Source organism: Lytechinus pictus, chromosome 14, assembly GCF_037042905.1.
Source record: "Lytechinus pictus isolate F3 Inbred chromosome 14, Lp3.0, whole genome shotgun sequence".
Lineage (NCBI taxonomy): Eukaryota > Metazoa > Echinodermata > Echinoidea > Temnopleuroida > Toxopneustidae > Lytechinus > Lytechinus pictus.
In genome coordinates, this window is record NC_087258.1 from 7,847,890 (window position 1) to 7,919,978 (window position 72,089).

The following is a 72,089-nucleotide window of genomic DNA, read 5'->3' on the forward strand; positions in this document are numbered from 1 at the left end:
GGGGGGTTGGGGTTGGGGATGGGTAGAAGGCAGGGGGCACAAACATGCCATGGGGTTGGGAGAGGGTTTATGTTGTGTTTTGTTTTGATTCTGTGTTTTGTAGCGGGCTTTTTATGTTTGCTTTTTTTGCTATTTTCTTAACCCCCCACCCCCTCTCTCTCTCTCTTTCTATATATATATATATGTATATGTATGCATGAGAGACGTATTTTTTGTAAGCTTTGTTTTAGATACAATCAGTAAAACTACACTGTCAAGATTATGTTGCATATACTTTCATTTAGGTTATGAATATAAAGGAAAAATAGAAATTAAAACTGATTCGTTATTTATTTTTGCCAGGCTTGTATATTTTACCCTAGTAGAATAAACTTAAATCTTTTAATAACTAATTATATATTATGGCATTTGAATTAATTCATCTGTTTATATATGAGGACGTTATTATTTAGTTTTTCAAAAAGAAAAAGAAGGAAGCAGGCAAGATTTTGATTTATAGGGGAGGGGTCAGGGTTCGAGGGGATGGTGGACGTACTCCACCTGTTATTTTTATCTTTGTTTTTCTCTCTTATCATTTAGATTTTTATGAATTTTAATCTGTATTAGAGACAAGTTGCAATGTTCATCATTATTATTATCATTTTATTTTTTCTCATTCTCAATTACCGTTAAAAAATTGTATAATTCTGTGATACTTGTTGTAGTGATTGTATAATTTGCTTACGATATTTATATTGTTATTGTATATTTGATTTGAGAGAAGACAATAAAAACAAGTTATAAAACAAAAAGAGGAAGCCACAGTACAAATAATACACATGCAATCATGGACACTTATAGAATGGGAGGAAGCCCAAGAGCATTCTTTTTTAGAACAAGAATTTATAAAAAGTAAAAAACATAAACAAAACCCAACTCGTGCATGAAAACTATTAAAAAGAATGGGCAGATATAAAGTAAAAATATAAAAAAACAAGGCAAGCAAACAAACTTCTGCACAAGGCCCGTGTGTTCTTTTAAAAAATATATATATTTTTTTCTTTGTATAATTATCCCAACTGTGTCACTCGTCATTGATCTAGATTAAGAGTTCGATGAAAGAAAACTAAGGCAAAACATCTTGATGATCAAATAAGACGGTCATCACCTTCAATTAAGAGGTATTAAATATAACTACAGGAAAATTCTACGTTGTATAAACATGATAAAGGAAGTCAAAGGTTGTTGAAAATTAAGGAGAAAGGCCACGTGGGTGTACGTGCGAGGGAACGAGAAAGTAAAACGAAATATAAATGGAGCAACAGAGAGAGAGAGAGAGAGGGGGGGCGCGAGATCAGTGTGTGTGTGTGTGTGTGTGTGTGTGTGTGAGGGTGCGCCCGTGTGTGTTCGAGGGAGAGAGAGAGATCGGAAAGGAGAAAGGAAGGGATGAAAGGGAGAACTGAGAAAGCGTTAAAAACTTCAGAAAGCAATAAATAATATGTATAAAAATAAAAATATATATGTGTAAGGAGAAAATAACTGGCGTTGATTTGAAGTGGGAAAGACAGTATCCGGTGAATTTGAAGACCAAAACTGTTTTTTTTTAATTCCTCGGTGGAAGAGAAGCTAATAAAAGATATACCCCAATCCGCTATCACGCAAAGAGCGTTTGATTTGTCATTCTCTTAACAAAGCATCACACAAGATTGTCACGGCATGGTAGAGAATGACACCTCAGTCTTTGAAAAATCTCTTAGCAACCGTGATCAAGTTAATCAACTTGGTAAACTCCTCCAGTTCAGCGCGGTTTCCTTTACAAAATTACCTACCTTTGCGGGGTAAATCCTGCATTGTGTGATTGCGTGCTTCCAGTATATACAGTGCTCATATACCAACTAAAACAACTCCAGACCGAACAAATCTATTACGTTATTACCAATGACGTACCTTGGTCGATATGGAGTCAGGTTCGTTGGTGTGACTGTTTCGCTTTACATTCCGTCGATGGTTGCGATGGGATTCGCTTGTGACTAGGGTTTAGTTTGACAAAAGAGCCTTTGCAAAGATAGTCATTCGTATATCGCTATTTATTACAGTGGGTGTCTTTTATTAAAAATATAATCAACCTTTTGACATATAATTCTTTATTCAGATCTCTTCTTATCCATGTCAAATAAAGTATAAGCCCTCTAAGTTATGTCAATGATTAACAGTTTATGTATATATCTATCATTTACTACATGTAGGATTAATTGTAAATGTTTATTTGTTACACATGTAAATACTTCTCGCTTTGCTAGTAATGTGATTAAACAAATAAATAAAACTAAGTTGAACAAGATTATGGCGCCATAAGAAAGCTGTTGATCGTAGTCATGATTATAAGTTGGGCAATTATAGCATAGACAACTAACCCCGACTATTAAGCTCGTCTTCAAGAAACGTTTTAGGTGAAGAGTTCGTACATAATAGCATCTCTAAAGAGATTTATACAATTTTTAACCAAAGAAAAATCAATGATAAATCTTGCAGAAACCCCTCGATGCAAAAGCTATAGAAATGTGTCTGCAAACCTCCGACGCAATGCTGCAGTTACGCCAAACAAACCGACTCCAAACCGATTGATAATATGTAATTGGACATGTTGGAATTAATATTGTAATGACTTCGATCTATCACGATTGGTTTCATCAATGTGACTGCCACATAATTCTTCGTAGTCGAATAATTTCAGGCATCGAATCCACAGGCCATCATGTAACCATGCACCTGGGGAGCGTTTCATCAATATTTTCATCCGACAAGTTGTCAGATCTGACATCTTTCCATGATTTTGATTGGCTGAGAGGTACTGTTCCTATGGTAACTGTCGGATAAAATGGAACTTGTCGGATAAAACGTCCGACAAGTCCTTTCATGAATCGCCCCCTGATATCTATATGAGTTTACGTGGTTCATGAACTTTCATTTATTCTTTCCCTGCATGTTTACCTTCGATTGTTTATCAATGAAAAATGCAGTTTCCGCGCTCGACAAGGCTTGGAGGACTATCAATTGTCGATGAAAAAACGGTGACACGACATTTACTCTTACATTTACTTTACTATTTGCGACAATTGCTTCAGGCTTAATTTCTTTTAAGACAAAGGGATAGAGTTAGGGTTGCAAAATGGTTTTACGTTAGGTTTCGGATCTATAGGGTATAGTGTTAAGTCCGGAGTTGGTCATTCGATTAGTGTGCAGAGCAATTGTCACCGGAGAAAATGTCATGTAACCGAAAAAACATAATTTGCATGAAATACAATGTGCTCACTAACTGATGAATATAAAACAAATTATAATTTCAGACAGTAGGTCTTCAAGGGGTGGCTGGGGTCAGACATTATTACCACTCACATTGATAACGCTAACAATCACTATAATGACCGGTGACATAATGTATCATTCACACGTTATCAATTATATTCAACTCATTGTCAGATTATTATGTCCCCATGCAATTGGAATTAGCGTTTATAAAAGAAAATGATAAGTCATTTATGAATAAAACAAAAAGAAGCGGACCCAATATAAGCCCCTGATGTACGACGTGGCTCTTGAAAGCGGCTGTGCTTGAATTAGTGCTGGTATGCCAAAATCACCTTCATTTTGGTTTCATCAGTTTTTTTCCTCACAGACAGAAAACTAAATAAAGAAAATTGTAATTTACCTATAACCCAAGGTATGAAAAACCTAAATGAAAGTCCTTGGTGATTGGTTGAATAAAAAAACGTTCAACATGTTTTGAAAGGACAGCATCTATGTAATCTCCATGGAAAAATGACAGTCCTCACTTACCTTTGATAAGGATTCGGTAGGACAATATTAAAGCGTTCAGTCCGTCTCTTCCGAAATAAAGATTCGGTTTTTTTTTAAAATGTATTTAAGGCGCGGTGCCACTGGCTGGAGAACGCAAAACGTATGCATAAAGGATACAGCGGACAAGCAAAATTTCGGGGTACCTAAATCCGTTTTCTTCCGCTCCAGAAAATCGGCAGCAATGGCGAAGAATGAACTCACATTGGATCGGGGGCGGCGATCCTGGGAGAAGAGGGGGGGGGGGCGGCGGCACAGTGCCCCTACGTTTTGAAGCACTGAAAAAGTGCAAAAAAAAATGCCCTCACTAACGTATACTGTGCCCCTTTCACATGAGGAGACCCGTTTTAGGTGTTACCAAGTGCCCTTTCACGTATAAGTGCCAATTATTAACAACAACAAAATTCCCTCACGAACGTGTTCTGTGCCCCCTTCACCTGAAAAGGACCCGTTTTATGTGTTAACGAGTGCCCCTTTGAAACAAGAAAAAAAATATTCTCATTTTACTCATATTATGAAGGAAAAAAATTGTAAGAATAATCCGATGTGTCTTAAAGGGATGGTCCAGGCTGGAGATATTTATATCTCAATAATAGAGTGAAATTCACAAAGCAAAATGCTGAAAATTTGATCAAAATCGGATAACAAATATCAAAGTCATTGAATTTTAAAGATTTGCATTACTAGTATTCCGGTGAAACAGTTCTAGGCATGTCTTTATGAATATTCATTAGGTGGGCTGATGATGTCATATCCCCACTTATTCTTTTGTATTTTATTATATAAAATTAGGTTCATTCAACAATTTTCTACCAAGAACTAAAACAATTGAATTGACAACTGATTAAGGGCATTAGTTATTTATAATTGTCGCAACTTATCTCATCATAAAGGAGACACATCATTTACACATGTATGAAATAATGAAACATTTATGATTTCATGTAATAACATAAGAAAAAGGAAAGTGGGGATGTGACATCATCAGCCCACCTAATGAATATTCATTACGATGTGCATATAACTGTTAAAAAAATATTAATAAAAATTTAAACTCAATAACTTTGTTATTTTTTATCAGATTTGGTGAAATTTTCAGCATTTAGCTTTTTGAATTTCACTCTATTTATTTTGATATAAATATTTTCAGCCCGGACAATCCCTTTAAGTTTCGTGAGTCATGTGAGTGGGATAGACAAGCAGTAGCGTACAGATGGGGCTTTTCACGACCAAGAATAAAAAAGAGAAATTAAAGGAAAGAGAGAAGGGTAAAATATTATATTATTTTGTGAATGTTAGGTCAAAATCGATCATAAAATTGGATTTTCGTCATAAAAATGAAATTTGTTGCTCGCTCGCAGGTTTTAATAGATTTTACGCAATACAACATATCTAGCCCCCTCAAAATTTTAAGCTCATTACGCCACTGTAGATAAGTCATTTTTTCCTTTGTTTTAAGATAGTGCCCTTTTCGAAAGAAAAAAAAACGCCCTTTTCCCTGTGCCCCCCCCCCACTTTCAACTTCGCACCGCCACCCCTGCAGTGGATGGATGCTCGATGGATATGGCGTATGAAGCACGTATGCATAGGGCTTTCCAACGGATGGCAATATTTTTTTTCCCATTTGACATCCTCTTTGCATCCATATATAGGTGCCGTGGAATCAAGCCTTTAGGTAATATGAGCGTCGTTTTCGAATAACAATTTCAAGAAAATAATACACAAGATACATGAGAGTAATGAAATTTGCCTGTAATTATCAAAATTAAATGTACCCCCCAGTAAGGATGGCTTATCAAATAAGAAGAATATACAATAATTTTCCTCGGTAATAACGTCTAATTACAAACTGTTCTGAAGGTACCTAATTTGTGTCGTTTGTACTAACGTCATCGCTGATGTCTAGGCTCACGTTTACTTAGACAAACAGCAGGTCAAATGATAATAAAGGATACGAAAAAATGTAGAAAATTGTCATAAAATCGGCTTAATCAACACAAGCAAGTAATCCCACTCCCCTCCCCATTCTTCTTCTCCTCCCCTTTCTTTTTCTTCTTCTTTTTCTTGATGTTCTTTTTGTCTCCCTCTTCTTTATCTTTTTTCTTCTTTTTCTTTACTGTCGATTTTTTTCCCTTACGTCTTCCCTCATGACCGACTAGGGAAAAACATCGAACAATTCAATCGACATAATGTTGAATTAGGCCATAGACAGTGCTTCCACTTGCAAGGAAATTTCCTTGTTTTAGGGAATTTTAAGAATTTTTTGACTCCACAAGGATTTTTAAAAGGAATTTTGACAATTCAAGGAATTACAAGGAAAAATGAAAAAAGTCTAGGAATATTTAGGGATATTTGAGGAAATCCGAGGAAATCCAAGGAAATCTTAGAATTCAAGGAAATTGATTGAATTTCGAGGAAAATAAAGAAAAAAATAATGATGAATCTTAAAAATGTTTAATTTCTCACACAAAATAAATCCACATTTATTTAAATTTTCTTACATGCTGGCTGGTGTGCTATATTTTCCTTTCCCTTGGCATGCTGAGACATGTATGTGCGCACACAGAGTACTGCAGACAAAAGAGTACAGAGTATACTGCTGACAAAAGCCGTCGTTATGTCATTGAACATCTTTTCAATGAAGATGTAGATATTATATGTCTTCAAGAAACGTGGCTAGCTAAGCAAGATTTAAATAGAATTAACTCTCTACATCCTTCATATCATGGCATTGGGGAATCTACCACAGATCTTAGAAATGGTTTTGTCCAAGGTCGAATACCTGGAGGAGTTGCTATCCTTTGGAATACTACAGTGCGTATCAAAAAAAAGTTTACACTTTGAACAAATCCTGTAAAATTATACATTTGTAATATCCTGAAGATTTTTCCACATTTTAACATTGGTACAGATCCATTTAAGCAAATGACGATATAACTGTCGAAAAATATTTCCACTTGAGTGAGCACCACTTACTTTTGAAAATTTAGTGAAAAATGATTTGCGCAGAACTTTGAAATAGTTATGCAAATAAAAGTAGACCTTAATCATGAAGAAAACGTGGAATTTAGCTAGTAAAATTGATTTGAAGACATCTTTTATCTTTTTAAACTTGTTTCATTGCCCAAAACACTTCGAAGAGTGCATTGTGCCCCACCCCACTCCCCCACACACCGAGGCCATCGAGACGATATTTGCTTTACACTGAGCTGTGATTTACATGAAATGGCTTAGGCTTGATTTTACTTTTTGTTAATCATTGTCAAGCTTGGGAAAAGTGTGGAGAAACAAGTATTAAATGAAAAATGAAATGTAAACCCACTTTAAATGATAAAAACTCAGTGAAAAAATGTTGGAGATGTCTGATATAAACTTTTGTTCAGATTCAGTTATGTCCTCAGATCCAGCTCGCACAAAAAAGGGTAAAGGTTGTGCTTACTAAATGTTGAAATTTCAATTTGGGTGGCAAAATTGTTGCAAAATGCTTGAATGTATCCGTTTTATTTCAATTGACTAAAAGTGCAAGGGAAATGTATGAGAAATGCTTCGCAGGGTAAGTTTGATTTCGCCCTTTTCAGCGTGAAAACGAGCATTTCTGCGCAAACAGATTTCTGCGAGCTTTACAAAAATGGACAGTGCTCACTCGTAAGTGTAACATTCTGTCAAAACTTTTACTTTTATTGGATAGATGAGACCCAAAGCCAAGATTATATGTGAAAAAATTTACCCACATGTTGTATATTTTTGAATTCCCAGGGCTTTTTCAAAGTGTAAACTTTTTTTTGATACGCACTGTAGATATGAACACCTAATAAGTGAAATCAAATATAATACTGATTGGGCTGTAGGTATTAAAATTGCTACAGATGATAAAAATTTTGTTATTATGAATGTATACACCCCTTTTGAAAGTCTAGATAATGAAAGTCTTTTTCTTGAGAAATTAGGCTATATTTCTTCTGCTGTGGCAGAGTTGGATACCACAAGTGTTTTTATAGTTGGTGATTGGAATGCGGACATCTCTGATCATTGTTCGCTTTTTGCAAATCACTTGAAGGCATTTTGTAGTGATAATAATTATGTTTTATCAGGTCTTGATTTTTTACCAGGTGGAAGTTATACATATGTTAGTGAATCTTGGCATACCACTTCTTGGTTGGACCATTGTATTAGTACAGCAGATGCTCATGACTCCATCGAGGATATTAAGATAGAATACAAATTTGCTACCGCAGATCATATTCCAATTAGTATATCAATTTATTTGGGGCACTTGCCTGGTCACATGAAGGCTGGTTCGAATAATATTAGAAAAGGGAAGATGAATTGGGTGAGGATTAATGATTAAAGTCTTAAAGATGAATATTGCCGCCGAACTGAGTTAGGGTTAAATAAAATAAATTTGGTGTCTGATGCCTTTTCTTGTAATGATCCTAATTGTACAACTAGTGGTCACATAGGTGACTTATGTAATTTGTATAACAGTATTGTAGATGTTTTATGTGATGCAAGTGATTGTTTGTATAAGTTTAAAAGGGTCCAGGGACATTCAAAGCCTGGCTGGAATGAACATGTTGCACAGCTTCACTCACAGGCTCGAGAAGCTCTTTTGCGTTGGGTAGATGGCAAAATTAAAAATGGCCCTCTCTTTGAGTTGAAAAATAAGGCGAATGCGCGATTTAAATATGCTTTACGTTTTGTTAAAAATAATGAAAACACTATGCGTGCAGATTCAATTGCTAGTAAACTGCAGAATAAGAGTTATAATGATTTTTGGAAAGAAATCAGGTACATGAATAATAGTAAATCACCCACACCTACAAACATTGAAGGTGTAACAGGAGATAATGAAATATGTGAACTATGGAGAAAGCACTATAAGGATCTGCTAAACTGTGTTAGAAGTGAAATGTTTTTAGTGAACAATGTTTCTTTTCATGATGATATGATTGTTTCCCCGGAAGTAATTGTAAAAGCCATTACGAAACTTGATGGCAATAAGTCATGCGGGTAAGACGGTATAACTGCGGAGCATTTAAAGTATGCTAACTCCAAATTAGGTCCTTTACTTGCTGTATGCTTTTCTGGTGTTTTAATTCATGGAATACTACCCGATAGTATGCTATCTGTTATTTTGGTCCCTGTGTTGAAGGACAAAGCGGGCCGAATTGCTAGCAAAGATAACTATAGACCAATTGCGTTAGCAAGTGTAATTTCTAAAGTCTTGGAGAAGATAATTATGTGTAGGTTAGAAAAACATATTTCAATATGTGATAATCAATTTGGCTTTAAAGCGAAACATGGAACTGATATGTGTATTTTCGTTCTAAAAGAGATCATTGCGAGCTATCAAAAGAGAAATTCCTCAGTGTTTTTATGTTTTCTTGATGCCTCCAAAGCATTTGATAGAGTCAATCATGGAAAACTCTTCCAAAAATGTATGATAGGGGGATACCAAGTTATTTGATCAGGATATTGATATATTGGTATGGTAACCAAACTATGATGATTAGATGGGGTAGCTGCCTGTCCGACTCGTTTACTGTTGTTAATGGTGTTCAACAAGGAGGTATATTGTCTCCATACCTTTTTAACTTGTACATGGATGACTTATCTGTGAAATTGAATGATTGTAGTACTGGCTGTTAGTTGGTTGTACCAAGATTAATCACTTGATGTATGCTGATGATCTTGTAATTTTTAGTCCGTCAACTGCCGGGCTGCAGAGTTTGCTAAATGTTTGCACTCAGTTTGGTATAGATAATGATGTCAAATTTAATGCGAAAAAAGTCATGTTTGTTACTTGTAAAGATCATAATAGATTAGTGTTTCCAGATTTCCATCTGCGTGGCACCAAACTTGAAGTTTGTAAGGAGACCCGATATCTTGGTCATTTTTTAACAGAGGACCTATGTGATGATAGAGATATTTATAGACAGTGTCGCAAACTTTATGCACAAGGAAACACACTGTGCAGGACGTTCCATTATGTGCTCCCATGGATTAAAGATTGCATTATTTCGAGCATATTGTACACCGTTGTATACTGCACATTTGTGGTGCAGATATAAAAAGAGCAGTTTAAGGAAACTTATGGTAGCCTATAACGATGCTATGATAATGCTTCTTCAGTTACCTAGGCACTCTAGTGCTAGTAGAATGTTCGCTGACGCTCATGTACCTTCATCTCAAGCCGTTCTTAGAAACCTAACTTTTAAGTTTCTTGAGAGAATTGACATTTCTGAAAATGCTATTGTAAATATATTGGTTAACCCCTTACAGAGCTGTACGAGGTACACCTCAGAACTGTGGAAGCGTTGGTATGACAATTTGTTAGCAGAGTCATAAGTAACTAGTGGTCTACTAATATTAGTCTGTATTTTTGTCTTTTTCGAGACAAGTTACTCTTTTTGCCATATGTAAATATTTCCATTGTACTATTCACTTACTGCTTAACCACTTGTTTTAGGTATTCATTGTTTGTTCCTAGTTATTAGTGTGATTTGTTTTTCTCCTTTTTGACTGTTTGTACCTTATTTGTTCTTTGTTTATTCCAGTATTATATTTGTATGTTTGTCTTGATGTATTACATGTATGTTATTTGCTGATATGGACCTCTGCATATGCAGCTGTGTCTGGAATAAAGTCTTGAATTGAATAACTATATGTCTATGGTACTGCTGCATTCGCGCGGATCTACCTTGAGTTGGAGGATGCACATGCACGCTGCACATGATCAGTGAAACAACTAGGCTTGTAACGCAAAAATATAGACAGGTTTTCTCCAGACTCTAATTCAAGGAATTTTGTCCAAATTCAAGGAAATTTTGGAGCTCAAATAAGGAATTCCAGTTTTAAGTTGTGGAAGCACTGGCCATATAAAGCTTCAAAGGTATAGCCCAATGCGATCGCAGTATGCGACTGGGATGCGTATAATTTCACCGCAACGGTCGGGGTGCGCATAATACATTAACTTGGACGGTTTTATGTGATAAATACGGCAAATTTGTGGAAGGAAAAATGATTACATGTATACCTCAAAAATATGCAAGTATATGCAGCTAAATTTGGTATCATTGTAAAGCATGAACTATTACGAAGACCGCCATTGTATTTTGAACGCAGCAATTTGTAACAAGAATGTTTTGCTAAAACCCCCCATTATTGAGTAGTTTCGTCCATTATTACTTCTGAAAGGAGAATCATTTCAACTTTAAACTTTATGATCACCTAAAATAATTATTAATCAAAGTGCACCTTTAATTGGAAATATTTCAAACAAGTCGTTTTGTTAAAATGTTTATAACTAAAAATTGTCATTTACACAGTTGTATCCCAATAGCCATTTTCCGGTAATATTGAATAAAAATGGGCAACTAATAATTAATTTCTTGGAAAAATATTACATGGTGATATTCTAGAGGGCCTTATCTTTACTTAGAACATAAAAAAATAATTTCATGTCCCAAAACCAGTTTTGGCGCACTTTTGCTCACTCCTGGCCCACTGTGCGCCGTACACCGACAGCAAAAGCAGATAAAATGAATGAATAAATACATAGATTAATAGATAAATAAGAGAATAAAAATAATAAACAATAAATATAGAAAAGGAAAAAAGGACGAAAGTCGTTCATTTTAGCTTGGTTGATAGAAAGTTCCAATGACCCCCCCCCCCGACCACATGAGTCGAGTCCAACTGAATATAAAATGGAAAAAGGTTTCCTTTTTTCTCTAATTCAGAGCACCCCCACAAGAATTCATGGCTACGGCCCTGTAGAATGCTTTTGCGCTAGCTGTGAATGTCACAAAAATGCCTTTAGGTCGTAGTCTTTCTGGAGTTACTGTCATATCCCTTGGAAAAAAATATTCTCTTAGTGGGCCTGTAAAACTATTTTTAATTACCAGAAGAACGTACATTTAATAGAGAAAGGAAAATTTATTTTGATGTGATTTTGATTATCATGATTGTTTATAAATTGTCCTTCTTGAAATAGACTGCTCCAAATCCAATTTCATGTAGGCCTTAACAGCTAGGATGACCCCAGTGGCGTAACAGGCGGGGGGCAAGTTGCCCCCCCTGGCGGACTTCACCGGGATAATAAAAGAAAAACGGGAAAAAGAAAAAAAGGAGGGAGAAAGAAAGGGAAAAAGGAAAGGAGGAAAAGAAAACGAAGATTTTTTTTTTTAATGGAAAAGGAAGGAAAGCGGGAAAATGTACGAAAGAACATTTGAGAAAGAACAAATCATTCCGAAATAGGCCTATATGTATAATGCATTAGCACGTTGGAAATAAATAAAAAGATGACAAAATGGCAAACAATATAGCGGGAAACGAAGGTAGAATGTAATTAGTCTAAAGCAAAATTGGAAAACAAACAATTAAAAGGGGCAAGAAAAAAAATAATACCACTACCGGGCTGCCGATGATTGAAATTAAAGAGCGGGAAGAAAGATGGACTGCATACAACATTGTGCTATATGGAAAATCTATCACATAATTAGAATTTAATTTCAATAGGCATTTTTTCCAGCTCGCTTTGCACGCTGGCGACTTTTTACAAATTTTTCCCACATTACTATGTTTTGCCCCCTCAAAATATTTGGTTCATTACGCAACTGGGTTGAATAAATGTGTAGTGTAAAGCTATATTCTGTATATGCTCGCGATTTGATTAAAATAGCGGCAATCTGCGAGGTTTAAATGGTTTTGATATCAAGAAGTTCCGGGGCTCCGCCCCGGACCCCAACCGCACAGCACTGCGTATGGAAGGGTTGGGCCATGGCCCCAAAAGTTCTACAAACAAGAACAAACAAAAAAGGAGGAAAGAAAAGCAAAGGAAAAGTGTAGGATATGATTTTATTTACTGAATATAATGTAAAAAAAATAGCTCAAAGTCCCGGGGGGGGGGGGCACTCGACCAAAAAAGTAGTGGGTATGTGCCGCAGGCGAGACAAAAAACGGGGGCCTTGGAGCGGGCTTATTGTAAAAAGGAGGGTCCTCGGAACGACAAATGTTTGTGAAAACGGGGGGTCCTTGGAACGGATCGCTTGCGTGTGCATCCCTATGGAACGGGCATACGTGTATATGCAGCTAGCCCAGCAGCACGGGCGCCGGGTGCGCTCGCGCAGAGGCGATGGTCGGACAGCGCTCAGCGGCCGCTTTTCACCAAAATTGCAGCTCATTGTGGCGGATCAATGCGACCGGAACGGCGTAACGAAAAATATGCGAAGCTTTGGAGCGGATTTCTTTCTTCTTTTCTCTCGATAAGAAGAAAATGCTATGCTTCGGAGCGGCTTTCTTAGTTCTTTTTCTTAATAAGATGAAAATATGCCCTGGAACGGAAATTTGAGTGTAAAAATGGGGGTCCCCTCCGCGGCACATACCCACTATGCATTATATACTGAGTGCCCCCCCCCCGGGCTTAAAGTTAGATTCTCATGATGAGGTGATTTTTTCTCGCTCGCTCGGGACTTATATAAAGCAACTTTTTAGCACATGTGCTATACTGCGCACCTCGTTTTTTTTTTACTCTTCACGCTACTGCCGCAAAGAATCCTGTTCACAGTGGCGTACAGACCACAAAAAAGGAATCTAAAGAGAGAAAAGTGAAATATATTATTCTCTGGATAATCATGTCAAAATATATCACAAAATTTGATTTTTGTATTAAAAAGGTCAAAATTTTTGCTCGCTCGCAACTTTCTTTTAAAGATAAATTCTGCCCGATACGCGATATCTGGCCTTCTCAAAATAGTCGCCTCATTACACAATTATCATGATTATGCCTGTTCATACCATGATATGACCGGGACATTTTTGGCTCTTGCCCCCCCCCCCCTGGCCACCGACCCCTGTTACGCCGCTGGATGACCCATTCACCATTAATTCATAATTGAACTCCATTAAAATAAATAGGGTTTAAGATGCAGTTTCTTCGTTTGCATAAAGTATGTGTGTTGATACGTGGAGGCGTGTCTTGTGGAGTGGCCAGTTCTCAGAGAGTGGGGACGATATTTTGCCCTTTTTCAGTGGATGTTATAAATGTTTGACTTTTGATGTTTATTGCACATATTATAGGAGAAATCGTTCATGATAGCATTATAGCATAGCATAGCACAGCATAGCGTTTTCTAAAGGATGGCAAGATTTTTTTTTACACTTTACATCCTCTGTGCATCTGTAAGTGCAGTGGGACCGGGCCTTAGTATAGTGACCCTTTTCTAAATACAATACATGACTCTAATACGGTTATCTCAGTAATTTCAAAGGCAACATGGACAATAACCATAATCTGGTCATGCGCAATTTATAATTTCAAAATGGCCTTTTTTACATAAATGCATTTGTGATGCTTTTATAACCAGAGAGCATTTCGCACGTCATGAATAAATCTTGTTTAATAAAGAAGACAGAGGATATCAAATACATTATATGTCTTCACTATAATAGTACTTTCTGCAAGAAGCCAAAGAAAGTAATAGGCTAAATAATACTGTACTTACAGGTACACATCAGTCTAAAAAAAACTTAACATTTACCATTGACGTATAGAAACCCAATAAAGACAGGATGCGTGAATTCAAATTCTTAAAAGGGCTTAACGACTTTATTCTCATTAGGGCAGTCTGATGCACTTTACAGGATAAAAATGATCCTGAATAGCACTCTGCAAGCACAGAAAAAAAAATACATATTCACTTTCATTTTTATATTTCAAACCTATTTGCAACTATGTTGCTTGTATGGTCATTATATATCTATATACAAACGCTGACATGCACTAATACTTTTTTCATATCTTCAGCAAAATAGAAGACTTGAAACCTTATTATTCAAAATCATACGAGTTAGATACATCAATTCGTATCCCTATCTTTGTAGTACATTGAACACTTAATACTGGAATAGCAAACTAAATCAATCACACTTTTACCCAATTCATTCATTGTGATGTCAATAAAGCTAACATCCACAGTGAAAAAGGGAATTTTTTCATGATGAGGAGAAGTTTGTTTTCATTCAAACATCCGTGAAGTGGCACATGATTATAAGTCAAATTTAGGAGATCTCCCATGGCTGGTTCCATTATTTAAAAAAAAAAACAAGTTCACACCTAGTTACCAATAATGCATATAGTATTTCCATTTATTTGAAAGCAGGATAAGAGCATTGTAGATTAAATGCCTTGCTCAGGGGGCATAGCTGCCGCGGCCGGGGATCGAACCCCGGACTTTCTATGTATAGCCAGGTGCCTTAGACCACAGAACCTCCACAAATAGATAATAGTACCGTTTGTAATGTTATGCTCTAGTTTTCATCCCACTGCAGTATGGCAAGCCAAAGCTTTCTTGCTATTAAAAAAACTATTGCATAAAATTAAAACATGCTTCAAAAACTTCAAAAACCATAGATTGAACAAAAAAATTATCATATTTGTAACTTAGTTACCTCAAACAGAATAAGGCAGAGCCATGTCAGACTCCTTTCATATTGGTCTTGAAACAGTTGACATCTTGTCAGCATGATATTCGTTAAAGAATAGGACGACGAAGAGTAGGACAGTCCATACCTACCACTCCTGCATTAATTTGTGCATGAAAACTTGACAAGGTCGTAATTGGCTCATGCATATCCCTGCTTCACTGGCATCTCAAACCTAGTTGACTCCTACTAAATAAAAAAAAAATGATTGCAAAACTTGGTGGAAGGAGGCAAATGTAGATAAATGCCTTGCCAAAGGACGCGAGCACTGTGGCGAGATTTGAACCCCAACCTTGTGGTTCAAAGTCCGGAGACTTATCCATTGATCCACAACATATCTGTATCTAATGATGTTAAACTGCTGAGGTTTTTTTTTTACGGATTCAAAATCCTGAATACATGGTATCATCCTCTGAGCTAGTGGAAATTCCCTGACACGTTACTGAGACATCAGCTGATATATGTCATTACCTTTGCCCTATAATACAATGCTTGTGGTCATCATGCCCGTTGTGTACAAGCTCGTACACAATTACACACAAGGTGATGCGAGCTGAAACGAGCCAAGTTGAGGTAAAACGAGTGGCAAAACAGCAATGGAGTGCGCAAGCTGCTTGCTGTTGCTCAAAGTCGCGAGCCTTATTCGCATTTGCTGGTCGCCCCTTGTCTTTCTTTGTACGGATTTTGATTATGTTCAGTTACAGATAACTTTACAAATTTTAAACTAGCAAGTAAGAACACGATGTCTCTACTTTTGTTTACGTATTGACCTTGTATCAACTCGTTTCAATGCATTGTGTTGTGTTTGACCGTGCTGGCTGAATTTGGGCAATACGCATTTAGGCGTAAGCTGAAAAACACAAACATATGAGCCGGCTATAGCGCTTGATCATATGATCATCAAGCTAATATTAATCACATTGGCCCGTATTCTGAAGTCGGGTTTAACTTAAACTCAGGTTTAAAGTTGTGGTTTAAGTATGGTTAGCCAATTGTTACATAAATCACTAATGGTAGAGATATGATATTTCAGCTCATTTGGCTCTCAAATCATTCATTCATAATGGTCTAGGAAGTATAAATAGATGATTGTCTTTACTATCGATGAATCAAGAAAGAGCACAGTAAACATAAGAAACATACAACTCCATAAAAATTTTGATACTTATGGCTTCCCATACTTAAACCACAACTTTAAACCTGAGTTTAAGTTAAACCCGACTTCAGAATACGGGCCATTGACATCTAAGTGTAATGTAATCAATGGTGAGAATTTCTAAGCTATGTGTTATGCCCCCAGTCCCTTTCTTCACCTGGGTAAAGAGATGCAAATTTCAAATTCTGCCAAGACTAAGAACATTACCATTGAAGCAGGGTTTTGAACCCTGTACTCAATTTTCAAGAATCTCTCGTCTCATCCACTGCACCATAATATGTCTCAAGATAGAATACATATAATAAAGGAGGCTTTGTAATCTAATTGCAATTAGATGCAATATAGTCATGAAAAACAAGCTTATATTCCAAACAAGTCCATTCAATTATTCTACAAGTCACATACAATGTAACAGGCTACATCACATAATTATCGGAGGACGCAGTAATAAGATGCAATGTAGTCATTACAAGCTCATATTCAATAATAATGCCATTCAATAATTAGTTTATTTAATAGTACCCAAGAATTGTCAAAGCTATTTACGTAAGAATAAATATTGGATTGCAAGAATAGTGACAGAAAATGACAAATTAAAGTATTGATTATTTCAGCAAGTGAGCCTTTCAATCGTCTTGTTTTGGGTAAAGTTTAGTTTACACAAAATACACTTTGATTCATTTGACCCTCTTACTGTGCATAATCTTTCAATTCCTTTTCCCTCCTCTTCTTGGGGACAATTTATTGCTTTAATTTCTATTAAGAGGCCTACATGGCAATAATTTTGTGGGAAAATGTATAAAATACATTCAACTCGATATATATTAACCATACAAAAAGATATTTTACATGATTGATGACCTAGGCATGAACTAGATGATCGGTTCAGACTAAAAACTAAAGGGTCTGAAGGCCAATGTCTTAGAGTAACTTGGGTCAAAATAAAATTAGAGAGGTAGGAAATATTTAATTCAACCACCCTGCCACCTACATTAAATATGTCAGTCCTCACACATGCGGCATGCCGAACATTCAGATTAGCCAAATGATTGAAGGTGTAAGTCATGTTTGACATACAATATTTTGCCCCTGGCATGAGGGCCCCGTAACACAAATGTTAGCAATTGATTGTAAGTTTGATATTCACAATTGATTGTAAATTGTCTCAATGCAATTATTCATAGAGATATTCTTCTACGATCATTGCTAAGCGTTGTGTTAAAGGCCCCTGAACATTTAAATATGCAGAAGTATTGGATTGGCAACGCACAACAAACTCTTCTTCCCATCATTTGTCTGATACACTGCAAAAATTCCGGTGTTGATTTAACACCAGCCCGGAATCTATATATGTCCACACCAGAGAAGTATTGAAACAACACCAGTTTGGAATCAAACCGATGCTGTTTCGATACTAATTGGTGTTGTATAACACCTATCTGGTGTTATACCAAAACAAAACTGGTGTTGATTAACACTTCTCTGGTGTAGACATATATAGATTCCGGGCTGGTGTTAAATCAACACCAGAGTTTTTGCAGTGTATGAGTGTTCCGACGCCACTGAGTCCATGCATGGGAAAATACCCTAATCTTCCCTTGTTGGTTCCTCTCGTGCCCGCTACGGTAAGATCTAATAATGGTGTAGTTTGTGTTTATTTCATGAATCTTTCTCGATAGATCCTGTTGAACTGCTCTAAGAAGATAAAGGTGAGGACGGTGTGTGGACCCAACCGAGTGTAGTACGGAGTGAAGCCCTTCCAGAGACTAAAGAATCCCTCACTCCGTATGGTACGTGCCAGAACATCCTAAGAGAAAACCATGAAAAAGACAGGATAATATCTACAGTTAAATAGATAAATGCCAGTTTTGGTACGTGTAACAATTTCAAAATGAATTCGCACAGAATCCAATAAAATGACTATCCAAGTGTCTGCATGCATGAGTAAATAAACAAAAATAGCAAAAGATTCTGTAAGAAATTATGTAATTGCTGAGAAACAATCAAATCAACAAAGACATTTCCTAAAAATGTCAGGACTTTTTCCAAACAATAATAATCCACTGTCCAACGTGTGCTTTTCTGTGTTGGTAATCTTTAGTGTGATCGTTTTTCAGCTTAGCTTTCATGATTTTCAAAGCTCAGTTAATGTAACTCTAGATAACCGGCAATGGCAGCATGATCTGGGGAGGTCTTGGAGAGTTCTGTCCAGGATAGAGCGTCGATGAGTGTTGGTGACTGTACTCAAGACAACTACAAGGCATCTACACGCACCATGCCGGCCAGGGTTTTAAATGGAAGTGGTGCCTTATAAATTTAACAAGTGGAATGCCTCTGGCCGTCTCACCTGCATCTCGCACAAGATGTTCAGTGATAATTGGTTACTCGTATTTCCACGTTTTATGAATTAGACCAATACACTTATAGAGATATGATGGCAATTCAACAAATACCCCCAACGTGGCCAAAGTTCTTTGACCTTACATGACCTTTGACCTTGATCATGTGACCTGAAACTCGCACAGGATGTTCAGTGATACTTGATTACTCTTATGTCCAAGTTTTATGAACTAGACCAACACACTTTCAAATTTATGGCTGTAATTCAACAAATACCCCAATTTGGCCAAAGTTCATTGACCCTAAATGACCTTTGACCTTGATCATGTGACCTGAAACTTGCACAGGATGTTCAGTAATACTTGATTACTATTATGTCCAAGTTTCATGAATCAGATCCATAAACTTTCAAAGTTATGATGGTAATTCAACAGATACCCCCAATTCGGCCAAAGTTCATTGACCCTAAATGACCTTTGATCTTGGTCATGTGACGTGAAACTCATGCAGGATGTTCAGTGATACTTGATTAACCTTATGTATAAGTTTCATGAACTAGGTCCATATATTTTCTAATTCATGATGACATTTCAAAAACTTAACCTTAGGTTAAGATTTTGATGTTGATTCCCCCAACATGGTCTAAGTTCATTGACCCTAAATGACCTTTGACCTTGGTCATGTGACATGAAACTCAGGCAGGATGTTCAGTAATACTTGATTAACCTTATGGCCAAGTTTCATGAACTAGGTCCATATACTTTCTAAGTTATGCTGTCATTTCAAAAACTTAACCTCAGGTTAAGATTTGGTGTTGACGCCGCCGCCGCCGCCGTCGGAAAAGCGGCGCCTATAGTCTCACTCTGCTATGCAGGTGAGACAAAAATGCACTATTGTAATTGCAAATTTGCTACTTATATCAATATAAGGTTTTTGCAACACCTCATGAGTATTTCTGAAACCCCTTCCCTCAATATCTCTAGATGTACTTACAATAGCACCCTTGTACTCAGGCTTTCCATCTATTATCCTCATGTTTTGAATTCTGTGAAATATATAAATTAAACAGAGTATTAGAAATACCAATTCTGCACCATCAATAAACGATGTCATTCAACATCTATCATGATGCCTAATGAAGTAGCTGTAACTTATTTTGTATTTTCTCTACTATATATCTTATTTATTTATTCATATATTTCTTCCTTTCCTCCATTCCTTCCTCTCTCCCTCTCTTCCATCCATCCATCCATCCATTATTATTATTATTTAGGAGGGGATCACGACTAACTTTTATAATACAAGAAGAAGTAGGCCATTTTCATCATGCCTCCCTCAATTGGAAATGTGATCAACTTAACCCTAAAAGGACTGGGGGGGGGGCCCATGATGGCCCCCCCTCAACACTTCACGCGGTGTTTCCGAAACACAAAAAGATAGCGCCCCAAAATTTTATGGGTGTCTTTCTTTGAAGTCTCGCGCAAATTTTGAGACCAAATTTGCGATATATGGGTATAGCATCGCGACGCCACGTGACTTTTTATGAGACAATGTCAAGCTGAAAATGGCTCAAGTCTTATAGGAGATGAAATTCATAAAAGGGTGATTATTTTTCGTTCTAATTGGTCTGCTTAAATAAGTAATTTTAATTTAGTTGTTAAATAATTTCCAATTAAAAAAACAAAGAAATACATAAATTCTAAAAACAAAGAAATACGTAAGGAAAAAATTGGCTTTCGCAATTTTTCTTTGCGGAAACCTTTAAATTAGACTAAAAAGATGACGTCTTGAAAAAGAAGAAAATTTGAAGCGAAATGGGGTGTTAAATATGCATGTAATGTTTTTCACGAATAAATTTGCATATTTTATTCATAATAATAAAAAATAATTATTTAAAGAATTTTTTTTAATACTGGCTTGTACTTTATGTGGTAACAAATGTGCGTGCCAAATTTTGGCGCGACCGCGCGAATGGCGGCCGAGATCAGAAGTCCTCAATACATCTCAAATAGCCCAGTCCTTTTAGGGTTAATATAAAAACAATTTAATTACTAAACTTTTCAAGAATTTGTTTCTATTTCTTTTGTATGATTTCTCTTTATTCACTCCAATAAACTAAAAGTCAATGTGAAATGCCCCTTTATAAATAAATTGTTCTACCAAGTCATTCTGATAAATTTTCTTTTAATGACAATTTCCATTCATATAATACACGCAGTTCCTCTCATCTTCACTTACCATTGACGAGAACTAACGTTGCTTAAAATCTATTTTTTCAAAGGTCCAATCATTTGAAATAACCTTCCTTTATATATACAAGATAGCCCTTCCCTTTCCGTTTTCAAAAGGAGACTAAAATCATATTCAATTGACAACTACACTACTTAATTCATTTTCTATATTACAGGCTTTATTGTTACTTTGTTTATGTTACATATTTAGGTTTTTTAGGTGTTGTATATTGTAAGGTTTTTTTTGGTATTAATTTGTATTGGTGGCAGCACCAATAAGGCTTCTCTACCTTCTAAGCTGTCTCCTCGTTTCATAAATTATTTCTACTTCTTGTATACTCCAATATGTTTTGTAAATGTTATTTTTAATATATGAACGAAATAAATGCATATGAATGAATGAATGCGCCCCTTCCCACAAACAAACCTTGTTTTTGCAATATCGACTGGCATGGATGCAATAGTGGTGACCAAACCGCTGATCATACTTGCTCCAAAATGACACAGAAGGTTGTCTTGGAAGTAACCTAAAAAAAAAAATGTGAAGGATACAATCATTACTACTCTAAAAAAAAAAAATAAATAAAGGAAGTGATCAAAACATGATTCAGACAAACAAAATAATTACATCTTGAAGTAGTCATTACAGGGTGATTAGAAACCAAAGGTGGTAATGTGAAGAATGACATTGACGACATATGAGAATGATAACAATGTAATTATCCATTTATAACAATGTAATTAAGCATTGCTTTTCCAAAAACAAAGTTGAGGTAAACATTCATTAGTGATCATTGTTCTTGCAGGGTCGAATTTTCAATCAACAATTAGCAATCTTTGCAATCAAACACATTCATGTGGTTCTCTACACATCTCATTATGGCCCTATTGCATGGCAGATACAATCATTTGTATAATTTAGTGTAATCTGTGGCAAACTAGGTACAGAAATTCTGATCAGTTTTAAATAATGATCATACATGTACATGTATTTCTTTATGTTATAGGGCTAGGCCCTAGTTTCAGAAAGCTATTTGCACTAACAATAATTTTTTTTACTGATCTGTAATTTCTTATGTATTACCAAGTAAGTTGATGGGATTGGTTGCCCCTATGTTTCTGTAACTGTTATTCTTAATGTAAATGAATAATGAAATATGAAAACAAAAATATAACTGAAATCTTCTGCAAATTCATTAAGCCAATCATAAATACCAAGGGGGAATTTTAACACATGGTATTCTCTCATTTTTTCCCTTTCCATGCCTTATATTTATGTGTATTATGTGATATATTGATCTTCCAATTGAATGTATTTCCGTGTTGATTCGTTTTGTTATTGTTTGTATTCCTATGAATAAAGTCATTGAAGAAATGAGAAAAATACAAAAAGTATAAGCATAAAACAAACATACAAACTCAGATTAAACATTTTGTAAAGTACTACATAACATTAAAAATACCTACAAGAAATAACTGAACCTACATCTACATTATACATGTACATGTAGTTGAGATTTGATTCATTTCCGTTCACAAAAAAATAAAATCAAAGTAAAAATACACAGTCGAATATCACAAAGCACAATGCAAACTGTTAGAATACATATGAATTAAAAATAGAAGATAAATATGAGCTGAGAAAAAAATAAATTGACTTTGGCTCGTAATGGTACATGTAAGTAAATGGAAGATGGATAAACCTACCTGTTCCTAGTAGGAACTGTTTGGCCTGTGAGTAGGAAGCAAGTTGAGCTGCATTGACAACCATCGCCCTGGCAACGGTTGGACCACACCCCTACAGTAATGACAAGGTCAACAGAAAGACAGAGAGAGAGAGGGGTGAGAGAGGAGGGAGATAGAAGGAAGGGGGGGGGGTAGAAAGAGATATGAGAGGGAAGAGTGAGGCCAAGGAGGCGAAATCAAGATAGATAAATCAAGATAAGAGACACAGAGAGATATGAAAAGAGAAAGCAAGAGAGAGAGAGAGAAGAGAGAGAAGAGAGAGAGTAATGGGGAAAAAAGAGGGTAAAAATAATTGCAACTGTGCCTTTAATGTGGGAAATCTAGGACAAATTTGCTCTCATTCAATCAAATGATAGTATATCAGATTATCAGTACCTTCTAATTTTCCCACGAGCACAGTTCTCATGTAAGATGGCCTAGATATTTATGTTTTATATCCCTTACTGAAAATTTCTTGTCATTTGATTGGTTGAGAGCCCTTCACCTGACTAATCATAATTTTACCAGAAAAATGAAAATCATCGGAGATCAAAATAGTTCGTGACGTCAGAGAAGAATAGTGTTTTTTTTTACTATTTTGCGTCCGACTGAAAACCACGCAATCCGTCACGCACACGACGGACTGCCTCCACCAGGCAAGTCTAGTGCAGTGCAACAGTGCAGACGCTTTATCAGGGCTCCGCCGCTGAGCGCTAAGCAATCAACACAGGTAAAAATGCAATGCTAGCTGAACCACAAACTCTCCAATAAATTAATGCAATGTGAAATCGCATATTGCTTGTTAACAATGAATCAGTACGCTGAAAATAAAATGAATGATGACCATCATTCGATCATCGAATGATTCGGGCAGCTGCTTGACTTCAGTTCAGCAAAAGATTAGTTCACAACCGGTAAGTGGAACTATTAGAAGATCTATCTCACTAGTACAGCCACCGCGCCGTGCAACACCAAACCTTCCTGAGCTGGGTGCCGACGGTAGCCACGCACAGTCTATTCAGGAACCGAATGATAAGCCAATTTTGCTTAAATTAGAGCTAAGCTGCTCCAGATTTTTTCCAGACGGAGATAAGCCAATTAGGGCTAGATTACCAATATTTTTCATTCAAACTTGAATAATTATGGAAGGGATATAAAACAAATACACCGGGCGTTTCTTTCGAAAGTGTAGTGGAAATATTTCATCCTCGGTTGGTCCAGCAATGTTACTATACTAGTAATTGCCAAACCAACCTCGGATAAAAATTTCCACTAATTTCCACTAAACTTTCTCAAACCCAGTATATTTGTATATTATACTAATATAGAAGACTGCTGATAAATGGGTTAACCCAATTTGGAGAGCAGATAAAAAAAAATCATCATCCCGAGAGGATATTTCAATGTAGACCTTTTAACGTTCACCTTGTTACCCTAACATAATCAGATCTCCACTCCTTTATGCAATGGTATACTAAATTTGAAGTCGATCCCTCAAATGATTTTAGAGATATCATGTGAAAGAAAACGGGTCAGATGGACATATTGACAGATGACCAAAAATATAATGCCTCTGCTTAACACATAGAGTGGGTGGAGGCCTACAAATTATGTCTTTATTTACCTTTGACAGAAATTGAATATGTCAAGACATTAACAGAATTATGAAAAAGGCTTACCCGCCAGAGTGTAATGAGACCTTCTTCTCTTGTGATTCTAGCTAACGCATTGAAGACACTTGTGTAGCCTCTCCTCTCAGCCACTGGTAGCCTGAAAGTATAGAAATGAATTAGAGTGTAAGAGTCATTCTAGCTAAGGCATTGAAAATATTTGCGTAGCGTCTCCTAACAGCAACTGGTAGCATAAAAGTATTAAAAAATATAAGAATGTAAGGATTTAGTGTGTAAGGAGACAAGAGTGTAAGAAGACCTCTTGGGATTCTAGCGTAGGCATCTTCCTCTCAGCCACTGCTAGCCTGAAAGTATAAAAAGAATTAGAGTTTTAGGATTTAGAGTGTAAGGAGACCTTCTTCTCTTGTGAATGTGATTCTAGCTAAGGCATTGAAAACACTAAGTGTAGCCTCTCCTCTCATCCACTGGTAGCCTGAAAGTATAGAAATAAATTAAGAATGTAAGGATTAAGTGTGTAAGGAGACCTTCTTCTCTTGAGATTCTAGCTTAGGCATTGAAACACTTGCGCAGCGTCTCCTCTCAGCCACTGGTAGCCTGAAAGTATAGAAAGGAATTTGAGTGAAATGATTTTGAGTGTAAGGATTTAGAGTGAAAGGAGAGCAGAGTGTAAGGAGACCTTTTCTTGTGATTCTAGCTAAGACAGTAGCCTCTCTTCTCAGCTACCCGTAGCCTGGATGTATAGCAAGGAATTTGAGTGAAAGGATTTAGAGTGAAAGGAGACCAGAGTGTAAGGAGACCTTCTTTTTCTGTGATTCTAGCTAATGCATTGAAGACACTTGTGTATTAAACCTCTCCTCTCAGCCACTGGTAGCCTGAAAGTATAGAAAGGAATTTGAGTGTAAGGATCTAGAGTGAAAGGAGACCAGAGTGTAAGGAGACCTTCTTCTCTTGTGATTCTAGCTAAGGCATTGAAAAAACTTGGGTAGCCTCTCCTTTCAGCAACTGGTAGCCTGAAAGTATAGAACGGATTTAACACGGAAAAGGATTCATCTGCTTGGTGAGAGAATATCAGAAAACATTCTTTTTGCCAAAATCAAGAAATTTACCCGTTTTTGGTACGCTTTCATTTGCAAGCATGAAAGCTTCATGAGACCTTCTTTGGTGATGGCGTGGTTCCTGAAGCAGCCAGACGAAGCATTAGAACATGACCAAGTCACAATAGATTTTACATGCTGGCACTATGAAAAAACGTTGCCAAATTTTGCAACATGTCTTCATGGGGTTGTACAAAGAAAAAAAGAACATAAAAACAGAGACAGAGAACTCCTTGAATGCTCGAGCACCCGATAAGAGTAGCCGGGCTAAAGCCAGGGTAATAGTATGTGGCGCTTAGAAACATTGTATTAAGTGCTACATGTATGTAAGTGTAAATGTTGCATATTATTGTTATTATTTTCTTTACTTTATCTATACATGAACCACATTTTTAACTTTCACTTGGTGCAACATTATGAACAGGGATCATTTTTAAGGTTACAAAAAATATGTTTAGTTTGTCTCTTTGCATTATTATCATCAATACCAATTTGTACTTTTATATCAAACTCAGTGCAATCGCTAGAGGGTATTCATAAACTCAGTGTAGTTAATTGCATGTATGATTTAAAAATAAATCTAATATATTAAAGTTTTGTTTCCTGCTGTTATTTCAATTTGAACAGGTTAGGTTTGCATATTCGATTTCTACTACACTTGGGTATGATAACATCCTATCTTACTTCAAGCGTTCATTTGTATCAATCTTTTGACTGAATTTTTGTCAATGAATTGAAATAAAGGAAATTGTTAAGATACCCACCTGCCATCTGATGTCATTCTAATTAGTGAAATTTCAGCTGGTGTCCCAACAAAAGCACCTATTGCTCCTGATACCATGCCTATAACATGTAAAAATAAACACAAGCATCGAGTGTGGTATAAACACAAATATCGACCCCTATAAAAGGCATTAGTCTTGATTATAAAGTGGATCTTAATCGTACGATTACATGTAGTTGTGCACGTGTTCATGACTGGTAATATTCAATGACCAGTTACAGGGATGCTCAAAAGTTAGTGAACTTGAAGTGTTTTAAGTTTGGCCATGTTTTAGATAATGTGAAGTGAGGTGATATAATATAACATTCAATAAAGTTCGTTTCTTTGGGTTTGCTGGACCTTGTAGTATTGTTGTCTACATTCAACAGCTATGAAGGAGTGCATTTGTGGTGGGGTTCACAAACTTTTGAGCACAACTGTATGGGCTGTCATTAGCAAAGTACATATGCCAAGCCATGGTTTTTTAAATGAGGATGGTTTTTCAAATAACGATCCTCATCAATATCCTATCAAACATGCATGTACATGTATCATTTGCTTGAGCAATTATCCACACATTTCAGCTTTGAAACAGTCCCAACTCCCAAGGCTCTATCTAACCTATGCCTCGGATTCAAACTTGTGTTCAAACTGTTTCAAAGGTGAACTCGTGTACTTATTGCCAATGCCTTCAACGGCATATATTGCTTGTATTACACAGGCTCCTGATATGGCCTCCACTTCTACATTATTCATTAAAAATCACTACAAATTCATTCTAAGGGCAAGGTCAGTTTATAACCCTCAGACCTCTGAAGCATCAGTGTTGTCGGGGGGGGGGGGGGGGGGGGGAGGGGTATGGTTTATAGCTCAATTGTCACTGATACCATAAAATATAACCATGCCATATTTTCAACTCTTTGTGTGCTAGGCCATGAACCCCTCTGTACTGAATTATTTTCAGGGAGGGAAACAATGGATTGTTTGCCTGGGTGTGAAATGCGAAGTTCGCGCGGCACCAAGTATGCATTGGTGCAAAGTACCCATGGAAAGGGTTAAAGAAATATACCGGTATTTCTAGACATACAAACTAATGCAAGAGATTCATAGTCGCCTTTCCTGGATCTTCAATTGTTAAAAACATCACTTAGAAAACTGGGACACAGTGCAATGTGTTGTTTTCTTAGAAATCACTTAAACCTATTGGAATACTGAATTGTCTTATTTTTATAGACTTTGTAAAACATAAACACCTTCCAGTTGGCAAAGGGTTGATTACACGATACATGTACTCTCTAACTCTATATTTTGGAGTTTCCTTATTCTGAGAAGTCGCACAAGAACATTATGGCTCATTAGGTAACATAAAACCCTTGCAAGGGGAACATATTCGGCCTCTTACTTTATATGACTCCTCCACAATGTAAAATACAAATTTATAACCTGTTTTTTTGTGAGAAAATTAAATAAGTAGATATACATGTACATAATTAAAGGAAGAAAAATAGATGAAAATAAGCTCAAAGGTCCAAGTTTCATCACACTTCAAGTACATAGTGGTTCAACATTCAAACTGCTCCTATTCAGTTTCTGCTTCTTGTTTTCACTACATTAAAAAAAATGCCTTACACAGACTAATTTTATATGACTCAAGGACTCAATCATACAAGTAAAATGAAGAGTTGAAACAATTGTCCATTTCCTCTAGCATTGTAATGTTTATAGAACATAAAGCAAAGCAATATCAGTAGAGTAATAGTAATAACATGGAGCTACTAAAAGCAGTAAGTGTTTCAACATTTATTTGTGCCAGCAACATATTTCTCCAGTGCCAATTTTTTTTTTGTATGCAGGTACCTAAAATGTACATGTAGTATGCACACAATGAGATCACAATGCAGGCCTTTAGAAGCATAAAGGTCACTGCACACCTTACAACCCGACTGGTCTGCAACTGGCTTGCGACTGAGTGAGTAGAGATGAATCTCAAGGTAGTCATAAGCCTCGACACCGCACACCTTGCGATCCAACTTCCATGCTGTCTGTGACTTACCCGTGCGCTTTTTGCCATAGCGACTGAAAAAATGGCGCTTACTATTGCATGTGTGCATTGTATACCATATACGCCTCGTGCAACTCTGCTGTCTGATTGGCTGGAAGTTGGATTGAGCTTGCGATCCAGTCATAAGGATTTGACATTTCAAATCCTTACAATTTTTCTTGCGACTTGTCTCTGACCGGTCTGCGACTCTCAAGCTAACAAGAGCTGTGACGTCACATCTCCCCTAACTCAGTCGAAAGCCAGTCGTAGACCAGTCAGGTCGCAAGGTGTGCGGTGGCCTTTAGGAATAAAGAAAATATCCAAACAAATTTGTTCATTACATGCAGGGTGCTACATAACTTTTTAGAAGCACTTGCCCAGTTGGGCAAGTGAATTTCTAAATAGTTGGAAAATACTTGCCCGAAAATACATTTCACTTGCCCGAAAAAAATCCTTCAAAATAATGTTTTACCGCTTCAAAAAAAGTTACTACGATTTTATATACCATTGCCCCTTTCCTCTCTTTTTAACGTGAATTATTATTGTACCTTGCAATATTTTTTTTTCAAAGTTATTTTACCTCCTATGACCGAAATTGGTGTCAATACACCATTTGATTAATTTTCTCTCTCATATATTTTCATGTGCTTTTGTATATGACCGTGACACAAAATAAAAAAGGAATCACTGAAAATAACTAAAGAAAGAAGGAAAGGTACATGTAGGAAGGAAGGAAGGAAGAAAGAAAGAAAGATGGAAGATGAATGAATGGGTGAAGGAAAGGATGAAGGAGAGAAAGAAAAAAGGAAAGAAAAGAGATGAATGGAGAAGAAAGAAAGAAAGGAAAGAAAAAAGGTTTCCTTCATTCTTTGAAATTAATAAAGAAAAAGGGAAAGAAAAGAACATGAAAGGAAGGGAAAATGAATAAATGGGTGAAAGAAAGAATGGAAAGAAATAAAAAAAGGGGGAAAAGAAAGTAAAAGGGAAGAAAGAATGAAGAAAAAAATCCTGCATTTTTTTAAAGAAAGAAAGAAAAGAAAACAAAGAAAGGGGACAAACAGGAAGGAAGGAAGGAAATAGCAAAAAAGGAAAGAAAGAATAAGGAAAAAGAGAAGGAAAGAAAAAATAAAGAATGAAAGAAAGAAAGAAAGGATGAAACTTTAGTGGAAGGAAAGAATGAAGTGAAGAGAGAATAAAAAAGAAGAAAATAATGGAAGAAGGAAAAGAAAGAAAGAAAGAACAAACAGAAAAAGGAGAGGAAGGGAGAAGGAAGCAAAGAAAAATTAGAGGAAGAAAAAATGAAGAAAGAAGGAGTACATGTAAGAAAACAAAGGAAACAAATAAAAATGAACAGAGAGAGAGAAAAAAAAAGATCAGGAAAGAAAGCTAGGAAAATTTGAAAAGATAGATGGAACAAAAAAGGCAAGCGGGAAAGGATAGAAAAAAAAAGAAAGGAGGAAGGTAGCAATTAGGTAAGGATTAAGGAAGGAAGGAAGGAAGACAAAGAAAGAAAGAGGAAGAAAGCTCAAATTTGAAACAAAACAAAAAATGCAATCATTTAACAAAAATCTTGCTTTTTGTTTAAAATATATTTTAAAAATTGTTGGAAAAATTAACGTTTTAGAAATAAATAAAATTTCACAGAGAAACATTGACAAACTTAAAAATCAAATGAATCATCGCGGCATCGTGGACTTGCACGCATCTTTCTTCCCACTACACCGATCACAACACTCAAAACAACGGCTGAAACTAGTTATGAAAACTCAATAACTTGCTCCTCCGATCACATCACCAAATCAGTAATCTGAGAATCCATATAAGTATAACAATTTCCCGCCGATTTTGTGATTATTTTGTTGGAAAAACTATTTTTCATGTGAGCTTGTTCACTTTGATTCGAAGTTTGATCGGGGATAGTACCGATGATATGTGCACAGCAGCATGAAGATCCATGCATGCCTGCCACACAGGCTGGAGGCTGGGCGCACCAGCCACATGTATGTATGCTAACTCTGTGTGTGTGTTTTTGTGTGTAGATCATAGACTAATAAATACGTATAGACGGAAAGGTAGCACCCGCGGAAAAGCCTCATTTAAATAATATTTGCATATAACGTACAGATACTCCATAGAAGCTCCATGGTGATAAGCGTATTTTGTACCACTTTTGGCCACACCTCCTGGGAGACATTTGAACCGAATCCTAAGCCCCCATTTGCATATTGCTAATGAATCATTTATTTTTTCTTTGCGTATTCGCAAGATACTGTGATTTGATTGGACATTACCTCATGAATAATGTATTTTTCTATTGAAATTCGTACGTCATAATTTGACCCCTATCGTCACTTCGGCTTAATCAAGGGCTGAAAGGTGACGTCACCCGCACAGAAGAAGGTTATTTCCTTGAAAGATTTTCGGTGAGTACTGTCAGATTAACGCTGAATTTTAATTCATTTACAAAAATAAATCAAAAGATCTGATGTTATATGGGATCTTTAGATGTCTGGGTATAACGTGAATTAATTTTTGTTTATAAAAAGTGAACAATTAGGAAGCAAACGACTTGCGAAAACTCAAAACTATTTCCATCGTCGTGAGCTAAAAATGGTGGCTATAAAGCCTATATTACTTGATGTAAATCTCCATCTGCTACCATTTGAGACCTCGTACCGTATATTCAATTCACGCCAGACTTTCTGGCGAGAGTTTCTCTGAAATTTCGATTCCTACCGAAGATCTCAGCAGGCATGAAATGAACTAGAATCTAGATAACGTTTAGGCTACAGATATTGAGTTTAGAAAGACATTCACTCCATTAACCCGTCCCTTTGAATTCACATATCAAGACAATAGGACCGTAGCCTCTAGAGTAGATCTAGAGTCTAGTCCTCGATCATTTTGTAAAAAAAGATGTTTTTCCCAAACTTATTTCTACTAATAATACGGTACTACACTAGTTCTTATGTTTCCTTTTATTTTTTTAAACTTGAAAGTTGGGCCTACCGCCTTGATCTAGATCTAGACCAAGTCTAAGTTAATCTAACTTAGAGTTAGACGTAGGGCCTACCCCGGGGTCTGAACGTCGCCACTTCGGACAGCCTCGGACTCGGCAACATAGATCTAGAGGGAGTAGAGTGGAGTAGAGATCTAGTCTAATTTGGTCCTAATTCATCGGTAGATCTGATTACAGGTCTTGGCTAAAGCTAAAAGAAAACATTTCTACCTCCCAGCCTATCTAGCTTAGGCTAGGTCTAACTTGTTATAGACCTAGACTAGACTTGGATCTAGGCCTACAACAAAGTCAAAGCGACCTGTAGAATCTATATAGGCTTAGTATTATTTCAGTCAGGGTCTTAAGTTAAGGCCAAAGGGTTTATTTAATTTTGGAGGTTAGCTTTTGTTTGGCCTAACGTGCAGATTTTCCATCGGAGCACTTGTCATCAGAGCAAATGTCATGAAACTATTTTAAAGACACGTCTAGGTCAAGACAGCTTTAGTCTAGATCTAACACTTGTATGATTCAATAAATTGAAAGTTCGCAGAATAGTAGGTTTAACAAATATGAAATTTAGATCTAGGCCTACTTTTGATGTAGATCTAGATCTACTTACATTCAGTTCCAGATCTATGTACGTCAGAGTCTATGACTAGATCTAGATATATACGCTATAGTCCAAGTGTTATGTTTTTGGTTTTTTTTACAATAGCTTGTATTGCTAACATTTCTGTCTGTGTATTGTTTTAATCAACAGACATAGAACATGATGCTGCTTCACATCCTCTTTTAAAGACTCAAGAATTACAAGACCAAATTAAGCTGCAGGACCCTCCTGATTCAAAAAGGTAAAAAAAACAATAATCATCATATATATCAAACTGAATGACTTCATGTATTTACATACCAAACGACTTTATCCAAGAATGATTCCAGATGTCGATGATTTCATAATCCTACAATGGTTATATTAAAACCCATTTCAAATTTCAATACCCATGTTCAATAATTTACAAGATAATTGTTTAGTAAATTCTTTTTAGTGTCAATACACAAATTAATTTCTTTGAAATTTTGCTAACTCATAGATTTTGACATCATTGGCATCTGGAGTCATTAATTTTAGCCATGCCTTATTTTGGTGCAAATCAAAATCTACATCTCTGCAAAGAATACATACTGACTATCCAACCATGAATATGATATCAAATTATTTGGGAGAATATACTCTTTCTAGTGGTATATAATATGCGTTCATGACATATTTTTACCTTAAATTGGGGTTTTGTGAGGTGTCCCTTTTTTTTTTGGGGGGGGGGGGGCTCACACGGTAGACCAAGATCTAAGTTTTATTGAGTAAATGAAAAAAAAATCAGCTCAGAGACTAGGCTGGAGTCGTTTTGACAGGCTCCATTTTCATTTTCACCTGTCATATTTTCACGGGACAATTAATATCACCTACCGGTAGATCTAGCTTGTCAAAATTAAATAAGAAAATCAGAATATACTATACTATAGGCTAAGCAAGTGGAAAGTCATTTGTATTGTAATCAATTTATTTGCTTCCTACCCACTCATGAATTCTTCAATCCACACCAGATTTTGTAAAGGCGACTCATTCGGCTTGCGATTTCATTAAGCTTTTATATTTTTTTTTATTTCTTTTTATTTTGATGATGGCTTGATTGAATTGCTAACATTTCTGTCTTTTTGTGTGTGTTTTGTTTCAACAGACATGGAACATGACTCTGCTTCACATCCTTTGTTTTAGAGACTCAAGAAATACAAGACCAAATTAAGGGTTTGTTTTTTTAATTCCAATAACAATTTTCTGGTGGAAGAATTAGGGAATAATGCATTGACAATATGCCAAACATCCTATATCAAACTGAATTACTGCATGTATTTACAATAGAGTATTGTAACCGCTTCCCCCTCACCACTGACCAAACAAAACCCACAAACAATTTTAGAGGGATAGGGTTATTTTAGGGGTAATTATCCTTGCTGATTGTAGCAGTAGTTCTTACAAATATGGATGTAGTTAATGATGATGTTTATGATAATAATACTTAGAATAATAAATTCATTACGATGACATAACAGTAATGATGAATAAATATGATAATTCAGCACTATAATATGTACATGAAATTGTGTAACAATTTTGGCAATGAAGAATTTTTAACAAAAATAATGATCAATGAATTCGGGGGGGGGGGGCATGTGACATTGCATCTGTGTTTGTGAGGACAGTAGTCTCTTTCACACCATTTCATCTCAAGCAGATTGGAACGAGCTCTGATCAAAATTTGATCTTTAAACTCAAGAGGAAAATAATTGTTACCTGATTTATGTATTTGGAATAAAATGAATTGAAATAATAATTTTGTCATTGTCACTGAATTAACAAGTCTTCTATAATTCTTTTAGCTGAGAGTTTAGGTGAATCAAGATATTTGAGGAGACACTGAAAGTACTAGTAGAATTAATGGACGAGCAATAGTGAACAAGCAGCATAAATTTAAGAGTAATGAGACCTACATTTTGCAGCCATGGATCAAGGTTGGAGGGGGTGGTAGTTGCAGGTTTTCTCTGTAAAAATCACCCCCATTAAAAAACATAACAAATAATATATAAAGATATTTTTAAAAAATGAATAAATTTGAGAATAAAATAGAAAACAATCCTTTTGAGAACCAGGACCTTTAAGGTGGAGGGCAAAAGACTCCCCCCCCCCCCTTAAAGAATTTTTGATCCATGGCTGTTATGTAGATGTGATAGAGAATTTCTAAATATATATATTTTTTAAATGAGAAAGATACATGGGTGATTTCAAGTTTGCTGTTGAACTTTTGGTGTGGCGTCTTACAAGTTTTACATCATCATCACAGCACCAAAATTACAATCAAATTGATTCATAGATTCATCTCACTTGATGTTGAGCTATTAATGTGATTTGGATTATTTTTGTAAACTCACATTAGGTTTTGGAGGAAGGAAGAACTAAATTGTGCTACGAACACCAACGCCAAAGTGTATTTTCTTTTTTTAATGAATTGCGAGAAGAGCTGAGAGGTGGAAAATATAAGAGAAAGAGTTGTGTGTGTGGTTTAATAATGAGAGTGCGATATGGCAAAGAGAGATTAAAAGAATAGATAATGTATTATAATGATAATGTGAAGGGGCATAGGGTGCACAAGAGAGTGGACAGAGCCAATTGACAATTTACCCACAAGGAGAAACCATAAAGGGCCATTTTATTCTTTATTTATTTTGAGAGGAGGCGGTGATAAATGAGGGAGAAACAATTTATAAAGAGTGGGGAAGAGGAATAAGATGAATAGAGATGACTTTTAAAGACAAAAATTAGGCCAATCAGAGTGTGTGTGGGGGGGGGGGGCAAAGCCGATCAGTGCGCCCCCCCCCCCAATTTGACAGGCTCAATTAAAAATTGTAATGTAAAGTGTGTCCCCCTTCTGAAAGTGAAGACCCCCCCCCTTTTTTTTGCTTTTCAAATTTTTCCTTGAGAAAATGTGCCCCCCTTTGGAAAAATCCTAGATCTGCCCTGCCTGAAACTGATGAAGTTTGGTAATAACATGTCACTTATCTGTGCTCTTAAAAAGAGTGAACACAAAGAAATTAGATTACCCCCCCCCCCTCCCTGCAAAAAAGAATTAAATGATCATTATTAATAATTGGAAAGGCTTAGCGTAAAAAACACACTATTAATTAATTACAGAAAATAAATAGGTTCTAATTAAATCCAATCCTATTTTCTATAGAAATTTTGGATTCAGAATTTGTTTTTACTATATCATTACTAACATACACTGCGATGTGAAACATGCCTCTAGTGATTCTGATCTGGAGAACAGCAGAGAAAGGTCGTATTTTTTTAAAATGAAAGAACCAAATTACAAAACCAGTAAGTGAAACGTTCAAACTGAAATACATAGTTATTATTTATATTGGCGTATTGTTATTGTGAAATAAACTAGTTCGTAAATATCTTCCCCTTTCATTTACACCGATGTTAAAAAGAAGATAAAAACAGGCTGATTCACCCCCCCCCCCCCCCATCTCCAGGTTAAACAAGATTAAGAAAAGTGTCAGGCTGCGGTGCTAGTGTACGTTGCATGTAAACTGCATTCTATGCACGGATTGAAAAACATGCATTCATGATGACTCATTGTAGTGAAGAACGCTGATTGGTCAATAGTAGTAAGAAGTAGATTAATCACGTGATGAATATATTAAATTTCATGAATAATTAACGCAAAGTTGACCTCGCTCAATGCGCATGCGTGACGCTGATCTCCACTTTCTGCTTCGTCATATAAAGAGTCTATTGGGATGTGTGGAGCAGCGAACTGATGAATTATTCATGTATATGCAAATGGGGGCTTAGGATTTGCCCAAATGTCTCCGACAAAATGGCGGAGCTTCGGGGGCCTGGTGTAGATCCCCAAAAATGTCGCAAACTGGCTTGCAATTTGAATTGAGGGAAGTTGTTAACTTTGTTTTTCTCTCTTTCTCTTCTTTATTTTTGAGTGTGAAGTATGGGGAAACTTTGTAAAATGTCATTTCACAGTGAGAATTTTGCTTGCCCGATTCGGGCAAGTAGTTTTTGTCTTTACTTCAAAACACTTGCCCGACTCTAACTTTTACTTGCCCCGGGCAATCGGGCAAGCGCTTATGTCGCACCCTGACATGTATATTTTTCTCTGAATTTAATTCAGAAGGCAAAGAATAAAGAGCTGAGATTGTTAATTCCATTTGAATAATGATGGTTAACTTTTATTTTAACTCTGATGTCGGTTCACTCACCTATTCCAGCCTTTAATAAAAATGGTGGAGGTTTTCCATCCTCACTGCATGGAAAAATAAATAGAATCATAATCAAAATTGGATCACAGATTATGTACAATGTATGCTTTTCTAGGTTCCAAGTTATCAAAGGGATGTCATTCCAAGATTTTAATAGCCAGTGTACACTGTATGCCAAGGAAAGTTTGGTGAGCCATTTTATGACTTAATAATCCTATTGATATTGATATAATCCTTGATATCAGTTACTATGATTTTTTTAACTACACAACAAAATGTCTTGCAACCAATAATGAATTTGTGATCAAGAATTGTATTCCTTTATATCAAGATTGAAATGTTTGTCAAGAAAAAGGATGAAATAGCTTTCCATACGTCTGTCAGCGTAAGCTGGCTAAATAGTCCTGGACCCTGTCTTACAAAGAGTTGCAATTGATCCGATCAACCACAACTATGGAAAGCCAGCAACGTCAACATCTAAAATGTTTGTTTGTTCAAAATATTCCCTAGATATGATGTAGGCCTAACCTGTTAACGCAAAGATTGCTTTCTTGAAAACTCAGTTATGATTCTTCTCATTTACAAAGGACGTTGTGCAAGTCACCTGAAGACAAATTTATGACATTGATGGATTTTTATATAGTTGAGGTTGCTCAGATCAATTGTAACTCTTTGTAATACTCGGTCCCATCTAACAAAGCGTTGTGATTGATCCGATCAATCTCAATTATATGAAAATCCATCAATGTCATCATTTTTTCTTATGGAAATTTGCTCAATGTCCTTTGAAAACAAAGAGAAGCATACTGAATTGTCAAGAAACAGTGAATGAATGAATATACATCATTTCTAGAAAAAAAAAGTATTTTAGATGTTGATGTTGCTGGCTTTCCTTAGTTGCAAGGGATCAGATCAATCGGAAATCTTTGTAAGATGGGGCCCAGAGCTACGATGTCAGAGACCCTTCTAACCCCTTGGATACTCAGTTTGCATGAGCAGGGTGGAGTCTATAGAAAACATGTGTTATTAACATGTCATTCAGTCTCCAACATGTTAATAGGCTGAATCTTTAATATGCACCCTACAAAATGTCAATTGTCTATCAGCAGCAATACTGCTAAAGTGAAATAAGATCGAAAATTAATTAATATCAAACTACATGTACAAGTATACTAAAGGCATCCAAAGCAGCAGATCCCCATACAGTCTTGGACAGTTCTTTGTTTTTATGTTTTAGTGAAACAGAAATCTTACTGGGTGTTTGCTTCTACATTTTTGTGTATCAAATATCAACATGGCATCCACACATAACCTTTTACTTTTCTTGATTATTTTTCCAAAATTAGACATTTTTAACCAATCCATCTAATTTGAATATCAACAACGTTTTAACTAAAAAAATGAAAAATCTGCATAAGCACCATAATGACCAATGACTCAACATCCAAAGTGCTATCCTTCCCCCCTCTGAACCTCCTTAGGTCTTCTACTGGAAATTGTAATTCAAATAGGCTGTATAAGAGGACTAACTGATACAATAGACCAGTTCAAAGTTACCTCATGGGCAACTTTGGTCAAATGACCTTTCATTTCTTTCATTTTGATAGGCAGATTTAAAAGTAAGATGTTACATGTATGTGAGCATGCCTTACATAGCAGGATGCAGAAATTGCAGAGACCAGGTGACTAGAAAAGCACACCAATGGACACTCTACATGTACAGTGTATGAAGGTATTTGTTGCATTCCTACTTTGAATGCATTAGCATGTTGTTATAACAGTGTACTTGGTCAACTGTGAAATACCAGTCGCTAGTGGACGCATTGTTGTTTTTTGTGGATCTAATGAAAAACACAATTCAAAAGAATATATGAATAATGAAGACATCAAGGTTGGTGCTTATCTCATTAAATATTAAACCACCATGTCACTTATTAGTACAAATGACCTTCTTCTGATCATGTGCAGAACGGAACTTCGAACTGGCCTTTTGGTAACAGGTTAGGACTTTTTATGACTCACCCTGTAGCCATATCAAATAACGTTGTGTATATTCCTAGCCTAGTTGTGGTGTATGTGGCTTGTCGTAATAATCCAGCTGATAATCTAGGAAATAAAGGGGGAAAAATAAATAATTATACAAACAGCAACAGAAAAGTACAGTTTGAAGCAACTCTGTGGGCGAGCACTTCAAAAATATTAGGGTTCTATTTGGGTCAACAATTGGGTAAAACTGAATCAGTAAAATTTAAGTTTCAGAGAAATTTGGGCAATGGTGTATACAGTGAACGTTAAAAAAAATTAGTGCGCTGTGACACAAAGCTTTGCCATTGAAAGTGGGGTTCATTTTTACGATTGATCATACACAATAATCAATGTAATCAATTGTAGAAATCAGTCCCATGATCAATCGCTTAGCTTTGTGTTAGGGGGGCCAGGTGAGCATACGGGAAGCTCACTGGAAAAATGGCATTTGACCTACACGAGCTACGCAGGGTTCACTTAGTTGCAAAGCTTTAAAGGGATGGTCCAGGCTGAAAATATTAATATCTAGATAAAAAGATTAAAATTCACAGAGCAAAATGCTGAAAATTTCACTAAAATTGGACAATAAATAACAAAGTTATTGAATTTTAAAGTTTATAAATATTTTGTGGAAAACAGTTATATGCACATCGTCATGAATATTCATTAGATCGGCTGATGTCATATCCCCACTTTCCTTTTTCTTATGTTATTACATGAAATCATAATTGATTAATTTTTTTCATACATGTGTAAATTATGTGTTTCCATTATGAAATAAGTTGCGGCAATAAATAACTAAAGATGCAACTTAATCAGTTCTCAATCCAATTGTTTTAGTTCTTGGTAGAAAAAAATTGAATAAACCTAATTTCATATAATAAAATACAAAAGAACAAGTAGGGATATGACAGCATCAGTCCACCTAATGAATATTCATAAAGACTTGCCTAGAACTGTTTCACCGGAATAATGCAAATCTTTTGTTCAATTTTTCAGCATTTTTGCTCTGTGAATTACACTCTTATTTATTGAGATATAAATATCTCCAGCCTGGACCATCCCTTTAAAATGTTATTTTGGAGTTCACGTAAACAAACCAGTTTTGTAGAACTGAGCATGTTGTAGCTGAAGGAACAAATGACCTCTAGTGCAGATACTCCAAAAGGTGGATGCAGATATTTTGTGTTTAAGAAAACAGTCACACAATATCAGTGGTGTCCCATGAATTGCCTTAAAATCCCTTTTGAGAAATCAAATACTTCAACTGGATATAATGGAAGGTGCCATAAAGTGAACGATTAGATTAGACGTCTCCAGTCGAGTATCAGCCATATACTGTACATTACCATTTTAGCCACAGGTAACTTTGAAGGGAGTTTAAATTCCTATGCTCATTTTATAATTAATGGAACTTGATGATCTAAATCCAGTTTGTAAGAAATGAGTATTGCTTCAGTATGTCAGGCAGGTTTTGAAAAAATTCAAATCAGTACATGTAGGTTCTGGATTTTAGTTCTAAATGACCTTAATCTGCACCAGCTCATGAATACACACGGGCTAATATTAAAACAGCTAGGCATGGAACACTCACCCATTATAGAGTCCAAGTGCCCCTTCCTCTCTTATGATAGATTTGATGGCATGAAGACTAGTTTTATGAGCTTTAGCAGAACCTCCTTCACCTAAAATCATCAAAAATCATTGAGAGAAAAATAAATCATATTCCAAGATTGCTAATAATTCATGCTCCAATATCTGCCTAAATTTTCTTTTTTTAGTGCAAACGCCGTTGAAATAAACACATAAACCATCACTAGTTATACTCATTGATTTTGTAAAAGATGTGCCCTCTATGACAATGAAAGAAAGGATGTCAGTCTTACACTGTCTTTCTCTTCTCCTCTTCCTATTCTTAATCTTTCCCTTCACGTTCCTCCTCTTCTTCTTTAATCATCATCAATATTTTTGTAATCTTTTTAGTGATATGTGCTCATTTTAGTTATTCTTCCCTTCTTCTTCTTCTCCTCCTTCCTCTTCCTCCTCCTTCTTCTTCTTCCTCTTCTTCTTCTTCTCCTTCTCTTTCTTCTTCTACTTCTTCTTCCCTTTTCCTCCTCCTCTTCAAATTTTCATATTGCACATCTGTATTTGAGAAGATGGTATATATGCAGTAATATCAATGAGTAAAGCAAAATATATGATATATGTACTTAAAATATTACCAATGTCAGACTATACACCTTTAAATTTTACATTATCCATGTGCAATTCAGTATTTGTTACTCTGATACATGACCTAATAAATACCATACCATACACAAAACAAGATGGCACTCCAGAGTTCTATTGTGATTTTGTGAAATTTCAATGGAGGTATCCGTTCCACTCATTTCAAATTCAATGTTGCAATGAACTCACCACTCATCTGCATCCTGTTCTTGACCAGATCTAGAGGCTGAACAAACACCGTAGCTGCCATTCTAGTAAAAAAGAAAGAATCATTGAATTTGGGTGTAAAATCACAATAATTTAGGCAATAAAATTCTGGGGGAATTTTTAATTGATTGGAAGCCATACCGGTATTCTGGTAAGAAAATTTTGTTCCACACTGAACTGGTAACAGCTTGAACAATGTCATTAGCATTTTTTCTCTCTTCAAAATACAGAATTATGAAGATAAAAACAATTGACAAATTATAATAACATGGTTTTGCCTCTATTAAAATAGAGGACAAGTCTACCCCAACGTAAAGTCATTTTGAACTCAAAAAGAAAAAATAAATCGAACTAGCACAACAATGAAAACTTAATCAAAATCAAATGTTAGTAAAACAAGTTTTGATATTTTAAAATGTACCTAATTTTTCAAAAATAGTTATGTGCACAACACAATGATATGGAAATGAAAGAGTCAATGGTGTCCCTCACTCACTTATATCTTTTTGTTATTTCATTGTGTGAATTATACAATATTCCATTCTTGCAGATTCACTACATACATGTAACAAGACTTGTCATCAAATCACAACATGTTACAACAATGGCAACTCCATGTGTCCAGAGAGGAATCACATTTTGTTTCACACTCAATGAGGAGAAAATTAAAATACAAAAGAAGTGAGAGGATATATATGTCAAAACTTTCTTTTTTGACATCCAATTTCAAAATTTTAAGCGATATGATTGTTTGATTTTTCTCTTTAATATAATAAATTAACTTCCCTTTTTAATAAATAATGTTTATCTATATATGAATATCATTTATGCTTCTTTATGACATTGATATTCAACGTTTGCACAATAAAATACATGTTTTTAATCTACTTTGGTCCATTTATGAACTTTCATCTCTGTGATGTATTCCTTTCCATGTTCTTTGCAACCCCTTCTCATCACTGTCTGTCTTACTCTATCTGTCTATCTCTCTTTCTTTTGTTGTAGATACTATCGCTTGTTTTTTCGTCTCATAACACTTTGATCTTTAATGTACCATAAGTAAATGACAATCTGGACCAGTAATATATAATATCTTTTTGAATTACATGTAGGATAATATTTTACTTCAGTTTCAAATTCTTCCAAATTTGTTTTCCATTCCAACATATTTGAAACCTTATAACATCATGTTTTTACCTCTTTCGTCTTCTTCTTTTCGACATTCTGCTCCTGCCCCCCCCCCCTTTCGCTCGCTCGCTCTCTCCCTCTCTCTCTCCTTTCTCGCATTTATGTTCTATCTCTGCTCTCTTTTCCCTTTTCACTAATGTTAAATCCTAATTTTCTATTACACTTTGTAGTTTTACCGGTACTTGATAAAATGTGACGTGTATTGGAAATGAATATTCTCTTTGTTTAGATGACAAAATCGACTACATCTATATTCATTTTAATAATGTATACATGTAATTTGGGCAGGTCCAAGCTATTTGACTTGTGACTTATGGGACATTTAGAGACTTTAAAGTTGTATAACAAAAAAATAAATGCATAACAGAGAATCTTATATGGATTTTTGATCTGCAATTCCATTAACGATGTAATATTTTAATTAATATGCGCTGTGACGTACGGGACCAGACAAAAGCTGACTTTAAAAAAAAAATTTGTCATTAAAACTCTGTAAATTGAAATAAGCTGGAAATCTCTCATTATCACGTTTTCATCTTGTATCTAATCAAGTTTCATTAGCCTGAATGAAATGATAGAACTCATTGTTGTTATTATGTAATAGCTCAAAATATAAACATCCGCGCTGTGACGTACGGGACATTTGTCCATGTGTAAAACGAATGCGGAAAGTGGAATTTCATCAAAATTTATAATTAACTTGATGTAAACCAGAGTAAGTTAAGTTTTAAATGGATTATCATGATTGATATATATTTCTTTAATAGTATACAATGAAACAAAACATAGCAAACACCTTACGAACTTATAAATATTATGAAAGATGTCTTGCAAATAATTCCATGTGTTAAACGAATGGGGAAAGTGAAATATCATCAATATTTATAATTAACTGGATGTAAACCAAAGTAAGTAAGTTTTACATGGATTATTATGATTGATATATATTGCTATTGTAGTATATGATGAAACAAAACATAACAAACACTTTATGACCTTAATATAATTATGAAAGATTTAATTAATAACATAAGACATATGTTAACAAGTATGCTAATTTATTACAAATCATAACTTTATTATCAGCCTTTTACCAATATTCAACCACTGATGTAATATCATTTATCTCAATTTACTTTATCTTTGCTTCTAATTGAAAAATAACCCTAATTAGAATTGCATAGAAATCCTATGTATAAAGTATGGTGTGTCCCGTACGTCACACATTTGTCCCGCACGTCACAAAGCTTAATTAGCTGAGTATAATTAAACATGAAATTAATTCAGTAAATTCACTACAATTTTTGGATGTATAGTAATATAAATTAGAACTCTCCAAAGTGTGAAGAAAACTGTTCAGCTTTTCCTTAATTAGAATCTAAAAGAACATATGCTAAATTGTGACGTACGGGACACTGCCTATTGGACACCAGATAATTAACTTAATTAATTACTTTTCAAAATCATTTTTTTCTCAAATGCTTGCATTAGCTTAGCACTACAAGTCCCCACAGAAATATTTGCAAATATATAATTTGCATTATCTGCAGATCAAAAAATGTGATGTCCCGTACGTCACGCTAATTAATGATTTCTTGGAATCATGACCTTGGCATTCATTAACTTTACGTTTTCAGAAGAAAAAAAATATAGGGCAAAAATCTTCAGAGTACAAGCTTTAAAATGACATACAATATGTTAGATTTAGGCAAAGATTTAATTTTGGTTTCAGAGTGGACAATAGCTTGGACCTGCCCATAAACATCTCGTATCCATCTATTTAGGCAAGGTTTTTTTTTAAGTAATAGTATGATATCTTAATTTCTTAAGCAATGTGTCATTTGGCAGTTGATGATTACATATTCTTTTACTTGTTTTGTAAAAGATTCTACAATTCAGCCTTTGGTTGCGAATGAATTTTCAATATACCATTGCCATGCTTTAAATGTTAGATATTTCATTTGACAGTCTTACTCTAGAGAAAGAGCTGAGAAACAAAGTGCCCATGATTGACAATCAGTTTGATCATAAAGACAATATTCATGCAGAAAGTATCTTTTCTAAAGTGAGAGTGGAGGGAAAGATGGTGTAAATATACATGTATGCATAGGACTGCTATGGTCTACATGCAACCCAACTCCTTGAAAAACAAGGGAAAGGTAGAACAAATTGAATTTGTTCAATAAAATCAACTGAAAATTACGGGTTACTTTTATTCAAGCGTAATAGCAGATGACCACTTTGCTGCAATTTCCAAGTACCGGTAAGTAGCATATCGCATGCATTGCCGTGCAATTCAGCAGCTGTTGAACACATTGACTTTCTAATGTGTGATGTGCGATGAAACTAGACGTACACCTGTATTCATGATGTCTCTCAATCACAGCTAATGACTGAATGAGCCACATTGAAACATGGCGATTTAACCAATATACATTTCAGGATTTTAAAGGGATGAACCAGGCTGAAATAGTGTGATTTGAAACAGATAAAGAAAAATCAGACAAACATAACAGTGAAAATTTGATCAACATCGGACAAGGAATAACAAAGTTATGGTATTTTAAAGATGTGCATTGTTCCAGTGAAAGAGTTTCTAGGCATGTCTTCATGAATATTCAATGAGCAAAACTGATGATGTCATATCCCCACTTTTATTTTGTATTTTAATTTTTATCATATGAAATAAGTTTACTCCATTTTTTTTCCTCCAAGAATAAAAAAATTAAATTTACAACTGATTCAGTGCATTAAACATTTATTGCTGCAACTTATTTCATAAGAAGGGAGACATAACATTCACACATATACGAAAAAATCAACCAATTATTATTTCATGTAATAGCATAAGAAAAAGGTAAGCAGTGATGTGACATCATCGGCCCACATAATGGATATTCATGACAACATGCATATAACTGTTTTTATTGCTAAACTTTAAAATTCAATAACTTCGCTATTTGTTATAAGATTTTGAAGGAGTTTTCTGTGTTTTGCTCTATCTATTAACACATAAATATTTTCAGCCCGGAGAATCCCTTTAAGAAATATTCATATAATTTTGAAATTCAACATTGTAAGCAAAATAGTCTTCAAATATATTCTACGAGGTTACAAAACAATGGTGGAAATACATGTATTTATTTTTTAGAAGACAAATCATTCTCTAAATGAAGACAGTTCATTCTCAAGTTCTGAAGTTATGAACAATTTGCTGAATCTTGTGCATTGTTAGTTTTAAAATTATTATTTAACAAGTAATGAAATTTGAAACTTGATTATAAACAATTATTTATAAAGTTTCAAATTCTATTAATAAAATTTGAAACTTAATTATAAATAATTACTATAATTATATTATTTGTTTAATAACAATTTTTATCTATAAATTGTAACTTCAAAACGGCATTTTGTAAAATCGCTTATCGAAGCTACATGTACATGTACGTCATAACGAAGCGGTTCAAGTGTCAAGCCTATTTAATTTGCGGTGTTTACGAATGGATCGAGGGATCTACGCGAGATCGGTCTGGTAAGAAACCTCTCATTTTTCATATTTATACTAAAATATTTTTACCCCTTCATACGCATTAGGCATATGAAGGCTTATTATAATCACTCGGGTCGCGTTCGCGTTAGAAATCACTCGGGTCGCGTTCGAAATCACTCGGGTTTTGGATTTTTGGCGATTTTTTTTATTTCGATGCGATTTTTTTTCTAACGGTGTCTTCAATGGGACAAACACGCTGGGCAAATAAAATGAAATTGAAATTCTAGTTTCGTTTTAAGCCAGCAAATGCCTTAAATAAAATGCATCATCTTAAAGGCGCAAGTGCAATTAAAATGTAATAGAAGTCGCAAGCACGCGCGATGATTCGGAACATGTTATTAAAATGCTTTGGGGAGCTTACGTTTTCAAATCAATTTATTACTATCTTCAGAAATTAACTTTTGATAACCAAGAACAAATATAAAAGAAGCGGGGTCCGCTATCACCACGAGGTTAAAGAGAAGTGTCTATCATCATAAAGGAGGTAAGAGAGTAGTGCAGTGATGTCCGTCGGTAATACGACCTTTAAAAGTTCACGGCGGCGTCCGCTATCACCACGAGGTTGAAGAGAAGATATCTATACTCGTAAACATCGTGAGAGATAATACTGCGTCTTTCTCCCTGATTAATGCGACCTCTACATAGCTAGCACCTCAAAAAAAATCTTGAAATATGTTCTGAACGATCACGCACTGTAACTAGATCTACGCCGATATTTTATATCCAATCGAAGATTGGCAGGTGATCGCGCCGATTGTGTAAAAATCGGGTAAAATCGGGAGCCGATTTTAAAATCGGTTAATTAGAACAGGTACAATTACGATTTTAAAATTAATTTAAAATCGATTTCCAAAATCAATTTTAAAATCGATCTAAGATCAATTTTAGATCAGTTTTAGTATTAGTTTTTAAAAGCCCATTCACATTTTTACTGATGCTGACGAAAAGTTAGTTTGGTTGTCAGAGCATTATTTGTCCTGCGTCTAAATAACTATGTCCGATCGAAGGACCGTTTTAATTTCGGTAAGGTAGGAGAGACAGAGAGAGAGACTGATCCCCGTTCAGCTCAACGTATACGTTTGGCACGCGAGCACAAAGAAGATCAATTAAGCACATCACCTAATGCAATGTTTCGAGAATTTAGGTAGGGAATTTTTTTTTAGGTCTCCAGTTACTTAAAACATGATATGGCCATTTATCTATAAAATAAGACAAATTTTATGAGAAATGGACAATAGTTAAGAGCAGAATTTTAAAACGCCTATCGGAAAGATCGTCCTCAAAGCTCATTACGTATTAGACAGCTGGCAGCCGTCTGTTTCGAGTTTTTTAACATTTTTATTTCTCCTCGTACACAGACGGCTCGCTATGGTGCAACCATCATTACGGGGTTAACAATGCAAAATCCCCCAGACGGCGCTCATCGATTTTTGTCTTTATTTCATACAATTATATGGAAAGAACTGTATCAAATAAATATTATTATTCCGTTTTGTCCTAAAATGCACCAAAAAGGGGAAAATAAACTTAAAAGGGGAAAAACAGTAACTAATTGCTTCGGCTGTCGCGCAACTTCACTTCCCCGTTTTATTGGAACTTAATGCATAAACATATGGCCATTGAGTCCCTGTACAGATCGAGCTAGAACTTCGGTCTCTGTATTGGTGAGTGGAGCTAATGGAGTTCAGCGGAACAACGAACATTACAGACTGGAGACCGAAGCTTTTGGTCTAATTACGTATATATGCATTAAACCACGGATGGCTGGCTATGCATACCGCTGAATAAAATACTTTCGGACGAGCTGCAGACTGACTGGCACTGTAACGTGGGATCTAACTCAGCTGGACTCACGTTACCTTGCTCCATGCTACCGATGCACGCCGTGTCCGACCGTGGCCGGGTCCCGCCTTGGGGCCATTGCATGCAGGCATACATGTCCGTACATGGGAATGACGATGTAATATCGATGTGGCAGATATGGCAAGTTCCGACTCGGAGTCCTCGTATAAAAACAGTAGAAGTCTGGATGTATTCTAGGATAGTTGAGCCACATGGCTGATTTGCTTGTTGGTTATGTTAAGCAGTAGGCGAGTGCATTTTATTTAAGGCACTTGCCGGCTTAAAACGAAACTAGAATTTGAATTTCATTTTATTTTCCCAGCGTGTTTGTCCCATTGAAGACACCGTTAGAAAAAAAAATCGCATCGAAATAAAAAAAATCGCCAAAAATCCAAAACCCTAGTGATTTCGAACGCGACCCGAGTGATTTCGAACGCGACCCGAGTGATTATAACAAGCCCATATGAAGGTTCATAGATAAATAAAATCAAGAGAAACAAACCGATTTCACCCTCTAATTATCATCCTTGTTGACAAGTCTCGCTTATGACCATTTCAAGGCTCTGTGATGAGAAAGTAGACCCTATATGTAAAAATATTTTAAAATATCATCACAGAGTCCTCAAGCATGTCGATTGTCAAGGCTAAGGCTAGCTAAGCGCCATGTCTGACTGAGAATTTGAACGATAACGTCAAGATCGGCGCTAAAATACAGCCGTTCCCGATCGCACTATTAGGGAAATGGTGGGCTTATTGACTTCAAAATGTGACTGAGGACCAGTGACAGTCACTGTAGAGTCAGTGAGGTCACTAGCTGAGGGACATTTGCTGTCTTTAGTTTAATATTATGGAAATTATGCACATGATGCATGGGGAAATTTCCTCAAAGTCGGTCAGTACAAAACTGCAGTTAGCGCCCCAATCTGCCATTGGCTTTGATGATGATCCTGATGACTGCCGAGCAGTTACATGGTTACCAAGCGATTATAAATAGTATCTAAGCCCGAGGCGAAGGCACTCCTAGTACCATTGAGGTCCAAACATTACATGTTTGGACCTCATATGCGACATAAAATGGGTTGGTCATTGCCATTTTTATTTGCAACCCTGGACTTTGGTAAATGTACGCCTTATACAAGTTGGAGGAATAATCTGGTTGCTTTAATTAGTTCTAAACATCATAATTAGACTTATAAAACATTTAAAATTTAATGGATTGAGGTTAAACTTACATAATCAGGCTTTTTTCTTGAATTCTTGGTTAGCGTTCCAAACAGTGTGACGACTGATCAACTCCCATGTGATTCGTGTACTGGTCAGCTGATCGGTTGGTTATCTTTTTGTCAGACGTTCATAATTTATATTATTAACCGTATCAGACATCTGAGCAGGGCAACTATGATACATTGTTGCCTGCTTAAGACTGGGATCAAATGGCCGGTCAATAATTTTCCAATTGTTTATCCACGGGCCCAATTTATTGCCCGCTCAGAAAAGTCAATGAGAAAATGCGTGGAAATGCAGCGGGCAATAAAAGGCAGCGCTAAAATCCAGGTATTCTACGCGTTGTTTTACGCGTCATTGAACCGCGCAGTGCTTACTTCACAATGTTAATCAAGTTGAGACAACGCTGGATACTGCGTCCCCAGGCCAGGGACGCGTCATTTCAATTACGTCACAATGGTAAAGTTCAGAGGCCCAGTCTGCTCAACATGACAAAATAGATTCCCATTCTTAAAGGAGAATGAAACCCTTGAAACTAGCTGAATCCATATCAAAGAGAAAAATCAAAGAAACATATTGTTGAAAGTTTGAGGAAGATTGAATGAATAATAAGAAAGTTATGAGCATTTGAATATTGAGATCACTAGTGCCATGTAGATCCTCCCATTGGCAATGCGACCAAGATCTGTGATATCACACACGTACAACTCCCTCATTACTTTAGTACTTATTTCACTTATATTCTCACTTTTATAGAGTCTATCACAAGGTTAGGTGTTTTCTTTATGAGATGACAAGTACAGAGGTTTCACAACATTATATCATTGATGAATCGTTTGTCATATGATTAGAATGAGCAAAAAGATATGTTTTGGGGTATATTTTCAGTGTCCGAATGGGAGAGTTGTACGTGCGTGACATCACAGATCTTGGTCGCATTGCCAATGGGAGGATCTCCATAGCATTAGTGATCTCGACATTCAAATGCTCATAACTCTTTTATTGCTAGTCCTATTTTACTCAAAGTTTTGTTGATCTTATTCTTTGATTTTTCTGCTTTCACAAAAGCTAACTTGCTCCAAGAGTTTCATTCTCCTTTAAACTCTAATAAATATCTAATTCTTAACGATTTTTGCTCAAGATGTCTGATTTGGTTAATAATAGCAATATTGACTGGCCTGGGGGCGAAAGGACATATATCGCCCTCACTAAATTGATATCACCCTCGTCTACGATATAAATCTAGTTTGGGCGATAAATGTCGTATCGCCCCGAGGCCAGTCAATATTGCTTTATTACAGCATATCAATCTTCAGTATCTTGATTTCAAATCATCAGTACTGCAGAGAATATAGATTGGAATCAGTGGCGGATGGGGGGGGGGGGGGGGGGGGGGGGTGAGCATTTCTGGCCCATTCCCCCTTTTGAGATTCATAGTCAATATTTTGGATGTAAATATGTCATTCATTCAAAGTTATGTGCCCCCCCTCCCTTATGAGAATCACAGCAATATTTGTTCATATTCTTTTCTCTTTTTGGCCTTTTTTTTTTGCTTCTCAAATTTCACAGGGAACAATATGACTTTCTATATATCATTTTTAGTGACAAACTATTTTATGAGGGGGGGGGGGCGGGGGCTTGCCAAATATAACGCGGGAAAAAATGACCTTCTTTGTTTAGTGGCAACCTTTTTTTTTTCTATTTGCCAAATTTTATGCCAAACAAAATGACCTTCGATCATTATTAGTTAAAACCTTTTTTCATTTTTTTTTTTGGGGGGGGGGCTTGCCAAATTTTACGTGGGACAAAATGACCTTCATTATTTTGTGACAAATCTTTTTTTTTATTTACTTGACAAATTTTATGAGAAACAAAATGGCCTTCGATCATTTTTAGTTAAAACTGTTTGGGGGGGGCTTGCCAAATATTAGACGGACAAAATGAACTTCATTTTTAGTGACCATCTTTTTTTTACTTGTCAAATTTCATGCAGGACAAAATAACCTTCATTTTTTTATGATAACCTTTGGGGGGGGGGGGGCTCGCCAAATATTACGCAGACAAAAGGACCGTCTTTCATTTTTAGTGACCATCTTTTTTTTTAACTGGTCAAAATCTTACGCGGGACAAAATGACCATTTTTTTTAGTGATAACCTTTTTTAGGAGTTGTCAAGTTTTACTTGAGAAAATGCACCCCCCCGTACTTTGGAAAATCGTGGATGCACTCCTAGTTGGAATCATAATGAAGATTAAGATCGTGAGTATAGCTTACATCTCAGAGGCGTTAACAGGTGGGGGCAGGCTGGCCCTCCCCCTAGTGGATTTCACCGGAAACAAAACGGGATAAGAAAAAAGGAAAGAAGAAAGAAAGAAAAAATTTAAGAAAGAAAGATAGAAAGAAAGAAAGAAACGGAAAAGTGAAAAGAAAAGGGATATGAGAACATAAAAAGGGAAAACGGAAGGAAAATGGAAAAAGGGAGGAAAACCATGTGAGAAAGAACAAATCATCCCAAAATGAGTGGCCGCAGATGGGGGGGGGGGGGCTTGGGAAGCTTGCCCGCCAAAACTACCACCAATAGAAAAAAATATAGGAATAGAAAGGAACAAGAGAAGAGTGAAATATGATATCATTTTTTTGTCAAAATCTATTACAAAAGTGGACATTTTAACAAAAAAAATAAAAAATCGAACTTTTGCTTGCTTGCTCACTGGCAAATTTTGCCCGATACGCCTATCTAGCCCCCTCAAAATGTTTAGCTCGTTATTCGTTATGACACCTGACTACCCTTAGTGCTAATACATTAGAGAAAGGGAAATTATAAGATATTGAATTGGCAAGGGAAAAATGGCGGGAAAAGGAAAGAAGGGGCATACAGAATCGAGAAAGGAAGAGAAAAGGGAATGGGCCAAAAGCTATTGGAAAATAAAATTATAACGGACAATGAAAATAAAGGATTTAATAACAAAACCGAGTTTCCGAAGATTGAAAATAAAGAACAAGAAGAAAGATGAATTGCGTATATATAAATGTGTTTATTATTATAAGCTTGCTAAATTATAGTATGCAATAATTAACGGTCGCAACCAGGACAATTAGGTCCTATACGGCCACACCAAATTCGAAAATAGGCTGGTGGTCTGGAACTAAATCTTGGTCTCTTGGATCAATGATTGCTATTTAAACTAAAAATGCCCTGGAACTGACACATGAAAAAAATGAGGGTCTCTGGAACTCACATCGTACCATGGTAGCGCACTGGGACAAGAAACCAGGTATTTGAGGGTCTCTGGAACTACTTAATCTACTACTTGATTAAATTTTCATCTAAAAATTATTATTTTCTGCTGCGCTCTCTGGCGACTTCTTACAATTTTTTTCTTCAAATCTTTATCAACCGTGATTTGATTAAAAAATCTGCCATCTGTAAGGATTAAATTGGATTAATTAATATCCAGAGGTCCCAGGGCTACCAACATACATGTAGTGCAGGGGTAACAAGGGTTTGGCCCATGACGCCGAAATGTTCTAGGAGGAAAGGAAAAAATGTAAGATCATTGTCAAAATCTATCTCAAAGTTATATTCTCATGAAAAGGCTTTGCTCACTTGGGACTTACATTACGTAACTTTTACTTTCCACGCATTTGTGCTGTGCCCCCTCTTATGCCCCTGCACAGACTCGTCTACATTGATTTCGATATATAAGCATCATTACAAAGTTATAACAAAAAGAACGCCTTGAATAAAGGCCAATAAGCCTAGAGACTCGCGAGCGTCATGTGACCACTCGCCCTGGATTTTCATGTACATGATCCTATTGCGACAACAGGTGTCACAAGAGTTGGCCAGAAGAGGGGATGAAAACACAAAATTTGGAAAGAAAAGAACCGGTGAGTACCGATTTTACATTATAATTGGGAAATTAATATCAAATTAATATTAAAGTTAGACCTAAATTTAGGCCGTAATTTAGAGGGATTGGCTAGAAATAAAGGCCAAACCAACACCAGTTTGGAGTCGCCTTTTTTAACACGCCTATGGCTATGAATAGGCGTGTTGCCTCACTCTAGGCGACACCCCTATACTTACCCGTGTTAAGTATAGGGGACTGGGACTCGATTCACGCGCATTTGGGCTGCCCTAGCTTAGAACTAAGCATTAATATCATGAATTTTTTATTATCTACAAGGTATGTATAATCTTATGAATACATTAATAATGTTTGATCGGTACTCACCGCTGGAATACACATTGCCAAAATATCAGGCAAAAAGCCAGCAAGACCCTAGGACTTATCCGCCAAACTCTTTCGCCATGCTCAAGAGAAGTGAAGTCGAGAGCTTACACAGCTCTGGTTCGACCCCAGCTTGAATATGCCTCAGAGGCATGGAATCCCTACACTTTGACTGCCATCAGAAACCTTGAGCAAGTGCAAAGAACAGCAGTTTGGTTTGTTGCCCATGATTACAGGTGGTCTACGTCATTATCACACCTGTTGTCTGCTCACGGATGGGACACACTACATCATCAGCGACTCCTGGACCAATGCTCTCTTCTTTTCAAGATTCACTACAGACTTGTCAACATGCCAATGCCAGCTATAGTCACTCCGGCAACATATCTTGCAAGGAAGGACCATACACTGAAATTTCCTGTGCCAAAATCGTCAATTGATTCCTACAAATACTCCTTCTTCCCAAGGACAATCCGAATATAGAACCACTTGCCTGGCGAAGTTGTATACAAAACAGGTCTACCAGCATTCAAAGAGGCTGCGCTTCCCATCATGAGAAATCTGCAGACTCCAACCGGATCTCTTGTTCTTTAAGATGTATCCAGGTTTTTACTTGCACATCGCACTCTCCTTTTATTGTAAAATAGAGATCTTCACTATGACACCAATCTTTCACGACATATTGCAAAGTTCATTCCATTTTAGCTTTTTGGAGCTGCAAGAGGAATTATCGCATCAAGTATTTTGTTGTATTTTCTGTAAATTTCCCACGCTCTGGTCCCAACTCTTGCGACTAGCCCTGTCGCGGTAGACAGCTGCACATTTTTTTTTTCATTTATAAATAGAGCGCCCCCTTACGATAGTTGTTAACAACGCGGCCAAATCGTTTTTTTGCACTGTGTTCAAGGCGTTTTTTTTTTTTTTTTTATAAATATTTCATATTTATACATAAATCGCTTTTTAAATCAAGTATGAAATTAATATCACAGAGTATTTTTTAATCGTAGAGATATATAAAATATACAATATTTTATTCTATATATATTTTATAATAAAATGTATAATTATTGACGTCTTTCAAAAAGGATAACCGACCGATCAGGTGACGACTACGCGTATCACGTGATCTGAAAATCAACTACGTACCTCTTCGATCGCACTCGACAGTGACTGGACTGACTGCCAAGAAAAGCTGGATAAAGGACTCAAATGTAAGTTTCCCTTTATTTTATTACATTGAAAGTAGGATTAGGATTACATGTCATGGGCAATATTTTAATCAATCATAAGCAGACCAGCACACAACTCGTATTTATTGAGTAATATCATTAAATACTTGGGTGCAAGACATTAACCAGTTTTCAGGCCACTGTCGCCTATGAGGTCCAGCAGTAGACAGCTGCACATTCTTTTTTATTTATAAATAGAGGGCCCCTTACAATAGTTGTTAACAACGCGGCCAAATCGTTAGGTTTTTTGCACTGTGTTCAAGGCGTTTTATTTTGTTAGATTTTTATTTTTTTTTACTAAATATTTTGTTAAATATGAAATTAATATCACAGAGTTTTTTTTAATTGTAGAGATATATAAAATATTATACAATATTTTATTCTATATATATTTTATAATAAAATGTATAATTATTGACGTCTTTCAAAAAGGATAACCGACCGATCAGGTGACGACTACGCGTATCACGTGATCTGAAAATCAACTTCGTACCTCTTTGATCGCACTCGACAGTGACTGGACCGACTGCCAAGAAAAGCTGGATAAAGGACTCAAATGTAAGTTTCCTTTATTTTATTACATTGAAAGTAGGATTAGGATTCATGTCATTATGTCATCATGTCATGTTATTTTTGTTATACATCAATGATCTCCCAGATGTTGTTACTGGAAGTAATGTTTATCTTTTTGCTGATGATACCAAGCTGTTCAAGTATATAAGAGATCAGAATGATTGCAATTCACTCCAGAGAGATCTTGACCATCTGAAATGCTGGTCAGAAAAATGGCTGCTGAAATTCAACCCCAAGAAATGAAGTGTACTCTCTATTGGTAACATGCAGGGGAAAGAGTTCCATATGCACCCCCTACCAAAAATGACAAAAGATTGTTGAGACTTCCGGTTCATTCACTTCAGATTTTTTTACTGTTGCTTACCTTAGTTGGGACTCGAACTCACCTTGTTTTATCTGCAGTCAAGACCTCTTCCCGCTATGCTAGCGAGAAGTGCTGATACCGGAAGGGGTACTTTAACGATTATCAGCCGATTGTTTGACTAGTCTTGACTCACAGACCCTTTACTGACTAAATAAACCGATGTCTATGGACAATTACACGCACTAGATCCTGCTCGAAATTCGACGGAATAAAGCCATATTTTGGTACGTATTTCTACTCCCCCATCATATATGTTCTATATTAGGTCTAGATATATTATTCTGAACCTTCTCCATGTTTTTAATTTCAATTTTAGTGGGGGGTGCATATGGAAATCTTGCCCACGCAGGACCGGCAGGAAGCATTTGCAAACACTTTAATGAATGATGCGCTTGTCACCTCCGAAAGGGACTTGGGTGTTGTAATTGATGATAAACTCAGCTTTGAAGGCACATGCAATCGAAGATAAACAAGGCCAACAGGCTTATGGCCTTGATCAGACAAACTTTTGTTTATCTAGACAAAAGATAACTTTGCATTGTTGTATAAGTCGCTTGTCCGACCACAAGTTGAGTATGCCCATGCTGTGTGGAACCCCGTACTGAAGAAACATATATATGTACATGCATTAGAGAGAGTACAAAGAAGGGCAACAAAATTAGTCCCTGAAATAAGGAAGCTTTCCTATCCACAACGTCTTAAACAGTTAAAAATCCCAACTCTGGCATATCGAAGAGTTAGGTGTGATATGATTGAAACATACATGTATAAACACTTTAATAATTATGATCAATGTACAAAAATATAGTGAACATACCAGAGGTCACAGTAAAAAATTGTTCATACCATGGACAAAAACCCAGAAATATAGGAATTCTTTTTATGTTAGAATACGTAAGACATGGAATAGCCTAAATAATGAAGTTGTCACTGCCTCAAGTGTGCAGTTTTGAAGCTGCCCTGGATAGATGCTGGAAAAATGAGCCAATAAAATATGACTACGAAAGCCCTGTTCCCGGAAGTGAGCCAGCCATCTTGAGGAGGAAAAACCTATAACTGAATACAGAGGCATAACATGCCTACATTCAGAAACTTCCCTAGGTATCCCTAGGTATGTCATGGGCAATATTTTAATCACTCATAAAGTGATAAACAGACCAGCATACAACTTGTATTTATTGAGTAATAACATGAAATACTTGGGTGCAAGAAACACTAACGCGTTCTAACCTGGGGCCTGTTGCATGAAAGGGTCTTTCGTAGAACCATTCTACGTAAGAACGAGATATCGCTCAACTGTTTCACAAAGCCGATTTGGGCGATACGAAGAATGGTCCTTGGAAAGACACCTCCAGACATGTCCTACGTAGGCATGATCTTCTTTGCACACCGACTGCCACCGTCGGTATTGAGAGAAAATGCGTTTACGGCAAGCCACAATGACATATCACCTTCATTTTTAGGGGTTGCACTCTGATGCATTTTATTTGGGATGGCGCCAAGTTATTTTTTATATGGGGGCTGGTTGTCATCAATTTCAATTAAACTTGAAATATCAAATGGGCGGCACTGTCTCTGCTTTCTCATTATAGATAATTAAACAACGTGAAAACAAATTTCTTTAAAATAAATTATGTACGGTAAAAAACGTGTTTATAACGTTCAGCAAAAAAAAAAACACTATACAAAACTAAGATGTTAAACATGCTAAATCATTTATTTATTTGTATTTCATTTTTTTGTTGTTGCTGAGATTAATTTTAATCAATGAAAATTAATTGTTGGATTGGGGCTTACTTGAGATGTGAAACAGTGAAACAAAACAAAAAATGCAGTAACAAAATAGATACAGATTAGGCCTATAGCTTACGAATCCATCACAATCATTACAAATGAAAATAAGTTCATTAAATAAAAGGTTATGGAAAGTCCATACGAAAAGGCACAGTATTTTATATCGTAAGGTAGGCCCCTTTCGGCCCCTATGTCATGTTGAAGCAATAATGTAGTCTCTACTCCTTAACTTTGAAATGTTAAATATATATATTTGTTATATTCTTAAACCTGATATTCTTATATAAACTTCCATAAGTGATCAATTTTAAATATGACCAACGTTTATGATCGTTGTAACTTTTAGCATTATTTCTGTAAATAGTATTTGTTCCATTGCGGATTGCACACCCTTTTCTATGTTTTGATTATTATGGCAAAGCCACTACTTTATCCACTTGGACCTGTTTGAAGCAATATTCATATTTTCCTTGTCTTCGGTATCATCATGTAACTGAGGTATGTTTATATACTCTAAACACTCACATTTGTATTTCTTGCGTTATATCTGACAAATAAAATAAATAAATTAGATCTTTCACGCGCAGCCTCTCATATTTTCCTGTTTAGTCTCATACAATCAGACACTGTTGATTTTGTTTACTCCATTCAAACCCTATTTTTACCTCAACAAATAACATATTAACGCATAATTTGCGAAATTATCATTATATAAGTATTTTATAAAAATACAAAATACTGAACTAATAAAATGTCGAAATTACTTAGTTAAATCAATTTTTATGTCGAACAAGGGTCTCTTTCGTTGAAATATCAATGAAAGGTGTCTCTAAAACGACATCGTGTTCTAAATAAGGGAAATAATGAAAATTTCAATTTTATCCAGTTATGTTTGTGAATCTTTAAATTTTTTTCTCTTTTTACCTCATAAAGTAAGCTCCATACATCAATTCTACAATCAGTAATAAATAAAACATTATTTGATCTCCTTTTATTGAAATATATGATTTTATGAAAAGTCGTCATTCCGAAATAAAAGGTTCAGGTGACGATGAAGACTAAATATTTTTCCGATACTATCGATATCAAACGATGTCGCAGACTTGGAAGTCAAAAATTGCCTTCGTGAAACGGAAAGCGCTGATTTGTCGCCAATCTTCCTATCTCGGAAGAATGGTCCTAGGACGTTCCTACGTATCGCTCATCTCGTCGTGAAACAGGCCCCAGTTTTCAAGCCATTGTCGCCTATGACTTATGACAAGGCTCCACATTAACTTTTTTTGGTGGTGGCCCGTTCGGGCCACCAAAACCTTCAAATAATTTTTTTTGGTGGCCCGATATTAAAGTTTGGTGGCCCGAAAAACATTAAAAATGAATAAATGGGTATAAATGGTTTAACCACATTGAAAAAAAATGAAAGAAAGTATAAATAAAACGGCAAAAAAAAAGTGTGAGAAAATTCCTTCCCTCTATTTGCCAAAATGTTGGAAAAATTCACATTTCATATTAATGAAATGCCTTCCCCCAAAGTATTTACTTTCTCAAGAGTTGTTTAAGAAGTCATTTATGAACAAGAAAGAAAGTAACTGTCTGTTTATTTTTGGCTAGAAAAGACCGGAAAAGACACAGCTTCGAAAGAAACCAAGTAACAACATTCATACAAATGGACTGTGATGTACTCACCTATGTGTTTTTATGTGTATTATTTTCATTTGGAATCGGTCTTTTTTAGTCAAAAGAGAGGTCATGATTCCTCTTTTTAATGCTTGCAAATAATCAGGATACACCAGATTTTAGCAAAAAGGTCTGTAGAAGGGCATTTCATTGGTTTAAAATGTGACTTTGACTTGGATTTTCACAGTTCTGTTGAAGATTTCTTGGCAGCAACATTTCGTACTGCAGCTCCCTGAGTCTGAATAGGCTGCTAACGCACAGCTGCTTCAAGCATGCAAAGCTCACGCCAGCCGGCTGGATAAAAGCTACTTAATGCTATAGCGGTAGGCCAACTTTGTGTGTGTGTTTGTGTGTAGATCACCAAAAAGGGCGCATGACGGACTGGCTTGCAATTTGAACTTTAGAAAGTTGATAAATGCGTGCAAAATGGGGAGAAAAATTGCGCTATTCTGAAAATTATTGGTTGCCCGATTCGGGCCACCAAAACTTAATATTTTTTCAATAATGGTTGCCCGAGGTGAATTTCTGGTGGCCCCGGGCCACCGGGCCACGGCTAATGTCGAGCCTTGCTTATGAGGTCCATACATGTTTGGACCTCATTGGTACTAGGAGTGTCTAAGACCAAGGCGAAGCCGAAGGTATAGTGAGTGATTGTATTACTGGCCGGCCTTGTATTACCGAGCGCGCGCATCGACGTAGCGTCAGAAAATAATTTCATACGCTCAAAACTTTGCAACATTCTTCCAAAGGGAACTTGAATAGAAAGATGATGAAAAATGGTCAAAAACACATTTTCAAAGTATTAGGCCTAATATTCTAAAAATAATAAAATATGGTAAAAATAGCTCATCAGTAATTTTGTTGTTTTCTGAACTTTTCCCATAGAAAACACACTTTCGGTAAAACGATACCTTTTTCAAGTGACCAAAATATTTCACATGCGAAGAGGGGTCCGATTGTTTGGAAGCTAATAATAAAAATAAATATCGTAAAATTAAAAAGGAAAAACGATTTCGGCAAAAATTTCATATAGGCCTAGCCCTAGGCCTATTAATATTTTGTAGGTAATTGCGTATTTATGGTGAAAGTTGGGTGAATTTTATGAGAATAATGTGTTTGATATGATTGAATTCATGAAAAGTGTTCGGTAATACGGTCCACTAAAAGTCTATAATCTAGGCCTAGGGCCTAGGCCTATATAAAATTCTTTTAAAAAAAGTGACTGGGAGTCACTACACAGAGCTATATGTGTGGGACTGAAGTGTAAATTCTCGCCAACAATCACTCAATTTTTGCCAACATCTTTCATATAGAGCACTACCACAGACATAAATGAAATACGATATGATAGACCTGTAATACTTACCCGGCTGATCCCCCGAAGAGGAACTTAATACTCTTTGGAAGGGGTGTTTGCCGCGAATTCGAAGACATTTTGACAAGTTTTTCTCGGATGATCCGATTCCAGTACCTTTACCGGAGAGGGCGTGCGAGTTGTCGACACGTACACCGCATGAATTTTTAATCACAGGCCTAAAACATTTCCCAATGACTCGTGTGTTAAAATGGCACTTGAAAAAAGAAAATCATAAAAAATAAGGATGAAATTCGGGGGTCGAATGTTTACTACCAGTGGATAGCATATTTCCATATTTGACCAGAAAATGGTTCCTCGACCGGCTCATTTTAAAGAAATAAATCGGTATTTATAAACCCGGGGGGGGGGGGGGGGGGGCACTTACATTGACGAGTGGATACCATGCGCGACCCCCAAAACACGTAAAAAGGATGTCTTTTTCAAGATAGGGCACGTTACGTACGTAACGTACGTAATAAGGGTGTCAAAAACACTAAAATAATGAAAAAAGGGTATCTATTTTCGCTAGGAAAGCTACCTGTTTAGGGTCAAATTTGCGAGGGTGTAAAAAATCAAGACTAAAATGTTTTATAAAGGATGTACTTTTTGCCCCAAAAGCTCAACACTACCTGTTTAGAGTACGATTTGCGTGAGAATTAAGTGGAAGGTGCTGTACTAAACAATGTAAAGGTAAAGGTAAAACCGACGTCCGTGACTCACAATAAAAATATCGCTGTACTTGTTAAGGGGGTCATTTCAGGGAATACTTGTTAAGAGTTTTGTTTCCAATACTTGTTAACCCAGAAGGAAACCAGTTCCACTGGACCAGTTTTAAGACCAATAAAATTTTAACTGGTAACTCTGGAAATTGGAACATCGGTTTACTGGTCTAACTGGTCATATTGGTCCAGTTAAAAATTATAATGGTCCTTAATTTTTGGAATTTTATACTGATCTTGTGTCTGGTGGTTGTTACTGATCTCACTGGTCTTCATACTGTCTTAATATTTTCTACTGGTCTTCATATTTTGTACTGGTCCTCGAACTGGTCGCACTGTTCCTCGTACTGGTCTTACTGGATCAATTTGTTACATGCATTTGGTTTGTTATATACCATGGTCAGTGAAATGTGATGGAAAATATGGTTAGTAAATTAATCTTTCTGCTGTTATTTTAAATGTGATATATGAAATTACACATTTTCATTGTGAATTAATTTAGTTCACACACTTATTTAGAAAATTTTTAAACAATAATGAGTGCCATTGCAAGGATATTCCATTCTAAATCCTGATTTTTCTTTAAAAAACAGGAAATATGCAAATGAGGAAAACCACGTGATCAGCATCATCAGAATTACTGGTATTACTGGTCTTGACCAGTTCAATTTCAAACAATGAATTACTTAAGACCAGTTGACTATATCAGAGGAATATATCTTGCTTTGATCTTAATCACAATTAAAGGAAATAATTATTCTAATGATAATGTTAATACTTGATAAGTATGATAATATTAATAATAATAATTACAATATCAATAACAATGATAACAGTAATAAGAATGATAACAACAAGGATCTTAATAATCATAATAATAATATTTATGATAATTATAAGAAGAATGGTGATAACAATGATAAATGATAACGATAATAACTTTCTCTGATCGAATTGCAAGATTCATTTTCCATAATTCGTCAAATGATCTGACTTGAAATTAATTCACTATTTATTGGACCAGTAACACCAGTTTGATGAAAAACAATTTAACAGGTATTACTACTTTGTTTCAACTGGAATGCAATTGTTTGAACTGGTCTCCAGTTGATTTTTACTGGTCCAGTTAAAAATCAACTGGTCCAATAAACATATACTGGAAAGCAGTAAAAATCTACTGGAAACCATTATTGGACCAGTAACACCAGTTTGATGAAAAACAATTTAACTGGTATTACTAATTGCTTCAACTGGAATGCAATTGTTGGAACTGTACTGGAAACCAGTAAAATTCTACTGGAAACCAGTAAAAATTCTTACTGGTCTTACTCGTTTTTCCTTCTGGAAAGGGTAGGGTTTCACACACCGATACTTGTTAAGGGGTGCATTTTCAAAATATGGAAAATACGTGTTTAGGGTGCTTTTCGATACTCCATGGTCGCGCATGGTATCCACTCGTCAATGGAAGTGCCCCCCCCCCCCCCGGGTTTATAAAGCAATCTCCTGAGGGATCAAATTCATCACAGTAAAATAGTCCTTATCTTTCCGCCAGTCAAAATATAGTTCCAAAGTCGGTGATATATCTTCCCAATTTGAGAAAAGGAAGCTTAGTAATTACCAAAAATATAATCAGTGTTAGATGTACAATCATATTTATACACTTTGTCAATCAGCCATATAAAAAAAAAAGAGAATGGGTTGGCTTGAATCCTGCCCCCCCCCCCCACTCAGTGTTACTTAGGGTACGCCTATGCTTCGTTCCTTATCCCTTTGAAAGCACCCCCTATCTCATGTCTGCCGAAATTTCTAAACCCCGGCCCCATCGCGGGCTTGTCCTGCCTTGGAGACCCCCCCCCCCTAAAACCGGAACTCTGCTCAATGTACCCCATATCTAAGGTGAGCTCTCATTCCAACCCCCTCAGAACAGACCCCCCCCCCTTAATCTCAGGTAAGCTGTCATTACAATAGAGGTTTCCTGATGTCATGTTGGAGGAAAAAACAATAGCAAAACATGAAAACAATGACTTTTAATAGTCTGATTGCACAGGTCTTTATTGTTTGTCCTCCATTAAGGTTGCTTATGGGAACCCGATACCTTAGGAAATATTTTTTTATGTTCAAAATGAGATCTCAGAACTCAATGCAGTCATAAGAAAAAAAAAATGAAAATCTCATGACATAAATGTTTGTGATTCGTAAGTCCTGTTAATAGCAGTTTCAACTTTTGTTACTTGTAAACAGAATCACAATGGGATAACATCAATAACAGGATAAAATCTAAGTTGTCTAAGGCACTTGCTCATGAGGTTAGAACTGAATCAATTACGTACAAGATGTCCCCCCCAAAAAATCAATGATCGTGGGGGACTATGTTTTTACTTTTCAAAATAAAATAATCCTGAATGAGCTTTCAAAACTAGCAGGAATTTCAGGAATTTGATCAATTTTTCTATGTTATTCAAGATATTTTATAACCCCCTTTTTAAATTTCCCGGAAGTCCAAAGAGAGAGAAAAAAAAACACCCCCTTTTTAAAGAAATCTCCGGGTGAAAATCAAATACACCCCATACATTTCGCGGGCCGCCGGGCTTGTCCTGCGAAAAAATACCCCTTTACTGGACATTTTGGGAACACGCATGCGGTCCCTCCGACCCCGGAGTGGTGGTGTTGGGGGGGGGGGGGGGCGGGGCTCGAATAAATATTGCCTTCCCGATGTATAGGCCCGTGCAATCTATATTGGGCCTGGGAGGTGATACCATTGGGCATAAGGCCTTTGGGAGCCATGCATGAAAAAGTGTATTCCCTCTTTTTATTTAACTGATATATATTTTCGAAGAATCAAGAATCCAAGTGAAATAAAATAGCTGCATTTTATGCAATTTGGCCTATATCGCAAAAAACAGAGATACTACTTTAAATGATTTCACCATTATTTTGATACCCACACGAAGCTAAATATTTTTGTTTATTATGTTTGCTATACGTATCTGATATATCGGTGCATTTTTTGGCTTTTCTTCTTCTTATTCTTTTCTCTTCTTCTTCTTCGTCTTCTTCTTGCTTTAGCGCCTGGGTAGCTCAGTTAAAGCTGGGGTAATAATAATAGCAGGGCCCGCTGGTAGAACAGTTTTCGAAACTGAAGTGGCTACCCTGGTTAAATATACATATATATATATATATATTATTCTTCTTCTTCTTCTTGTCATTATCATATTCTCCTACTTCTTTTCTCTACTCCTTCTCCGTTGTCCTCTTTTCTTTCTCTCTATTCTTATGTGTAGATATTCGTTGTATACACCCACTGTAGGCCTACATAGTTCTGTAAATAGTCTGTAAATATTTAAATGCAAAATAAGATAAATGTTTCATAAAAGTGGCTCCAATATCCAAATATAAGGGTGACATGGGTCAATAAATCCAATGGGTGATTTCAAGTACGGTGTTGAAATCTGGTGCTGGTGTTGTGACAACACCAACACTAGCCACAACACCGTACTTGAAATCAGGCTGGTGTTGGGATTGACCTCGGAAAATATGACGTATTTCCGGCAGTTCGTGTTGAATGTCGTCTGCTGAACCCAGCACTGCGGATGGTGTTGACGATCTACGTGTAATTTCCCCATTCTCCAACACCAACACCCAGGGATTGGGAAAATCATGATTTCAAGTTCGGTGTTGGTGTTGGCAATCTCAAGCTCGTGAACAGGCGGCGAACACGATAAAACATCCCCGTAAAATTAGCTTTTATGGTTAAGATGAGTACAAATCATTTGAACTTTATATATTTTGATGAAGAATAATGTTCACTCTTTCGAATTCTTGAATTAAATAAAGCATTTGTTTTCTGTACGAAGAGAATTTAATACATTTATCTCCGATTTCATTTTCGTCGTCGAGACTTCTCGCGTGAAGTTGAGAGATGATTTACATGTAGCAGCGCAGAGGCGTGACGTCATGTGCTATCGACAACGCAATCAGTATCGTTCCTCTGAACCCAGCTCGGTGTTTGAGCTCGGTTCAGCGGCCTTTTTACGCTCTCAACAAAAACACCAACACTGAACACCGTACTTGAAATCACCCATTGTCATTGTCATTATATTGTCATAGTCAATAAATTGACGCAATTTCGCTCCTTTGCAACACCTCCTGGCAACTATTACACAATGCAATTACATTATGGCATATCAATAGCTTCATGTGCACAATCATTTAGGCCTATTAACCAATGATAATCTTGTGGGCGGGGCAAAATATTAATTTCATCCAATATGGAAAATATTGAAACAACCTCGCAAGGCATCAAAATATCTGCGCCTCTAAAACCCTACATCTAAATAATAATAAACATTCTTGTACGCTTAGGAATCACTTTAGACGATCTTCGAAAAGTCCAAAGTTGACAGACTGATCACGGTGGCGTTATCGAATGATTTTACATTATGTACAATCTAACTCCCCTCTTGTACTAAAAGGGATGGTCCGGGTTGGAGATATTTATATCTCAATAAATATAGTAAAATTCACAAAGCATGCAATGCTGAAAATTTGATCAAAATCGGAACAAAAACGAAATTATTGAATTTTAAAGATTTGCATTATTCCGGTGAAACAGTTCTAGGCATGTCTTCTTGAATATTAATTAGGTGGGCTGATGATGTCATACCCCCACTGGTTCTTTCGTATTTTATTACATGAAATTAGGTTTATTCAAAATATTTCTACCAAGAACTAAAACAATTAGATTGACAACTGATTAAGTACATTAGTTATATATTTATCATCATGGAGACACATCCTTTACACATGTATGAAAAAATGAAACATTTGTTTTTTCATGTAATAAAAAGAAAAAGGGAAGTGGGGATGTGACATGATCAGCACACCTAATGAATATTCATGACGATGTGCATATAACTGTTTTCACAAAATATTGTTAATCTTTAAAATTCAATAACTTCGTTATTTGTTGTCCGATTTTGATGAAATTTTCAGCAGTTTGCTTTGTAATTTTACTTTATTTATTTAGATATAACTATTTCCAGCCCGGACCATTCATTTAAATATTCAGGCTGTTGGATCAAGTGATCATGAATAATAAAAGGAATAAAAAAGCCGATGCACTGATTAATTATTTGATATATTTATTGACAAATTTAATTTGTCAGAAAACAAGTGAAATTTACGAGACATGCGTTACATAATCATGAATAAAACAGCTCATTGATTAACAATCAATTATTAACAGGAAAAAGTAAATGGCACAGGCCTGTATTCTAGTAATTTTTATTATGTTTTTTTCGTGATATATTAAACCTTTTTGGGGGCAAGACGGAAAGTTTTCGAATCAATATGTTATTAATACAGTGCGTATCAAAAAAAGTTTACACTTATAAAAAGTCCTGTAAAATTATACATTTGTAATATCCTGAAGATTTTTCGACATTTTAACATTGGTACAGATCCATTTAAGCAAATGAAGATATAGCTGTCGTAAAATTTTCCGCTTGAGTGAGCATCACTTACTTTTGAAAAGTTAGTGAAAAATTATTTGCGCAGAACTTTGAAATAGTTATGCGAATAAAAGTAAACCTTAATCATGAGGAACACATGGAATTTAGCTAGCGAAATTGATTTGAAGAGATCTTTTACCTTTTTTAACTTGTTTCCTTGCCCAAAACACTTCGAAGAGTGCCATTGCGCCCCACCCCACTCCCCCACACACCGAGGCCATCGTGACGATATTTGCTTTACACTGAGCTGTGATTTTCATGAAATGGCTTAGGCTTGATTTTTATTTTGTTAATCATTATCAAGTTTGGGAAAAGTGTGGAGAAACAAGTATTAAATGAAAAATGAAATGTAGACCCACTTTAAATGATAAAAACTTAGTGAAAAAATGTTGGAGATGTCTAATATAAGCTTTTGTTTAGATTAAGTCATGTCCTCAGATCCAGCTGGCACAAAAAGCGTAAAGGTTGTGCTTACTGAGTATTAAAAAATCATGTATCCGTTTTACTTCAATTGACTCAAAGTGCAAGGAAAATGTATGAGAAATGTTTCGCAGGGTAAGTTTTATTTCGCCCTTTCCCCTTGACAAAGCGTGAAAACGAGCATATCTGCACAAACAGATTTCTGCGAGCTTTACAAAAATGGACAGTGCTCATTCAAGTGTAACATTCTTTCAAAAATTTTACTTTCATTGGATAGATGAGACCCAAACCCAAGAATATATGTGAAAAAATTACCCACATGTTGTATATATTTTTAATTCCCAGGGCTTTTTCAAAGTGTAAACTTTGCACTTCTTATCGGATAGAAATATTCATTTTTGGCACTGAAATCATGTACTCCATTCATTTTTGTCTCGCCTGCATAGCAGTGCGAGACTATAGGCGCCGCTTTTCCGACGGCGACGGCGGCGGCGTCAACATTGAAGTCTTAGCAAATGTTAAGTTTTTGAAATGTCATCAAAACTTATAAAGTATATGGATCTAGTTCATGAAACTCGGACATAAGGGTAATCAAGTATTATTAAGAATCCTTTCTGAGTTTCAGGTCAATTGATCAAGGTCAAAGGTCATTTAGGGTCAATGATCGAACTAAGACCATGTTGGGGGAATCAATATCGAGATCTTAAACAAGGTTGAGGTTTTTTCAATGTTGTCATAACTTCGAAAGTATATGGACCTAGTTCATAAAAATTTTGGGGGTGAGGGAAACCAGCAGGCACAGACACTTGGTTTTTACAATTCGCATTATGCATAATGCAGAGTCTGATTTGGTGAAACTAGATTCACTATGTATTGTGGCTGGCTCTACAGACAGAGTCTTTGGAGTCTAGTCTTCACTCTAGACCTGTAATTATTGGTTGCAGTGTCAAATGTCAGTCTGTGCCCGGAGACTAGGGAAAGGTTGCGTTGCCCCTTTACGCCTGATCAGAAATTAGTAGACAAATGGTGCATTATAAATACATCGTTTATTATTACCATCAATATTATTATCATATAGTAGGTATATAGACTACAACTGAGAAGTGTTACTGGCATAAATCCTACGGATAGTAGTTACTTAATGATGGTGATAATGGTGGTTGATAATTATTAATTTTACTTCAAAAAAAAAATGGCATTGCAAAAATATGAATGCAATATTCGAAATATATCCACCGTGCAAATCAATAATTCATGCCTTGGTTCATGGGATATTTTTTTTCATTTTATCTCCGTATACAAGAAAGAAATACAATTTAAGTGGCATGGCATACATTCTAAAACAGTGTAAACATTAATGTACAATATAGTCATATTATATAACAGTTTGTATATATATAAATAGTTACAAATCATAATCACCCCATCACTCCCAATTAAAGACAAATGCTTTATCAATTATAATTATGTAAAGACAAGACAATATGACACTGAATGATATAAAACGTATTATCTAAATCCAATAAACAAACATTCTGTGTGAGACATCCTGACTGCCAAAGGCGTTTATATGACTCGAATAAAATAATCAAATCTTTACAATGCGAACCGGCGAACGAGAGCAGTATACGTTACTTTCCCAATGTTTTTGCTGGTATTTTTCCACGTAAAATGTGCACGTATGTAAGTATTCTTGGGAGCGTTTAATGAAAGGACAAATCGGACGTCTTGTCTGAAAAGTCTTCTTCTTCTTCTGGGTTGATCTGACTCCTTCAGATTGAAGATTCTTGCAGATATGGTTGACGCAGTGTGTACGTGTGAGTAGCTGGGTTCAGGTGCAGTGTGCGTATTTACAAGGTGCAAGTAAAAAGTATTGGTGGTTTAGCTTCTGCCTTCCGTCAAGCTTTGACGAAAGGCTGTTGGACTACAGGCATTGATGGAGCTGGATGGAAGAGCATTCCATGCCCTGACAGTTCTTGGAAAGCTGAGGATTGCTTGTAGAGTTCAGGATCGATGTGAGAATCTAGTCCCAGAGTAACATTGTTTCTCATGTTGCTTTCACATCAAGGTACGGTCGCTGCACGCATCGACCAATGAAAATGATGTGAAATAATTTCATCGAACTCGATCAGCGACCGATTGTTTTTGGTAATAAACGATCGTTTTGGTAAATAAAAAACAATCGGTCGCTGAGTACGTTCGGAGAGGATAATGTGTAAGCACATCGTACTCAGCCGTGTCAGCAACCGATCGAAATGCCCTATTCAATGTGACGTACGTTAATGTGCATGGCGTAAAAATATGCGCAGATCATATGAGGCGCCGAATGTACCAATATTATATAGAACAATTATTTGTTATATAATCATTATTTATCAAATAATAACTATTATTTATATATAATTTACATTTTATTTGTAAATAACTACTATTATATAAAATATAATTTCTAATTATTTATATATAATTCCAAGTAATACTTCATTATTTGTAAATAATAATAGTTCGACATTCCATTATTTATAAATAATGATTATTTGTTTTTCATTATTTATAAATAATGATTATTTGTTTTTCATTATTTATAAATAATGATTATTTGTTTTTCATTATTTACAAATAATGATTATTTGTTTTTCATTATTTATAAATAATGATTATTTGTTTTTCATTATTTATAAATAATGATTATTTGTTTTTCATTATTTATAAATAATGATTATTTGTTTTTCATTATTTACAAATAATGATTATTTGTTTTTCATTATTTATAAATAATGATTATTTGTTTTTCATTATTTATAAATAATGATTATTTGTTTTTCATTATTTACAAATAAAGATTATTTGTTTTTCATTATTTATAAATAATGATTATTTGTTTTTCATTATTTATAAATAATTTGTTGAGTTTTCCATTATTTATAAATAATGATTATTTGTTAAATAATGAAAACGTCTACTTCATTATTTATAAATAATTTTTTCGAGTGCACCATTATTCTCATTATTTATAAATAATCATTATTTAATGTTCGAGTTTTCCATTATTTATAAATAAAGATTATTTGTTAAATAATGAAATATCTACTTCATTATTTATAAATAATAATTTTGTTTCAATATCCCATTATTTATAAATAATCATTATTTATAAACAATTTTTACAGTTTGCCATTATATACAAATAATAATTATTTATATACAAATAACCATTATTTATTAAATAATGCCATTATTTATTAAATAATGGAAAACTCGCTATAACATGCAAATGTAGGACCGCCCATGATATGAATATTCATGATGCGATTTCCTTTTTCGTGATTTTTCTTCACAAATTTCTGTCTATTTCCTCTTCATAATGACATTTCTTGAAGCAATTTTCTAGGGATATGGTCTGATTGTAATATTCTTCATTTTCTTTATAACTTCGTCTTCGTAGAAATATCAAAAAGTGTAATTTTATACGATTTTTCCTACAGTTCACAATCCCCATAGGCGCGCGTGTATCGTAGGGACAACCGGTGAATCGACGGAGTGCTCTTTATCGAAATACTACGTTGGTTGGTCCCCGGAAGTGGCGGGCGGAATTTAGCCCGAATCCTCGATGGAAGTCGATCAAGTGCATATGAGCTGAGAGAGTGAAATATCAGTGTACTTGTACAGGCCCTTCTACTTTTTATAAATATTTCTTGTTGCTTTTTTTGTTAAGTTAATTTTTCCTGGTGTAGAGATAAGTTTCAGTTCTAATAATGCACTTCAAATACATTTTGGAGTGTCTGTTTGAGGCGTTTGGGGCGATTTCACCCTGGCCCCAAAATGCTCGCAACGACAATAGGCGGGGGCATGATGACCCCTAAATTATTTTTAAAAACTTATTTTTCTATTAGAAATTATCACAAAATTCACCAAAAGTGTGCACGAAAGCCTTCGTATTTCACTTTTAAAACTCCAAAAAGTGTCCAAATTACAAGCTTGGTCGCTTCGCTGTGTCGCTTTCAACTTGAGAACGTTTACGCGTCTGCTCCCAGAAGGAAAAACCAGTAAGACCAGTATTTTTTTTTACTGGTTTCCAGTAGATTTTTACTGGTTTCCAGTATATTTTTACTGGGCCAGTTGATTTTTAACTGGACCAGTAAAAATCAACTGGAGACCAGTTCCAACAACTGCATTCCAGTTGAAGCAATTAGTAATACCAGTTAAATTGTTTTTCATCAAACTGATGCTACTGGTCCAATGAATGGTTTCCAGTAGATTTTTTACTGGTTTCCAGTATATGTTTACTGGACCAGTTGATTTTTAACTGGACCAGTAAAAATCAACTGGAGACCAGTTCAAACAAAGTAGTAATACCAGTTAAATTGTTTTTCATCAAACTGGTGTTGTACTGGTCCAATAAATAATGACTTTATTTCAAGTCAGATCATATGACGAATTATGGAAAATGAATCTTGCAATTCAGAGAAAGTTATTAACGTTATCATTTATCATTGTTATCATCATTCTTTTTATAATTAATATAATTATTATGATTATTATGATCATTGTTGTTATCATTCTTATTACTGTTATCATTGTTATTGATTTTGTAATTATTATTATTAATATTATCATAATTATCAAGTATGAACATTATCATTAAAATAATTATTTCCTTGTTTAAATGATTAAGATAAATCAAGATATATTCCTCTGATAGAGTCAACTGGTATAAAGTAATTCATTGTTTGAAATTTAACTGGTCAAGACCAGTAATACCAGTAATTCTGATGATGCTGGTCACGTGGTTTACCTCATTTGCATATTTCCTGTTTTTTAAAGAAAAATCAGGATTTAGAATGGAATATCCTTGCAATGGCACTCATTGTTGTTTAAAAACTTTCTAAATAAGTGTGTGAACTAATTCACAATGAAAATGTGTAATTTCATACATCACATTTAAAATAACAGCAGAAAGATTAATTTACTAACCATTTTTTCCATCACATTTCACTGACCATGGTATATAACAAACCACATGCATGTAATAGATTGATCCAGTAAGACCAGTGCGAGGACCAGTTCGACCAGTTCGAGGACCAGTAAAAAAATACCAGTAAAGACCAGCTGAAATTGGAAACCAGTACGAAGACCAGTGAGACCAGTAACATCCACCAGAAACAAGACCAGTATAAAATTCCAGTAGTTCAAGACCAATTAATTTTTAACTGGACCAGTAAAATTTTAACTGGACCAGTATGACCAGTTAGACCAGTAAACCGATGTTCCAATTTCCAGAGTTACCAGTTAAAATTATACTGGTCTAACTGGTCCAGTGGAACTGGTTTTTCCTTCTGGGCTTCCCCCCCCCCCCTCCTCCGAAAGAAATTCTGTATACGGCCATGCTCTAAAGAGCCTGGCACATTGATTTATGTATACTTCATTTTCATTATTTTTATCTCATTATCATCATGGCCTTACGCAGAATTTTTTCCGGGGGGGGGGGGTGGGGGGAGCAGGACGCGCGTAAACTTTCTCATAAAAATCTTGAAAGAGCGAAGTGACCAAGCTTGTCATTTGAGCTTGGTCGCGTCGCTGTCTCGCTTTCAAGATTTTTTTGAGAAACTTTACGCGCGTCCTAGCTGCTCCCCCCCCCACCCCGGTAAAAATTCTGTGTAAGGCCATGATGATAATGTGATAAAAATAATGAAAATGAAAAGTACATATAAATCAATGTGCCATATGCTCTTTTGAGCATGGCCGTTCACAGAATTTCTTTCGGGGGGTGGGGGCAGACGCGCGTAAACGTTCTCAAGTTGAAAGCGAGACAGCGAAGCG

The 72,089-nt window shown here is 35.8% G+C and overlaps 1 protein-coding gene and 1 long non-coding RNA gene across 2 annotated transcripts; one reads left to right on the forward strand and one right to left on the reverse strand.

Annotated features, from left to right (window-relative positions):
• Positions 1–14,415: 14,415 nt before the first annotated feature.
• Positions 14,416–42,736, reverse strand: LOC129276692 (mitochondrial 2-oxoglutarate/malate carrier protein-like). Its single transcript, XM_064109416.1, has 10 exons — positions 40,574–42,736; positions 39,750–39,840; positions 38,153–38,236; positions 36,131–36,174; positions 26,260–26,338; positions 24,450–24,540; positions 22,753–22,843; positions 21,473–21,572; positions 19,808–19,859; positions 14,416–18,281 (listed from the first exon to the last, which is right to left on the reverse strand). Exons 1-10 carry the CDS (start codon positions 40,797–40,799, stop codon positions 18,129–18,131), a joined length of 1,011 nt encoding a protein of 336 aa, XP_063965486.1. The 5' UTR covers positions 40,800–42,736; the 3' UTR covers positions 14,416–18,128.
• Positions 30,423–33,287, forward strand: LOC135156690 (uncharacterized). Its single transcript, XR_010295736.1, has 3 exons — positions 30,423–30,722; positions 32,058–32,148; positions 33,034–33,287. It is a non-coding gene; the product is annotated as an uncharacterized LOC135156690 (long non-coding RNA).
• Positions 42,737–72,089: the final 29,353 nt, after the last annotated feature.

What these genes read in the sequence shown, in the direction of transcription:
- LOC129276692 (XM_064109416.1), bottom strand. Translation starts at nt 40,799, where the DNA reads ATGCTAATGACATTGTTCAAGCTGTTACCAGTTCAGTGTGGAACAAAA. An exon ending in TTATTTGATATGGCTACAGG is followed by an intron (nt 36,175 to 38,152) that starts GTGAGTCATAAA and finishes TTTTCCATGCAG; the next exon opens with TGAGGATGGAAAACCTCCAC. An exon ending in GTCGATATTGCAAAAACAAG is followed by an intron (nt 19,860 to 21,472) that starts GTTTGTTTGTGG and finishes TATATTTCACAG; the next exon opens with AATTCAAAACATGAGGATAA.